General features: G+C 55.2%; 4 protein-coding genes across 6 annotated transcripts in view; 2 read left to right on the top strand and 2 right to left on the bottom strand.

Moving 5' to 3' along the window:
• SLC39A3 (solute carrier family 39 member 3) overlaps nt 1–136 on the bottom strand; it is a 7,755-nt gene extending 7,619 nt beyond the window's left edge. Inside the window, exon 1 of the mRNA XM_004614814.2 lies at nt 1–136. This exon is cut by the window's left edge and continues 151 nt beyond it. The gene's annotated coding sequence lies outside the window, so the exon portion shown is untranslated.
• Nucleotides 137–5,360: 5,224 nt separating this feature from the next.
• On the bottom strand, nt 5,361–15,977 carry SGTA (small glutamine rich tetratricopeptide repeat co-chaperone alpha). Of its 3 annotated transcripts, none has more exons than XM_055126714.1 (12): nt 15,878–15,977; nt 9,885–10,025; nt 9,472–9,578; nt 9,304–9,388; nt 8,725–8,824; nt 7,890–7,994; nt 7,573–7,711; nt 7,146–7,208; nt 6,758–6,795; nt 6,377–6,466; nt 6,136–6,279; nt 5,361–5,985 (listed from the first exon to the last, which is right to left on the bottom strand). In XM_055126714.1, exons 2-11 carry the CDS (start codon nt 9,982–9,984, stop codon nt 6,165–6,167), a joined length of 942 nt encoding a protein of 313 aa, XP_054982689.1. In that variant the 5' UTR covers nt 9,985–10,025; nt 15,878–15,977; the 3' UTR covers nt 5,361–5,985; nt 6,136–6,164. The 3 variants fall into 3 exon arrangements, with proteins under 3 accessions (XP_054982689.1, XP_054982690.1, XP_004614872.1); XM_055126715.1 differs by having other exon boundaries at nt 9,885–10,068; nt 15,878–15,957; XM_004614815.2 differs by having other exon boundaries at nt 9,885–9,984; nt 15,878–15,928.
• A 3,740-nt stretch (nt 15,978–19,717) lies between these two features.
• Nucleotides 19,718–36,218, top strand: THOP1 (thimet oligopeptidase 1). The gene is made up of 13 exons (XM_055128565.1): nt 19,718–19,894; nt 24,757–24,957; nt 27,185–27,333; nt 28,038–28,145; nt 28,880–28,982; nt 29,900–30,060; nt 30,878–31,013; nt 31,237–31,603; nt 31,708–31,909; nt 32,451–32,637; nt 32,742–32,870; nt 33,317–33,453; nt 33,545–36,218. The coding sequence occupies exons 1-13, from the start codon at nt 19,879–19,881 to the stop codon at nt 33,698–33,700; spliced, it is 2,052 nt and encodes a 683-aa protein (XP_054984540.1). The 5' UTR covers nt 19,718–19,878; the 3' UTR covers nt 33,701–36,218.
• Nucleotides 36,219–40,624: 4,406 nt separating this feature from the next.
• LOC101544364 (zinc finger protein 555) lies at nt 40,625–58,701 on the top strand. The gene is made up of 4 exons (XM_055128381.1): nt 40,625–40,702; nt 42,687–42,813; nt 44,250–44,433; nt 46,056–58,701. Exons 1-4 carry the CDS (start codon nt 40,700–40,702, stop codon nt 47,776–47,778), a joined length of 2,037 nt encoding a protein of 678 aa, XP_054984356.1. The 5' UTR covers nt 40,625–40,699; the 3' UTR covers nt 47,779–58,701.
• Nucleotides 58,702–68,651: the final 9,950 nt, after the last annotated feature.

A 68,651-nucleotide genomic window follows, 5' to 3' on the forward strand; every position in this document is an offset into this window, starting at 1 on the left:
CGGCTCGCACGGATGCCCCGCCGGACCCTACGCTGCCCGCCGGCGCCGCTCAACCGCCGCGCGGTGTCCACCCCACGGCCGCCGTCCCGACCGAGGCCCCGGCTCGGCGCGCCGGTGACCCACGCCCCGCCCACGCCCATTCCTATTGGCCACGCCGACTAGTGGAAGGCCGGAGGCGCCAGCTTAGTGGCTTCCACAGCCGTCACTCATTGTGGAGGCTCCACCCCTTTTGCCGGCACGGGAAGGTGGTTTCCTCCCGCGGAGCGGTGGGTGCAACTACCAGGAGGCTCGGGCGGAAACTCGCTCACATGGAGGAAGAGTTCCGGGAAGAGGGTTGTTGGCTTTCTAGAGCTGTCCAGGGGCTTCTGGTGCTGAATCCCGCAGGGAATGGTTTCAGGTACCGGGGAGAGAAGGGATGGCCGACTGCCTTCAGAGACCCCCTCGGCTCAACATCTGTCTACTTTGTGCTAGCATCTTTTCTAGAACAATATGCGAACTGAAAACAACTCTGGAGTTTTTTGCATTCTAGGAAAATAATAGATAATACAGTAATAAGGGGACCTGAGTAATAACAGCATTGGGCACAAAAATAGGAAAGACTGGAGAAAGTCCAGCTACTGGAGGAGTCTAAAGATAAGTTCATTTTGTTGTTGTTGTTGTTGTTTTGGGGGCCACACCCGGTGATGCTCAGGGGTTACCCCTGAAGGTGCTCAGGGGACCCTCTTGGATTCTGGGGATTAAACCCAGTTTGGCTGCATGCAAAGCAAATGCCCTCCCTGCTGTCATCACTCGGCCCCATGATCACTTTAAGAGATCGTGTTTCCAGTATTGTGGCGGGCAGGGGGCCTTGCCAGTGGTGCTCAGGGGTTACTCCCAGTTCTATTTTGGGGCCATACCCAGCAGTGCTCAGTGCCTACTCCCAGCTCTGTGCTCAGGGTCACTTCTGGCAGAGGGTGGCCCTATGGGGTGCTAGAGATCAAACCCAGGTCAGTCACATGCTAGGCAAGTGCCTTACCCACTATACAATCTCAAAGCTCCAATAAAGACTATTTGTCATAGCTGCACATGAGCTAAGAACATACAAGACTGGGCCAGAGCGATAGGACAGTGGGTAGGGTGTTTGCCTTGTACGTGGCTGACCTGGGTTTGATTTCCAGTATCCCCGGTGCTAGGGTCCCCCAAGCACTGCCAAGAGTAATTCCTGAGTACAGAGCCAGGAGCAAGCCCTGAGCACCACCGGGTGCAACCCAAAAAGCAAAACAAAAACAAAAAACTGTATGAGATGAACCCTTTCTGGAAGAGAATTCACCAGTGAAATATTTACTCACAATGGTTTTTTTTTGGGGGGGGGGAGGCCACACCTGGCAGTCGTCAGGACTTACTCCTGGCTCTGTGCTCAGGGATCAGTCCTCTTAGGGCTTGGGGAACCATATTGGGTGCTGGGGATCGAACCCAGGTTGGCTGTATGTAAGGCAAGTGTCCTACCCACTGTACATCTCTCCGGTCCCATTCATGAAAATTCAGAGCACTATTTTTTTTTTCTTTTTGGGTCACACCCGGCAATGCACAGGGGTTACTCCTGGCTCTGCACTCAGGAATTACTCCTGGCGGTGCCCAGGGGACCCTATGGGATGCCGGGAATCAAACACGGGTCAGCCGTGTGCAAGGCAAATGCCCTACCTGCTGTGCTACCGCTCTAGCCCCGAGAGCACCATTTTGTTTTGGGGGGGGGGTCACACCTGGAAATGCTCAAGGGTTACTCCTGGCTCTGCATTCAGAAATTACTCCTGGCGGTGCTTGAGGGACCGTAGGGGATGCTGAGGATAGAACCTGGGTCGACCGTGTGCAAGGCAAATGTCCTCCGCGCTTTGCTATCTCTCCATAAGCCGATCCCAGGTTATTTCAAGGAGGCCGGAGGTGCAAATCACGTCAATGGGGAGGTAAGGCAAGAGACTGCAGGGGCCCATTAGTAAGATTAAGTGGGAGGAGGCACAGGAAGGAAACAAGGCAAGGAAAAGGTTGACAGGCACTAATTTAGAGCACAAGGTTATGCAGAGTTCTGTGGCCGCTGGGTTCTTAACCATTCAAGATTTATTTTTGTGCCCTGGAGCCATAGGACAGCAGGTGGGGCATTTGCTTTGCACGTGGCCACGCCAGGTTCCATCCTGGCATTCCATGTTCCTCTGAGCACTGCCAGGAGTAATTCCTAAGTGCAGAGCCAGGAGTAAGCCCTGAGCACCACCGAGTAAGGACCAGAAATTAAAAAAAAAAAATTAAGCTGATTTTGAGTGCCGAGGTGATAGTAGGCATATAGGATGTTTGCTAAGCACCATGGTGTGTGGCCCCAAGCCAGGAAGCTCAAGTAGAATGCAGTATTCTCTGAGACACTTTCGGTTCCAGAATTAATTTCCATTTCTGGAACTATTGGGAAAGAACCCAGAGCAGGGGGCTGGAGTGATAGCACAGAGGGTAGGGCGTTTGCCTTACACGCGGCCGACCCGGGTTCGAATCCCAGCATCCCATATGGTCCCCTGAGCACCGCCAGGGGTAATTCCTGAGTGCATGAGCCAGGAATGACCCCTGTGCATTGCCGGGTGTGACCACCCCCCCCCCAAAAAAAAGAACCCAGAGCAGATCCCTCTTCCAGTTCCTCATCCACTTTTACAACAGGGTGGGACGGATGCTTGTCACAGTTCCTGGAGCCATACACAGGCACGGCTGTTAACCCAAGGATATTGTGTGTGTGTGTGTATGTGTGTGTGTGTGTGTGTGTGTGTAGTGTTGGGCCATATCCGGCAGTGCTCAGGACTGACTCATAGCTCAGTGATCAGGGACCACTCCTAGCAGGGTCCAGGGGACCCTACCAGTACTGAGGATCAAGCTGGGGTAGACGGCCTGTCTTGCAAACTGCTGTACTCTCTTCCCTGAATGCAAATTTTGAATGCAGGAAGTTCAGGTTCTAACCTGGAATGCATGGTCCCCTGAGCACAGAGCCAGAAGTAGCCCCCACATGCCACCAGGTGTGGCCTCCAAATAAAAAGGGGTCAGAGCAATAGCAGGAGTTAAGTTTGCCTTGCACATGGCTGACTCAGGATCTCTCTCCGGCATCCCATAGGGTCCCTGACCCCCACCAGGAGTAATTCCTGAGCTCATCCAGGAGTAGCTCCTGAGTGTCACTGGGTGTGACCCCACCCCAAAACAACAACGAAAATTCAAGAACAAAATTTAGAACAGTTTTCCTGCTGAGCAAAATTTGTGACATTTTTTTCCCCTCCATCTCGTGTGGAAAGAAATTTCTTGCCCATGATGGGGGTTCCATTGAAGCCCCGGAGACCCCCAGAATATCACTGATCCCTTATGATCCTGCAAAGAGACCAGATTCCAGACGCCAAAGCTGTCCCCGGGGACCCAGGTGGCTGTTCCAGCGTGAGATTTGGAAGGAGGTTCAGCTCCCGGGGTTGCACAGGGCACCAGCCTGCCTCCTGGTGGCCGGGTGCGGGATCGCCCCCCCACGTCGCTAAGGTTCCCAGGCTGCTCTAGCCTTGGAACAATCTAGGTTGCCTGTCTCGCTGGAGGAGAGGGAGAGGGAATCCACATTAATGTTAGGTTTCCAAGTGACAGGGATAGGGTGAGATCGTCTCTGCAGAGACACAGCAGCCTGTGAGGACCAGTGAACAAATGATTGGCAGGTATGAGAAAGCTCAGAACAATCATTGTCTTCGTGTGTATGTGGGGATTTGCTGTGGGACCCTTGTCCTTGGCACTGCAGGGCATCCAGAGCACTGTGGGGGGGGTCAGGGACCCCCCCTTGATACCAAGAGTCTGCTTCCTTGGTTGTGACAACACTCGGTAGGGCGCTTACGCTGCACTCAGCCAACCCAGCTTTAATCACGGGACTGCATAGGACCCCCTAACTCTGCATGGAGTGATCCCTGAGCACAGAGCCAGGAGTTGGCCCTGAACATTGCTGGGTGTGGCCCAAAAATGAAACAAAAAATATTAACACAGGGCTTTAAAAATCCATTATATGTTGAAAAGCACAGGCTGCCTGTAGGTTCTGGGCTGTGTCCTGGGGACCTCAGTGTGGGGACATACCGGGGTGAGGTGGGCCCGTGCTGCTTGCCTTCCCCTGCTGAGGCTGGCTCCTGGGAGCCCCCAGATTGTCACCTGCAATGGGACTCTGTATCATCTGGCTGGGCTGCTGACTGATGCTCAGCTAAAGGTCACTGGGCTGGGGCTGGAGCCAAAGCACAGCGGGTAGGGCGTTTGCCTTGCACGTGGCCAACCCAGGTTCGATTTCCAGCATCCGAGCACCGCCAGGAGTAATTCCTGAGTGCATGAGACAGGAATAACCCCTGTGCATTGCTGTGTGTGACCCCAAAAGACAAAAAAAAAAAAATCACTGGGCCAGTGAAGTGAGGTAAAGGGTCCGCCCCAGAGTGGGTGGGTCACATCTCATCAGTGGTAGGCCAGCAGAAAAGGGGCTGAGCGGTACTGACAGGGGGTCTTGGCCCCCAGAAGCAGCTGTCCCGGTCAGCAGCCCACCAGCCTTGGGGTCACTCCATACCTTTTCTGGATGCTCATGCCTTGGCCCTGTCTGGGATACAGACCTGGTGTGTGGGCATGTGTGTATGTGAGTGATATAGACCTGGTGTGCGCATGTGCGTGTGTACTGTGTGTACCTGGTGTGCGTGTATATATGTATGTGCGCGCGCAGCCGGGGAGAGGGCAGGGGCCTGGCTGCCTCCAAATGCAAAATGACAAACTTGATGCCAAATACCTGTGACAGGAGAATCTCCCCGCAAGGTCACAAGCCAACTCGGGGACCAGCACGCAGGGAATCGCCCTCCGCGTCAGGTCCAGGCCACGGCCCACCTACGGATGGTCAGGATCCTGGGCTGTGGCGTCCCCCCCACCCTTTTGGCCGAGTCCCCGAAAAGACGCTCTCCCGACAGCTTGCCCACAGCAGGTCCCAGCTCTGGGGGGCCTGAGCAGCAGTCCAGGGTGGCCTCGTGTCCCCAGGGCTGAGACCTGAGGGTGATGAGTGAGGCTGCAGGGAAGCCCCTTTCTCCAGGCTGGCGTGTGTGTCATCAGGAGGCTCAGGGGACACTCTGGGGGCACGTGGTGCCCTGGAGAGGAGAAGCGTCAGCACCCTGGCCTGCTGTGGGCTCCTGGGGTCAGCCTGGAGTGGACTGAGGTCATGGTGAGGGGGGGCACAGCACTCCCACCCCTGCTGTCCACCCTGGGGTCAGTTGGGGACACCAGGCGGGCAGCCGTTGTTTCTGGTGTGTCCACTGGAGTGGATTGGGCACAGGTGGGACGGTGAGCCCCGGAGGGCGGCGCGGCAGAGGGGACACAGGTAGAGAGCAGAGTCTCGTATTTATTCCCCACCGTTACACGTGCCGCAGCTTGGGCACCGGTGCTGACGGGGTGCGGGGGCCGGCGGGGGCGCCCCCCACGGCTCTGACCACACTCGCCGCCTGCCCTCCGTGGGGCTCAGGGGGCCTGCGGGTCTGTCCCCAGGGGGGACCCTCCGCTGGCCCTCCTGGAGGCGATGGGTGGCACCAGAGCCTGCCCTGGGACTCCCCCAGGTCACAGTCCCGTGGCTGGGCTGACCCCAGGGGACGCAGGACACCAGCGTGTCCCTCCAGTGGCCTGGGCACGGGGCCACCACGAGGTCCCTGTAGACAGGCAGGGGTCGGGGGGTCGTGGGGCGATGCCTGCCTGACGCTGCTGGCCAGGGCGTCCTCACCCGTAATTCTAGAAAAGGCTTTGGGGGCGGGACGAGGCGGGGTGCTGGTCTGTGCCCGCTGGGGGCTGTGGAACTACAAAAAGGACGAGGGGGGCTGGGGGGGGCAAAGCCAAAGGGAAACAGAAAAATCATGAGAGCCGGCGGGCAACGCAGGCCCGAGTCTTTCTTTTTCCCTTGGGCAGCCCCGAGGGTGCGGCTTCCGGTGGGCCGGGAGCCCCGAGGGCGGCGGGCGGCTGTGGGGAGAAGACGGGCACGGGGCGGGCATCAGATGGGCGTCAGGGCGGGCAGGGGCCCAGGCGGATGGAGCTAGTGCCCGAACCCCCCCTCGGGGACCCCCGGGTGTGGTCGGGGTGGCGGGAGGGGGTCTGAGGCCCCCGACCCACCTGGCGCGGGCGCGCTGGGCCCCCCGGGCTCACTCCTGCTGCTCGTCGTTGCTGGCGCTGGGCGCCCGGCTCCGGATCTGGCTGCGCAGCTGCTCAATGAGCTCAGGGTTCTGCTGCTGCATCTGCTGGGCGAACTGCTGGCCTCTGGGGGGTGGTGGGAAGACGGCACGGGGCGGGCTCAGGGGCGCCCCATGGAGTGGGGACCTGGCAACCCTGCCCTGCGCCCCCCGCAGCTACTCACGCCTGGATGAGGCTGGCCAGGTCGTTTTGGGAGGGGCTGGTGCTGGGGTTCCCCAAGGGGTTGTGGCCCCCTGAGATCATGCCGGACATGCTGCGGGAAGGGGGGAAGGGAAGAGGCTGCTGACCCTGGGTGCAGAGCCCCTCACCCCCCCCAGCGCTCCTGCTTAGCTCCCCAGGCCGGCTGGCTCCCCCCCAAAAGGCGGCCCTGAAGGGCACTGGGCGATGTCAGACACCCCGCCCCTACCCCAGCCCCATGGGGCGAGGGCCCCTTCTGGAACGTTCCAGAACCGCTCAACGGTGCTGGATGCCACCTAGAGGCACTGGGAGAGGGAGTGCTCGCGTGCCAGGGAACAGGGCCCCGGCCCAGGACGGGGTCACTCACAGCTGCTGGACTTGGGGGTTGTTCATGAGGTTGGACGCCTGTGGAGGGGGGTAGAGAGGCGGGTCAGGGCAGGGATGCGGGGCTGACCCCCGGCACCAGAGGAACCAAGCGGCACCCCTGAGGGTTCAATGGCTGCGACCAAGTCACTGCTCTCGTCAGTGAGTTCTAGAAAGTTCCAGGGCTCTCAGCCACTCAGGCCACTTGTGCTCAGGGGCGTGGCCTGTCCCAGCACCCTGGATGCTCAGAGCATCCCTGTGGCTGCGGGGCCCCTGCTGACGGGTCAGGATCACCCGAGGGCCATTTCTGTTCTCAGGAAACCAGAGTGGGGGTGGCCCTTTGCCCCGCCCCCCCGCCCCTGACATGTATGGCAGCCATGACCGGGCCTCACCATGCTCATGAAACTCGGGTTGTTCAACAGGCCGGCGATGTCGAAGCTGCCCGCACCGCCCGTCTGCAGAGGGGAGGGGGTGGCGGTCAGGGGGGCCAGGGACCCCACCCCTGTCAAGGGAGGCTGGGCCCACCCTACAGCAGTGGCCGATGCCCAGAACTGGCCCCACATCCCCATCCCCTGCCCAGGCTCGATCAGTGGGGACCCCACTCTGGAGCCGGCCAGTCATGTCCCTGTGTCCCCCCACCCCGCACACCCTTCTGTGCCCGCTCACCCGCCCTGCCCACCCGGGCACATGGACGGCGCCGGCCTCTGAGCATCGGCGGGTGTGGCCCCAAACGAGAAAGGAAAAGGCGAGAGGAGCAGTCCACCTCCTGCCCCCAGCCCTGCTGCGCCCCCCCCGCCCCTCCCCGCCCCCAACCCTCACGGGGCTCGGTGCCTCTCGCAGCTTCAGCTCTGCGATCTTGAGGTTCGACTTGTACGTGTCGTTCTCGGGGTCAAGCTCCAGCGCCTTCTTGTAGTAGACCACGGCCTCCGCGTGCTTGTTCAGGCTGGACAGCGCCAGGCTGGGGAACAGGCCCGGAGGTGGGGTTCTAACGCCCACGGGGTCTGGCGGGGGTGCACCCTCAAGCCCCGGAGCCTCGGGGAGGCTGGTCTCCCCGGAGCAGAGGGTGGGAACCCCCCCCTCCACCGAGGTCCGAGACCCTCAAAGCCTCCAGGCGGGGGACAGCGCGCCCTGCTCACCCCATCCTGCCGTAGGCCTTGCTGTAGGCTGGGTCGATGCGGATGGCGCGCTCGCAGTCCTGCACGGCCCCCGTGTAGTTCCCCAGCTTGCTGTAGGCGGCGGCCCTGCAGGGGCAGCGGACACAGGGGCGGCCGTGAGGTGGGAGGGGGAGTCCTTCTGGAACCTTCTAGGCAGGGACGCTCAGGCCCACGTCTCAGAACTCGCCACAGTGGCTGTCTTTGAGGGCTGGCTCGGCGTGATCCCACCCCTTCTGGGACCACGTATTTATTCCCCACCGTTACACGTGCCGCAGCTTGGGCACCAGTGCTGACGGGGTGCGGACGCCGGCGGGGGCGCCCCCCACGGCTCTGACCACACTCGCCGCCTGCCCTCCGTGGGGCTCAGGGGGCCTGCGGGTCTGTCCCCACGGGAAACCCTCCGCTGGCCCTCCTGGAGGCGATGGGTGGCACCAGAGCCTGCCCTGGGACTCCGGGCAGTGCCACCCCACCTTCTGGGGGTACCACACAGTGCCTGGACAGCACCCGCCCTACGCCGCCTTGGGTGCAGAAGGGAGCTGGGCAGACGGGAGCAGTGCAGATTCCCCGCCACCTCGGGCCCTCGGGACAAGCTGCTCCACCCCCAGGAGGCCGTGGGGACTCACTTGGGATATTGTACGTGGCGGGGGTGTGCCCAGGGAGGGGCCCTAGGCTCCCGCAGGCAGAGCTGCACCCCCCTCCCTGGGGTGGCCCCCGAGTCCCAGCCCGGCACCTCACCAGGAAGGAACAGACACGAGAGAGAAGCGGAAGCACAGCCTGGTGCCCCTGAGGGGGCTGGGGGACCCCCAGGGGCCGGCACCTGTTGCAGAAGTAGACGGCGTTGGCGGGGTTCAGCTCGATGGCTTTGCCGTAGAAGTGAATGGCGGCCTCGAAGTTCTCCACCTTCATCTGCTCGTTCCCTAGAGAGACGCCGGCAGGTCACTGAGGGGCCCCGGCCCAGGGCTCCCGCTCCGAGGCCTGAGCAGCTTTCAGGGGTGCGGCCAGCGGCAGGAGGGGACCAGGAGGGGAAAGGGGTCTTCCAGGGTTCGGGACCTGCCCTCTGAGGGGCCCCTGCAGCGACTTGGCTTCCTTTAGTTTTGGGTTCGGAGGCCACACCTGGTGGTGCTCAGGGGACCCTAAGAGATGCCGGGGGTGGAACCTAGGTCGACCGTGTGCCAGGCCAACGCCCTCCCCCCTGTGCTATGGCTCCGGACCCTGCAGCCATGTCGAAGCCCCCCCCACCCCCCACCCCTTGGTCCTGCCCCAACCCTCAGCCAGGAGGGGCCTTCTAGTTCCAGAATGTTCTATTACCCCAAAGGATCCCCCACTACTTGTCTGGTGACCCGCACATCCCTGCCCATGGAGGGAGGAGAGCCCCCTTCCCTGCGCTCATGCTCACCTTCCGTTTTGAGGCGCTCGGCCTCCGCGAAGTCCTCCTCCGACGGGGGGCTGCACTGGGGGCTCCTCAGCTCCGGCGACGTTTCCTGGCCCCAGAGCAGAGATGAGCCCGCTGGGGTGACCTGGACCCCACTGCCCCCCCGGGGGCGGGGCCACAGCAGGGACTCACCTTGCCCTCAGCTGCTGCATCGAATATTTCCGGAAGGGTCTTGGGGAGCGCGAGGTCACTGTCATCCAGCGTCACCCCAAAGGCCGTCTCCAGGCATTGGATGGCCACTGTGGGGGACACGCGGGGGGTGGGTGGGCGGTGTCGAGGCGGGGCCGGGGACGCAGCCCTTCCTCTCCTCGGGGACTTGGGGCCTCGAAGCCCAGGTTATCCACCCACACCTGGGAACGCCGAGAGCAGGACCCCAGCAAGGCTGCCCCCCCAAAGCTGTCCCCCAGCCCCTGCCCGGATGGAGACTCCTGAGGACACAGGGAGAGGTCCGGCGGGTTCCCAGGGCGGGGGTGTCTCTGAGTGCCGTCCCCGCCGCACCCTCCTGGGAGTGTGTGTGTGTGTGTGGAGGGGGGGGGTCCCCGAACCTTCCAGGCTCTCTTGGGCGTCGGACGAGAGCCCCCCGTGCAGCAGCTGGTCGTGCAGGAAGCGGATGATGGCGTAGGCCAGGCGCTTCTTGTTCTCCATCTGGACAGACGGACAGGAGGGCGCCACGCCCGGCTCAGCGTCTGCGGGGCGGCCACAGTCAGGACCCCCACACACGAGGGGACCCTGCAGGGGCCACAGTCAGGCACGAGTGACAGGCAGGGGACAATCTCGGGCCATGCTGCCCATCCCACCCGCCCTGTCCCCTCCCCGGAGCTGAGAGCAGCAGGCCCAGGTACTCTGAAACGGCTTTACAAACCCGGGCTGGGGTGCTGCAGTCAGAACATCCCCATGATGGGGTGATGGGAGCTGCGCCCCAGGTCACAGGACAGTCCAGCCAGAGCCACTTCCAATAAAGGGGGGATGGAGGGAGTCACTGGTTGTGCCCGTCCTGTGTCATGTGTGTGTGTGTGTGTGGGGGGACCGGGAGGGGGACTGGGTTGTATCCCCGTACACACACCACACACACCACCACCCCCCCCCACACACCCCACATGCATGCACGCATGCACACATGCACGCATACACTCAAACGGCCACAGGAGAGCACTGCACAAGATGCTGGGCCATAGCTCACAAGCACAGCATCTTGTTCCTGACATTCCCTGCTCAGGAGTGTGCTCCTGGCCTCGTCAGGGAACCCTGCCTACAGGCGAACTTGCCAGGGAGGGGATAACTGGTATGAGGGAGCCCCAGGTTCAAGCCCCGCAATGCCCAGACAATCCCTACGGTGCTCCCACACCCCACTGGGTCCAACCCTCTGACCCCAGGACCTTTGCACAGGCTGCTCTAATGTGGGAATTCCCCCCACCCCGGTCCCTGCCAGAAGCACTCACAGCCTTGCCAGCTGATGTCACTGTCCCTTAGTGCCACCCCGCACTAGGGGACAGCGGGAAGGACATCAGCGTCAGTGGCTGGGCACAAGCTGCTCCCTGGGGCGACAAGAAAGGGCGGGTCTGAGCTGCTGGACGCCTGCCTGGCTCCGGCACGGGCACAGGCCCAGGCCCCATGCGGCCTGTTTGCCGAGTGACATTTCCTGCCCTTCGCGCCGCCCGGTTGGAGGCAGGTCAGGGTTCGCCCACCCCAAGTCCTCCAGGGCGCCCTGTGGGGGCTGCGAGGGGAACCAGCCCAGAGCACGGGGGCCGGAGCTCAGCTCGGAGGACAGATTCCGGGTCACAAACACACCCCAGTTTCTCCCCAGGGCCCCGACACCTCTCAGAGCCAACACTGGCCGGACCCCTCGCCCTGGGGGAGCAGGGGCCCCAACTTGGGGAGGCCACGCGCACGGCTGGGGCCGGCGCCCCGTGACCTGGAGCCAAACCCAACCCGGTCCTGCAATTCCAAGACCACCACTTGTGGGGGCGACCGGGGCTGTGGGACGTTCCCTGGCTGAGTCACTGAGCCAGGTAGGGGGGTCTCACAAACCCCACCATCCTGTCCCCCAGGATCCTGGGGCACTGCACCCACTTAAACATACACGGAGGGAACCAGGAATTGCAGTGACAGAAAGAAATGAACGAACTTCACAAACTACTGGGGGTGGGGGGGGTCTATCCTAGGACAGCAAAGAAATAGAACACACACACACTCACACACCAAATGAAGCACGCTCACACTCACCAAATAACATACCATACAAAGCACACAAACTCACACCAAATAAAACACCAAATAAAGCACTCACACATATTAAACACACACTCATACCAAATAGAACACTCAGAGAAAACCACTCACACACCAAATAAAACACTCACACCAATTAAAGAACACACTCAGGGGCTGGAGCGATAGCATAGTGGGCAGGGCGTTTGCCTTGCATGTGGCCAACCCGGGTTCGATTCCCAGCATCCCATAGGGTCCCCTGAGCACTGCCAGGAGTAATTCCTGAGTGCAGAGCCAGGAGTAACCCCTGAGCATCACCGGGTGTGACTCAAAAACCCAAAAAAAAGAAAAAAAGAATCAAAAGAACACACTCAAACCACACATTCATCCACAACACACACACACAAACACTCACACAATATATACCAAAGACCACACACACACGCACATGTTCAGTCTCACACAGTACTCTTTCTCTCACATACACTTCCACAGGCATACACACACTGAATAGGGGTATGTGACCGACTCCTGATGGTCGAGGTGTCTCGGGCAAGTGTTCTTTTTTTTTGGGGGGGAAGTACCTCTGGCAGTGCTCAGGGATCACTCCCGGCGGGCTGTGCGGCCCTATAGTCCCCGAGAGCACCTATCCCCACCTGACAGGTCAGCTTCTCCCAGGACCCTCCATGCATATACAGCGCAGAAAAGGGGCAGGGGTGCCCCATGCCCACAGAAGGGTCCTCAGCACCAAGTGGCCGAGGCGAGCCCCCCTCCTGGCCTGTCCCCTGCTCGCAGGGACAATCACGCCTTGTCACCCCACCCCCGCAAGAGCCAGGCTCCAACAGGGAGGGCTTTATCCAGGCGCCCTTGGGCGCTGCCCTAGTGCCGTGGGGTGCGAGGTGCAGCCACAAGGGGCGGTGGTGGCCCCGTCGTTAGTCTCCCTCAGGGGGCCCCGGGGACCTGCATCCCACAAAGAGCCTGCCCCGTGTTCCTGGATGACCCCAAGCGACACATGGCACACGACTGCTCCAGAATGAGGGTCACTCGGGCAAGATCAGTCCCCTCTGCAGGACCGTCCCCAGGAAGACAACTCCCCCTTTCTGCAGGACGTCCCCCCAGGAGGTCACATACTTCCTTCTGCAGAATCGTCCCCGTCCAGCTGGCACCCCGGCCCCCAGGGAGGAGAGTTCGGGGGCCCCAGGCAGGGTTTGTAGCCAGCACCCGCCTTGGTTCTAGCTGAGCCCCCAGCTCAGCCCCACCCCTCACCCCATCCTTCTGAAGCCACCGGCTGGGCCAGGTGGGGACGTGCATGAGCACATGCAGGTCCACTGGTCCCCGGAGTCACCAGCCAGGCCCCCTCTGCCAGGCCCCCCCAGTGCTCACTTGGCACCAACTGTTCTCGGACAGCGAGGCCATACCCGCAGAGAGCGGGCAGCCCCCTTTCCAGTGAGACCACACTCCAAAGACGGGGGGACACCCCCAGACAGTGAGGCAGCCTCCTTTCCAGTGAAGCCACACCCCCGGACAGGGGGCTGTGGGGCTACACCCCCAAACAGCAGGGCACCGCCCCCCTTCCAGGAGGGACATACCCCAGGCAGCAGACATCCCCTATCCAGCAAGGCCAGACCCAAAGACAGCAGCCACCGCCCCTTCCCAGCAGGGTCATACCCCCAGTCCGCAGGTGTCCTCTTTTCTAGTAAGGCCACACCCCCAGGCTGGGGGGCACCCCTTTCCCAGGGGACCAGGGCCTCTCCACTGGCCTGTATCCCTCACCCCGTCACCTGGGACCCCTTGGGGCCTGGTGGGGTCCAGAGCCACAAGGTCTAGCACTTCTCCAGGGGTCTTTTTCTTTTGGCCGACCTGGGTTCGATTCCTCCGTCCCTCTCGGAGCACGGCAAGCTACCGAAAGTATCCTGCCTGCACAGCAGAGCCTGGCAAGCTCCCTGTGGCATATTCGATATGCCAAAAACAGTAACAAGTCTCACAATGAAGACGTTACTGGTGCCTGCTCGAGCAAATCAACGACAATGGGACGACAGTGCTATAGCACCGGCAATGCACAGGGGTTACTCCTGGCTCTGCACTCAGGAATTACTCCTGGCAGTGCTTGGGGGACCATATGAAATGCTGGGAATCGAACCCGGGTCGGCCGCGTGGAAGGCAAACGCCCTACCTGCTGTGCCATTGCTCCAGCCCCTCCAGGGGTCTTATATCCTTATCGTAGTTGAGCAAACCCACCGGCACCTGCTGTCCCCCAACCTGCTCCAGCCTGACCATGGTGCACCTGCCAGCGAGTCTCGGCAAAGAGAAAAGGAGAAAGCCTTGGCCGCAAACCATTTCTCTCCTGCACCGGACAGTGCTCAGGGACCTCTCCTGGAGGTGCTCAGGGGCGCTACGCGGTGCTGGGGAGACACCTGGGGTTGGCCACGTGCCAGGCCAGCGCCTTAATCCCTGTCCTGTCCCTCGGATCCCTGAAAACCTTTCAGGGCTGGAGCTCCGGGTTCCACACCCGCCTCCCGGACACGCAGGCTCCTGGGAGGGGCACCCCCAGCCACAAGAGCAAAAGGATCCTCAAGTCTGGGGTGCACGGACAGGATCCTGTGTGCAATGCACACCGACACATACATGCATGCGCGCACGCGTACACACACGCATCATGCATGCACCCCTCGGGGGACAGCAGCAGCCCCCGATCTTGCGCCCAGGATCCCACAAGGAGCTGGATCTGAGCAGGAAGATGGGGACGATGGGATGGTGCCCAAGGCAACCAACCGAAAAGATACAAATGTGAAATGTGTCACAGAGAGCGAGTGAGAGAGAGAGAGAGAGGAGAGAGACAAAGAGAGACAGAGGAGAGAGACAAAGAGAGACAGAGGAGATATAGATAGATAGATAGAGAGAGAGAGAGAGAGAGATCCAGGGGACAGAGTTATGATACAGTTGGGAGGGCACTTGCCTTGCAGGTGGTTGACCTGGATTCCATCCCCAGCACTGCAGAGGGTCCTTGAGCACTGCCGGGCGTGCCCCCCCAAAACAAAAAAACCAAGAACAAAAACAAGCAAACAGAAAGCACGAACACAAAAAAACTTAGTTGTTGGGGCCAGAGCAATAGTACAGCGAGGGGAAGGCATATGCCTTGCATCCCAAAGACATCCCATGTGGACCCCTGCGCATGCCAGGATGCCAGGAGTAATTCCTGAGTGCAGAGCTAGGAGTAACCCCTGAGCACTACCGGGTTCGGTGCCCCCCACTGTAGCACTGTCATCCTGTTGTTCATAGATTTGCTCGAGCGGGCACCAGTAACATCTCCATTGTGAGACTTGTTGTCACTGTCTTTGGCATATCGAATACGCCACCCACATCCCCCCCCCCCGAAAAAAAAGCTTACTTGTGATTCTTGGGGTTCATGCACAGCCAACCCCAGGTTCAAATCCCGGACCCCTGGCATTCCATTCCCCAAACGCTGCCAGGAGGGGACCCCTGAGTGCAGAGCCAGAGACAGGGGCTGAGCACCGCGGGGTGTGTGCCCCCCTCCCCAACCTGCCACTCTGCAGCAAACTTGAGGCAGCAAGTGAGAGAAAACGGGGACGCATTCACCTCACAATGCCCCGTGCCCCGCCCGCCGGTTGCAGGAAAGAAATAGATGCTCCAGATGGGGGGGGGGGGGCGGGGGCGCTGGGAGATTCCACCAGGGCTGACAGGTTCGCTCCCCCCAGATCCCCTCCACAAGTCCCCCAGTGTGGAAAGACACAAAGCCGGACCCTTCTGAGCTACTTATTTTTTTTTTTTTGGCGGGGGAACATCCTGGGCCTTACGTTGAGGGCCCACCCCCTCCCCTTCCAGGGAGCGACCGTCACGACGCCCGTTTCAACAGACGGGGAGACCGAGGTCCCGAGAGTGGCCCAGGTCACCCCTGGAGCCTGGCGGCGCCGCGACACGAGCGTCCACCCCGAGTCCGAAGAACGAGGTCATTCCCCTCCGAGCCCCCCATTCAAAGCGTCCGTGATTCCGGGCAGCGGGGAGCCGCGACGAGCAGCCACTCCATGCGGGGGTGCGGGGCGGAAGTGTCCCACCTCTCACGGGTCCACTCCGAGGGCTGCGAACCCGCATTTCTGGGCCTGGGGGCGCGGGCGCGGGTGACCCGGGTCGACAGGGCCGGCCCGACGCCGTCTGCCTCAGTTTCTCCTCCGCGCCGCCCACTTACGGGAGCCCGCGGACCACGGAGACGCCGGTTCCACAGAGAACCCCTCTTACAGGCCCGGGAGCCCCGAGTAGTCCCGCACCGCGATTTCAAGAAGTCCCCCGCACAGCTGCAAAGCCCCCGACTCACCTCTCAGGCTGCCGAACCCCGGCCCACCGACGGCTGCGCCTGCGCATGGCGGCGCGGCCAGGCCCCGCCCCCCTCCGTCCACCACGCCTGCGCGGAAGCAGTCGGCTTCAGGCTGCCTTTAACTCTGCGCAGGCGCGATGCTTCTTGAGGAGGGCGTGGCAGGAAGTGATGTATTGAGAGGCGGGTCCGAGCTGGTCGTTAGGGCAACTGATCTCTGCGACCTAACAGAGGCCGGAAACCAGGACTTCCGGGTACTTTAGCGCGTTCATGGAGCGGTGCATGGTGGGACGGTGGAGGATTCCAACAGGTCCGCTCTACCGGCCACGTGGGTCCCGGCTGGCCACGTGGTGTAATTCCGTTTGGGTTTCAGGCTTTGGGTCCGTCCCGGGGTGCTCTGTGAGGTGCCCTGCGAGTAGCCACGCCTGTTCCCCACCACACGTGTTGGCTTTTATACTCACCCACCCGTCTACCCACTCACCCACCAATGCGTTCTTTTATTCATTCCCAGTCCAAGACGTGGAGGAATTGAGACGTTTGTTTACAGCATAAGCCTATAGCATGTATTCAACGAATTCTCATTGCAAACCAACTATAGTCTCTTTGTTTTGGACCACACCCGACGGTTCTCAGGGTTTAACTTCTGGTTCCTAGCTCAGGAATCACTCTGGGGCGGAGGCAGGAGGGTGGGGTTTCCTGAGACTCTATGGGGTGCCGGGGATGGAGCCTTGGTCACTCCTGCAAGTAAAAGCTGTACCTGCTGTACTCTCTTCTGCCCCTCATTGCAAACCAACTGTGAACTGTGAGTTGTTTTGGGGCCACATTCGCTGGTGCTCAGGGCTCATTCCTGGTGCTCTCAGCATAGTTGGGGGGGAGAGGGAGGGGTCCTCTAGCAGGACCTGGAAAGCAGCTGTGAAACCTGTAGAATTAACTGCATTCTTTACCCCTTGTATTGGGGAGGACAGATTATACCTCATTAGAAGTTTTCCTTTTTTAAGGCATTTTTTTGAGGGGGGGACAGTGAGTGAGAGAAGAGTAAGCACCCAGTTTTCTCTTTTTCACGAGCACTTTGGAGAAAAATGGGCTTTTGTGGTTGTGACTGGAAAGGTAAATTGGTAAGGATGGTTAAGGAAGCCTCTTTTCAAAGTGTAGAGAGCACTGGTCCAGTGTGCATGCTTAAGAGGGTGTGACTGATGAGGAATTCCCCATAAAGACTCAGAACGTTAAAATTGCTACCAGTGATCATTTCTTTCTTTTTTTCTTTTCTTTTTTTGGGGGGTCACACCCAGCGATGTACAGGGGTTACTCCTGGCTCTGCACTCAGGAATTACTCCTGGCGGTGCTCAGGGGACCATGTGGGATGCTGGGAATCAAACCCACGTCAGGCGCATGAAAGGCAAACGCCCTATCTGCTGTGCTATTGCTCCAGCCCCTACCAGTGATCATTTCTATCATTGTCCTAGTGGTCCCTACTCTATCCCAACTGCCTTCTCCACCTGCACTTGAGGCAGGCTTCCAACCTTGAACCAATAAACTGTTGTATTGTTGTGGAGACATTACATCCTTATACGAGAGATTATTAAGATGTTAAGCCTTCTATGTTTATGTTTTGTTTATTGAGATTGGTTGCCTTCTGCAATTTGATGTGCTACTACTGGTTTATCACAGTGGTAGAGTTTGAGATATCAGGATGTTTAGTATTTTTATCAGGAAAGTAAGGCTGGAGTTGATTTTTTTAAAAAATTTTTCCTTTTTTTTTTTTTTGCTTTATGGGTCACACCTGGCAATGCACAGGTGTTACTCCTGGCTCTGCACTCAGGAATCACCCCTGGCGGTGCTCAGAGAACTATATGGGATGCTGGGAATCGAACCAGGGTTGGCCGCGTGCAAGGCAAACACCCTACCCGCTGTACTATTGCTCCAGCCCTTGGAGTTGATATTTTTAACTGGATGACAGCTTTGGCGTGTGGACATGACTGCCCTGATATATATCATTATAAAGCTGTTCATGGTTGGGTTTCAGTCAGACAATATTCCAACATTCATATCTCCAGCAGTGTACATTTCCCACCACCAATGTCCCCAGATTCCCTCACGGTGATTCAATAAAAGGAATTTAAGTAAAAAAAAAATTGCAGGGGCTGGAGTGATAGCACAGCGGATAGGGCGTTTGCCTTGCACGCGGCCGACCCGGGTTCAAACCCAGCATCCCATATGGTCCCCTGAGCACCGCTAGGAGTAATTCCTGAGTGCAGAACCAGGAGTAACCCCTGTGCATCGCCAGGTGTGACCCAAAAACAACAACAAAAAATTGCAACCCTTGTGGACGTGGCCGGAGAGATAATACAGTGGATGGGACACTTGCCTTGTCTGAGGCTGACCTGGGTTCGATCCCTCGTGTCCCAAATGGTCCCCTGAGCACTGCTAGGGATAAATTTCTGAGTGCAGAGTCAGGAATAATGAGCATTGCTGGGTGTGGTCCCCACCTCCTAGAAATTGCCACCAGTAATCTCCCAACACTTTTTGGTTTTGGGACCACACCTGGTGATGCTCAGGAATTATTCCTAATTGTGCTCCGGGGACCTGAAGGGATGCCAGGAATCGAACCTGGATAGCCCTGTCTTACACAGGGCCCTAGCACTGTGCTCCCAACACACGTTTATCTTACTTAAATCACATGCACATTTAGTCATTTGTCCTTTTCAAGACTTTTCCTGAAATAAAAGGCATGGATATTTTTGGCCAGGTGATAGGGAAGGGGGATGGAGGTGCTTAGGGCTTACTCCTGGCTCTATGCTTAGGGATCACTCCTGGTGGGACTTGGGGAAACATACTTGGTGCCATTGGTTGAATTCAGGTGTTGTCGCATAGCAGTCAAGGGCTCTACCTATTATATTATCACTCTGGTCCAAGGTGCGGACTATTTGGCCGCACTCATCTTTCACTTCCTGGGTGCTTTAGATCCAGTTGTTGGGGTGGGAGGCCAGAGAGTGTTTGCCTTGCACGCAGTCCACCTGGGTTTGTCCCCGGCACCTCATAGACTTCCCTAAACCTTGGCAGGAGTTATCCCTAAACGCAGAAAAAAAGTCAGCTTTTTTTTTTTTCTTTTTGGGTCACACCTGGCGATGCACAGGGGTTATTCCTGGCTCATGCACTCAGGAATTACTCCTGGCGGTGCTCGGGGGACCATATGGGATGCTGGGAATCGAACCCGGGTCGGCCGCATGCAAGGCATTCAAGCCCTACCCGCTGTGCTATTGCTCCAGCCCCCAAAAAAGTCAGCTTTAAGCACCACCAAGTGTATCACCAAGACAACCATCCCCCCAAAAAAGCACATACATATCATTATTACTATTTTTCTTTATCTACACCACCTGATGTAGCTCAGGTGGCTGCACTGTTCCCAAACACCTGTGGTTTGAAGTCCCGAATCCATATGCTAAAGCTTTCCGGGTTATCCTTGATAGCTAGTGCGTGTGTCGACTGAACTTAAGTGGAAAACCTCCTCTCCTCATTAGCTGTTAGAATGGAAGCAGGATGCTGGGATATGCTAGTAAGGAAAAACACACCTAAACGGCAGCAAAGCCTGAGTCGGAGGAGGAAAGCTACACACGGCCACATGCAGGTATCAAACAGGGTAACTGGACACCGAAAAGCCCAGTGTGTGTATATATCAGTGTACACTCGCGCCTCAGCCGGCATCCGTGTGCGTTTCCATGGAAACAGCCTAGGAGGCTCCACCCCCTCGCCGCCGGTAGCCAATGATAGCTAAAGGAGGCGGTGCAGCCCCGGCGCGCATGCGCCCTGGCGCCCGGCACACGTGCCCTCCCAGCATGCCTTGGGCCCGCGCGCGGCGGGCACCTCAGTCGCGGCGGCCGCGGGCCACGGAGCGGACGGAGCTGCTGGGCTTGTCTGGGCTGACGGGCTGAGTGAGGCGGCGGAGTCGGAGCGACGCGGACTCGGTGGCGGGAGGGACGGACTGGCCGAGCGCCCCCGTACCTGCCATGAAGCCCCCCGCAGGTACCGGCTGCCCTTCAGCGAGGGCTCGGCTAGCCGCCTTCAGGCGCCCCCTCGTCACGGGGGTCGCGACTTTGGGCCTCACGAGAGACGTCCGTCGAGGGACTTGGGGGCCCCCGGAGGGGGATGCGGGGCTGGCGGCCGAATGAATGAATGAATGAACGAACGAATGAAGCACTTTTTCCGCAAGCAGCGCTTCCCTCGCGCCGGCTGCCACATCCCTTCAGCCGCAAATAGCGGGCGTGGGGCCCGCGGGATGGACTTTTTCTGTGTGTGTGTGTGTGTGTGTGTGTGTGTGTGTGTGTCTGTGTGTGTGTGTGCGCGCGCGGGGGCGGGGCGTTTGGGATGAAACCCCCGGCGGACTTCGAGGGTCCGGGAGCAGCGGACCAGCTGACGAGAGACCCGGGGTGGTGGTCCGAGTTGGGTGCTGAGACCCGGCGGTGGAGCGGCCTCTTGCCGCCACTCGCGCGACCGGTTTGCGGAGCCAGTCGATGTGGCCACGGCACAGCCGGGCCCCTGAGGGATTTGTTTTCCCTTGTGGCTTGTGTGTTTTTGTGTGTGTGTGTGCGTGCGCGCGCGCGCGCGGGGTGTGGAGGAGCCTCTGGAGCACACGCGGCGGTACCCAGGGCTGATTCCTGGTGGAGCCGGTGCCAGCGATGGTGCCTGAGACCCGAATTAGATTCATCATCCCTGCATCCCTGTAATCATCTTTCTGGCTCCCGGCTTTTTTTTTTTCCCCCTATTTTGCTTGTTTTTGGGGCCACACCCTGCGATGCTCAGGGTGGACTCTTGGCTCAGTGCTCAGGGCTGACTCCTGGCGGTGGAACCCGTGTGCAAGGCAAACCCCCTACGGGCTGTGCTTTCTGGCCCCCAGTTTTGTATTCCCCCCCCACACACACCCCTTACCAGATCCGGGATTTTTTTTTTTCTTGTTCCCCTTTAGGGGAGCTCTGTGACCTATGTCCTGTATTTCAGGTCCTCCACCCCTCTGGTTGGGGTGCCCTTCCCAAGGCCTTTCTCATACCCCACCCGCCCACATCCTGGTCCTGTGACCGGCCACCTGCTATTTGGGTTACAGTGACTGTTGCATTATCCATGTGCACCAGAAGGAGGGTCGCCCACCGGCATGTCCTTGGTCCTCTGCTTCATTGACCTAAGGATTGGTTTGCCAGGGGACCTCCAGCTGGCAGCCCGGGGCAGTTCATCCCTGCTGCTACTGACCCCGATTTTCTTTTCACCATTTTTTTTTTTTGGGTCACACCCAGTGATGCTCAGGGCTTACTTCTGGCTCTGTTCAGGGATGACTCCTGGCGGTGCTCAGCCCTATGGGATGCCGAGGATGAAACCCTGGTTGACTGCTTGCAACGCAAACCCCCTCCCCACTGTGCTTCCGCTCCAGCCCTTGACTCGATTTTCACCCCAACCCCAGCTCCGTTCCCTCAGCCCCATCCACTTGGAGCCCCGTGCCTTCCCCACAGGCCTGAAGTCCCCAACTCTGCAAACAGATCTAGTTCCTGGACTTTCACAGTGAAAGTGACTCTAACAGACATGAATTTTTTTTTTTTTTTTTGCTTTTTGGGTCACACCCGGCAATGCACAGGGGCCACTCCTGGCTCTGCACTCCGGAACCACTCCTGGCGGTGCTCAGGGGACCATATGGGATGCTGGGATTTGAACCCGGGTTGGCCACGTGCAAGGCAAGCGTCCTACCTGCTATGCTATCGCTCTAGCCCCAGACATGAAATTTCTTGATCTTTCGCTTTTTTTTTCTTTTTTTTGCGGGAGTTGAGAGGAGGCAGGCACACCCAGTGATTCTCAGGGATCACTCCTGGCTGGGCTCAGGGCACCCTGTGGTCGGCTGGTCCTAGGCTGGCTGGCTGTCTACAAGGCAAGTGCCCGACCCACTGCCCTCTCACCCCAGCTCACTTCTTGTCCTCCTCCTTTCTACCAGGGAGATAACTGGAATTGAGGTGCTTCTGGTTGTTGGGGTTCAGTGATGCCCGGGGGTCCCCCCAACTCGACCCTACTGAGAACGATCCGCCCCATCTCTAGGTCCTGTACTGATGCTTGGTGAATTGGTATTGCGGGCTGGTGGCCTGGCCACATGTCCACTCCTGCTGTGGCATAACCTGTGGTGTCTGGCCCCTGTTACCATCTTCAGGTGGGCCTGAGTCCACATTGGGGGTACCCCACGGAGTCTGAGGGTGTTTGCCGCACACAAGCTTGTGTCCCAGGACTGTACAGTGGCTCACTGTCACTCCTGCTCACCCTGGGTTGCCGGGGCTGCTGGCCCTGGGCAGAGGTGGGATTCAGACCCGTGCCCCTGAAACTTTCTTGGTGGCCCATTGGGCTGGTAGATCTGCCAGTGTCCATTCCGGGGCTCCTCCCTCACTCTGGAGCCTGCGGCCCCCGCACCCTGCATGGCCAGCTCCTCCGGCCTGTCAGGTCAAGCCAGGCCCAGCCCAGCGCCACCCGCCCAGGTGGTGTGGCCTTTTCCATACTAACTTGCTGGCCTGTGAGGCCAGCAAATCAGGATCAGTGTCTGATTTATTGATTTATATTTGGGCTTTGGGGCCACACTTGCTGGTGCTCAGGGCTGACCCCTGATTGTGCTCCTGACGGGGCTTAGGGGACCCGGTGGGGTGGCAGGGTCTGAACCCATGTCAGCGGCATGTGGGGCAAATGCCCTCCCCACTGTCCGATGACTCCTCTGGCCCCCGGATCTGTGATTGGGAGACACGCCTCTGCCGTCCACTACCCCGGGGCCTAGCGTGCAGGGCAGGCGTCTGGAGGCTGAAGAACACCTGGTGGAGGCTCTCTTGGAGCCTGCCCGGCAAGTTTGGCTGCTGGTGTTTGCCAACTTCTTGGCCCCCACCTTCCTGGTTTTCTTCGAACTCCCCCTTACAAGACTGCTGTGATCCTCTCTGCTGAGGGTCCTCCCTTCTTTACACGCCTCTTCCTCAGAGTAGCCCTGGATGGGGTGCTGGGACCCCAGTGGCATTCCATTTACCCCTACAGTTATTTGTTGATGGGTCTGAGTAATAGAACAGCCAGGAGGGTGCTTGCCTGGCCGACCTAAGTTCGAGCCCTGGCATCCCATAGGGTTCCCTGAGTCCCACTGGGAGCCAGGAGTGACCCCTGAGCATTGCTAGGTGTGGCTCCAAAACAATTATTTTGGTTTTGGTTCATCCCTAACTGTGTCCTGGGGCTGCTCCCAGGCCTTCCTTGGGGTTCCTTGTGCTAGGAATAGCATGCAAGGTAAATGCTCTCCCTCCAGCCCACATCCCTGCCGCTGAGTCTTGAATGGCTTTGACTCCCCAACTTCAGTGTGTGTGTTCCCAGAGGTGGCAGGGATGTGGAGGAATCTAGTAGAAGTGGCAGGTGCTCCAGGAAATAGATGCAGCTGTGCCGCTGGCCTGGGCCGAGTTAGTGGGGCTGTGGTCCTGGATCTTGGTGACCCCTGGGGCTTTGCTGCTTCCTGTGTTAAGTGCCTTGAGAGCCACCTTGAGCAGCTTGGAGGAGACTGGTCTGTCACTGGGGAGGCTGAGGCGCATCTCTGTGCCCACCCACTTTATGCCAGGGTCATCCCTCCCAGTGTGACAACCATGGGGCTTCCCTGATGTCCTCTAGTCTCTCTTTTTTTTTTTTTTGGTTTTGGGGCCATACCTAGCAGTGTGTGCTCGGGCCTTACTCCTGACTGTACTTAGGGATCACTCCTGGAAGGGCTCAGGGGATAGAACTTGGTTCATATGGGTGCAACTGGAATATTGCTCCAACCCTGTATTTTTGATTTGGGGGCTACACCTGGCTGTGCTCAGGGATCATTCCTGGTGGTGCTTAGGGGGGACCAGATGAGTTCTTGGGGATCCAAGTTGGGTCAGTCATGTCCCAGGCAAGTGCTCTACCCACTGTGCTTTTGTTCCAGACCCCTCTTGTCAACCCTCTGCTCCCTGTTACTGTCTTGGGCTGGAGTACAGTGGTTAGGGTACTTGCCTTGCTCACAGCTGACCCAGTTTTTTTTTTTTTTGGGGGGGTCACACCTGGCAATGCACAGGGGTTACTCCTGGCTCATGCACTCAGGAATTACTCCTGGCGGGGCTCGGGGGACCATATGGGATGCTGGAGATTGAACCCAGGTTGGCCGCATGCAAGGCAAACGCCCTACCTGCTGTACTATGGCTCCGGTCCCACCTGGCCCAGCTTTGATCCCAGGCACCCAATATGACCCCAGGAATGAATCAGCACTACCAGGAGTGATTCCTGAGAACCACCAGGTGTGGCTCAACCTCTCTCCCTGCCTTTGTTTCAAGTTTGTTTAAGATTTATTATCATGGGGCTGGAGCGATAGCACAGTGGGTAGGGCGTTTGCTTTGCACGCGGCCGACCCGGGTTCGAATCCCAGCATCCCATATGGTCCCCTGAGCACCGCCAGGGATGATTCCTGAGTGAAGAGCCAGGAGTGACCCCTGTGCATCGCCGGGTGTGACCCAAAAACCAAAAAAAAAAAAAAAAAAAAAAGATTTATTATCATGTTGTAAATTTTTGTTCTTTGTGCCTGCTTCCTGGGGCCCATAAAGATTTTGCAAAAGATTGTGTGAGTGAGACAGGTTTAAGAAGCTATGATCTTGGGCTGAGCAATTGCTTTGCATGATGCTGACCAGGGTTTGATCCCTGGCATCCCCTAGGGCCCTGCCAGGAGTGGTTCCTAAGCACCGAGCCAGGAGTCAGCCATGAGCACCACCGGTGTGGCCCAAAATAAGAGCAATCCTTGGTCTTAAACCAGATGTGAGAGACTTGCAGTCCTCATCATCTCCCCCCGACCCTCACCCTGGTTCCACCTGACAGTTGTGCGGGTCTGTCTGCAGCATGCACCGGAGATGCCCCAGATTCCGATGCTGTCAACTTCCTGCGTTGGGATCTGAACGCGAAACAGATTGGGGAGCTCACAGAGCAGCTCATCGAGCAGACCAAGCGTGTATACGACCAGGTGGGCGCCCAACACAGGGAGGATGTGTCCTACGAGAGCACGTTGAAGGCGCTGGCCGATGTGGAGGTGGCCTACACAGGTAACGCCAGGCCCTGTGTCTATGTATATGTGTGTGTGCGCGTGCGTGCACGAGTGTGTGTGACCGTCTGTCCCAGAGGCCTTGACGGAGCAGGAGCGTCTGGCAGATGCCTGTGTCCCCTCTTCCCCTTGGTTTCTGCCAGGGTCAGCCCTTGGGCCTCAGTGGGCTGAGCCCTAGCTGGGCCTGTGTTTGATGGCAGGGGAGCAACTCCCAGTGATTGATTTATGTTTATTTTTCTCTGAGCCCCGAGCTGAACTCTGCTTCCTGGATCTTCCTGTGTGCTTGACTGGGCGCAGACCACAGACATGCCCCTGGGAGGAATAACCTCCCAGGCCACACACATACACACACAGCAGCTTTTACTAGTTGTACTTCTGGCTCTGTGCTCAGGGATCACTTCCAGCGTAGTATACGCTCTTACTAGCTATACTACTCCTGGCTCTATGCTCAGGGATCACTCCCAGCTTTGGATGCTGGGAACTGAATCCGGGTCAGCTGTGTTCAAAGCAAATACCCTCCCTGCTGTACTATCTCTCCAACACACACACCAAGGCAAATACCATCCCTTCTGTACTATCTCTCCAGCTGGCCCCATACAGAAAGAGATTTTTTTGGCTTTTTGGGTCACAACTGATGATGCTAAGAAAAAAGGGGTTACTACTGGCTCTGTGCTCTGGCGGTATTTTGGGAGATCCTGTGGGATGCTAGGGATCAAACCCGGTTGGCTCTGTGCAAAGCAAATGCCCTAGCTGCTGTGGTATCGTTTCAGCTCCAGAAAAGTGATTTTGCAGAAGTCCTGAATTCCGATTGTGGGGTCTCCTGTGCCCCTGAGGCTTCCGGGGTGGGTTGGGGACCCTATCTTCCCTCCCTCACTTCCTCCCACACAGGAAACTGCAGAAGTGGGGGCAGGGAGGCACTTTGCTCCCTGGCTTGGAAGGCTGAGGGTTCCCCTCGCCACCACCACAGCCTGCCCCTTGCCCCCACAGCCTTGCCTTTCCTCAGTTCTCAAGAACGAGGAGTACAGGAAGCCTGACCAGCCTCCTGCCCGAGCGGCTGAGGTCTGAAGCCCTTCTCTGTCCCTCTCCCAGCCCCTCCTCTCTGTAGCCTCAGTGTTCTGTAGCTCCCTCTGACCGCAGATCACTGCCCTGATACTGCCCATTAGTTAGTCCTAACGGGCAGCATTGCCTCCGTCTTCCCCTGTGGGCAGCTGGCATGTGCTGACTCAGAGGGCTGTGTGACTTCCGGTCAGCGCCCTGCAGAGGTCAGCAGGGGTGGCTGGTCCCTGGCACAGGGACACTTCAGTCACCCAGCCAGGGACCGCGAGCTCTGCCATTTGAACTCTGGCCTCCTGGGTGCAAAGCCTGCGCCTGAGCATTGAGCTGCTGTGGCATGCGTGACCCGAGGCATCTGACCCACCCAGAAATCAGGCCCTTGAGATCAGTTGTTGGTACCTCCACTGTGCTCCACACCCATTGCCACAATCTGATTTCAGAACATTCCATCATCTCAAACACAAGCCCTGCCCCCATGCACTTGCTTCTTGCCTGTGGATGGGCCTGTTTGTTCAAGGCTTTCTCATTCCTGGGATCTCTCCAACGAGGGGGCCAGTGCAAAGTGGGGTGGGGGAGGTCTGGTTCTTGGGTCATCCTGTGCTCAGGGGTGCCCACGTGGTACATGTGTCGGAGCCTCCTGCCCTTCAGGGTGTCTCATGGGAGGACGCATGTGTCTGTGTCAGTGGGGCTCTGGTCCCCATGCACGCAGGCTTCTGAGGGGCCATGCCAGGAAGTGGGTGACTCAGGTTAAAGCTTCCACTCCCGTGGGGCTGAGGGATAAGACTGTTTGGGAAGGGCGTTTGCACACAGTTGACCCAGGTTTGACCCCTGCATCCCATAGGTTCCCTCACCTCACGCCTCCTGAGCCTGCCCGGAGTGACCCCTGAGCGCAGAGCCAGGAGTGAGCCCTGAGCACTGCTGGGTGTGGCCCCTGGAGCTGCTGTGGCCCAGGTGCTCTTTTGGGCACTATGTCCCTTTTGTCCCTCTGAGTTGTGTCATGCTTCCTGACCCACAGCCCGGCTTAGGCTGGAGGAGTGAGTCGGGTCGGCTGGTGGGCAGCGCTCCCTTCTGTCTCAACGTCCTGGGGGGACAGTGGTCACTGGATGAGTACCTCAGCACAGCTCTGGCATGCCTGGGCCCCATGGCCTCACTGTGCCCTTATCTCCCTGCTCCAGTCCAGAGGAACATTCTGGACTTCCCCCAGCATGTGTCTCCGTCCAAGGACATCCGGACGGCCAGCACCGAGGCCGACAAGAAGCTGTCAGAGTTTGATGTGGAGATGAGCATGCGGCAGGATGTATACCAGAGGATCGTCTGGCTGCAGGTGAGGGGCTCAGGCAGCCTGGGGGTGAGGGGGCCCCCAGGACTCCTGTGCAAGCCCTTCTCAGAGCCAACGAGTGGAAAGGAGGGGGCATTTGTGGGTGGAGTCCCGTGGACTGACACCCCTGGGTTGTGTGCTTAGAGTTGGGGCAGCTGACAGATGGGCGGGCATGACTGTCTTACTGCCCTGGACACAGGAACCCCATGCAGCCAGTGCCAGGGCCCCCAAGAGAGAAGGCCCCTCTCCCCACCCCCCCTCCCCCAGGGAGTGGGTTATTGTCAGCTGGCGTAGAACCACGGGCTCATGTTTCTGAGGCAGGTGAGGCCTCTCCTGGCTGCTCCTGTTGGGGTGTCTGCAGGTGCATGGGGGCCTGAGGGGCTGGTCTTTGTATGTATCGGGGGTGCTTCTCTGCCTAGTTCTCGGTGGTGCCCCCAGAACAGGGGTTGTTCTCTATGCGGGTCACATCTCCCTGGGGGCCTGCTGGGTGCGTTGCGTTGGGGCTGCTCCTTAGCCCATGTGTTGGTTCGGGTCCAGCTCTGGGGTAGGGTAGCTCAGTGGTGTTCGCACCTCTTGTCCACATAGGCAGGATCTGGAGGGTGGGCAGTGGGCGGCGGGCAGGAAACCCAGCTCCCCTCCCTGCAGAGTGCCCCGGGGCCTGTCTCCCGCTGCCCTCTGCGACCTTTGGTCTGTGTGGATGGAACATCTAGGAGAAGACCCCCAAGGACTCCCTGAGACCCGAGGCCACACGGTACTTGGAGCGGCTGATCAAGCTGGGCCGGCGGAATGGGCTTCACCTGCCTGAGGAGACCCAGGAGGTGCGTGGGGGAGGGGGAAGATGGACGGACACGGAGTCCCCAGAGGACCTGCACCTCATCTGAGCATTTTGTCCACCTATTTCTCATACGTCTGCTACTTGGTTTTGGGGTATAGGGACATAGGGGCCTCCGGGAGATGGCGTCTCAGTGTGAGGGTGAGCCCCCCTCTCCTCCCGGCCCTGCTATCTTGCTGCCTTATCAGAAGGTTCTGTGCAGGAGCAGCTGCTGTAGATACCCAGGGGTCACAGAGCTGTCCCTTCATGTCACTCCTGTACCCCGACATGGGTCTGTTTTTGGCTCCCCACCACCCCACTAGCAGGGCTGAGATTTTCCTGGGCAACACGCCTGACAGTGCTTGTTGGACAGCCCATGTGGTTGCTTGCTCTGATCTCCAGACCTCACCCCAAGGTGCTCAGGGCACCAACACGGAGCTGGGCTTCAAACCCAGGGCCCGGCATGGGCTTCTGACTACTGAGCGCTCTCTAGCCCTAGCTGTCTGGAAGGAGGGAGGTGGCTCGGCCCAGGAGCCGGAGCTGCGGGTGGGGTGCGGGTCGCGAGTTGGAGGGTCTGGGAAACTGGGCAGACGGTACCGGGCGTCCCTGCGGTGCGGACATGGTACAGGCTGGGCTCCGCTCCCTTCCCTCTGCCAGCTCCAGCCTCCCTTGCTCTAGAAGCAGCGCCCAGCCCTGTGGACATCCCTGGCACGCCCCTCACACAGCCCGTTTCTCCTGCAGAAAATCAAGAGCATCAAGAAGAAGCTGAGTCTCCTCTGCATCGACTTCAACAAGAACCTGAATGAGGACACTACGTTCCTGCCCTTCACCCGCGAGGAGCTGGGTGCGGGGCTGGGTGTAGGGTGGGCCGGGGGTCCCCTGGGGTCCCCAGGAGTTGGGGGTGGGGGTGCAGAGGAGCTTGGCAGGTGTTTGGGGCTTCAGGTTCCAGGAGCATCCCCTCCCCCTCCCCCCTCCCACCCTGTGGCTGTGGAAGGGCCCGAGGGGCTGCACGCCTCAGCCCGGCCTTGGGCGTGGGAAGCTGGGTCCTGACATCTGGGCAGGGCTGTGAGAGGGACATGTAGGTGTCTGGGTCGATGGCCTGCACCCCGGCTCTGAGACAGTGAGGGCCCCTTTCCGGCCGGGGCACCTTTCATGCAATCACAGTGTCCCCCTCAAGGAAGGAGTTGGATTTTCCTCGGGGACAGCAAGGCATTCATCCTCTTCCTCAGATGGTGCAGAGGGATTGATCCCCAGCACCGCCCAGTCCCGGACATTGCTCGATGCCCCCCAGGCCCCTGTTCCCGGGTGCACGCATGCCGGGTGGGGGCTTATGACCTGGTGGGAAGCCTGTTGGGGCTTCCAATGTATGAACCTTCAAAAGTCACGACAGAGACAGGGGTAAGGCCTTGCCCAGCATTGCATGCAGTCCCCTAAGCACTGCCTCAGCCAGCCGCCCTCCCCATGCAGACAAAATCTAGGGGGTCTTCCTGCCAGGCGTGTGGGTGCAAGGCCCCTATGTGCATGCCCACCCCCTGTGAGTGTAGCCCAGGATGGTGGAGTTGCCCCTGTTGGTGGCTCCCTGCCTACTGTGCTGGGGAGGAGCCCCCCATCACCACAGGGGGTATCTCTGGGCCTCCCCATGTAGTTGGAGCAAGTGCTTGTGCTCTCAGCCAGGGGCAGCCACCGACCCTTCCGCTCTGCTTGGGCTCGGGCCTGGCAGCTGGGCGGTCCCTTAGAAGCCCCCCCATTTTGTTCCTCTAGGGGGTCTCCCCGATGACTTTCTGAACTCACTGGAGAAGACGGAAGACGAAAAGCTGAAGGTCACGCTCAAATACCCGCATTACTTTCCCCTTCTGAAGAAGTGCCACGTGCCTGAGACCCGTAGAAAGGTGGAGGCGGCTTTCAACTGCCGGTGCAAGGAGGTGCGTGGGGCGGGGGGCGCCTTCCCAGCAGGCAGTGCGAGCACTGGGCCATGCTCCAGCTGCCTGAGACGTGGGCCGAGCGCTGGCAGCGTCTGGGGGCTGGTGTGCCAGGCCCTGCCCTATGGGTGCGCCGCCTGGGTTTTTTCTTTTTGTTGTTCTGGACCACACCTGAAGATGCTCAGGACTTAACTCCTGGCAGGGACCCTTTGGGTTGCTGGCAGTCCCGTCCAAGTCTGTCATGCACGACAAACGCCCTACCCGCTGTACTATTGCTCTGGCTCAGATAAACCTGCTTTTTTTTTTTGGGGGGGGGTGGGGAATAGTCCACATGCGGTGCTCAGGGATCAGTACTCGTGGGTTCCGGGGACCCTATGGGTTGGTGGGGCTTGAACTCAGGTTAGCCATGTGCAAGGCAGGTGCCCCCACCCCCACTTGCTATTCCTGTCGATCTGGCTCCTTAGTGGGGGGTACATCCTCTTCTGGGCCTTCCCTATGCTTTTTGTGCACGCCTGGAGCCCTGGGGCCCACAGTCCCCCTCTATCCTTTGAAGGTGGGAGAAAGTGGGAGGGACGTGGATGCAGGAAGCAGGCCCACTGCAGGGCCCCGTGACCCCCTCCTCCTCGGCCCCCCCAGATGAGCTGGCCCAGAAGCTGATGCCCCTGGGAGGGAAGGCTGGCGTGGCTGGCCGGGTCTTCTGGCCCTCTTAGAGCTGCTGAGCTCCGTGGTGTAGGTGGGGGCGATATAGGCTGGGTGCCCCGGGAGGGGAGGAAAGGGGAGAAGGGGCGTCAGCACCCAAGCCCACTCTCGTGTCTGCCAGGAGAACTGCGCCATCCTCCGGGAGCTGGTGGCCCTGCGGGCACAGAAGAGCAGCCTGCTGGGCTTCCGCACTCACGCCGACTATGTGCTGGAGATGAACATGGCTCAGAACGGCCAGGCCGTGGCCACTTTCCTCGGTAACCCAGGCTCAGGGACAGGCTTGGCTGGGGGTGCTCCTCTGCCCGTGTCCCACTCAGTTCCACCCCGGGATCCCTCTCCTGAGGGTCTGGCTGAGGTACAGGCTGGTGGGGGACTCAGCCTGCAGATGGGTCCAAGGGGAGGGACCCTGGCCTGGTGCGCGAGGGGACTCGGGGGGCCTCCTGCAGGGCCCCGTGACCCCCTCCTCCTCGGCCCCCCCAGATGAGCTGGCCCAGAAGCTGATGCCCCTGGGGGAGCAGGAGCGGGCGGTGATCCTGGAGCTGAAGAAGGCCGAGTGCGAGCAGCGGGGCCTGCCCTTCGACGGGCGCGTCAATGCCTGGGACATGCGCTACTACATGAACCGTGTGGAGGAGACGCGCTACCACGTGGACCAGAACCTGCTCAAGGAGTATTTCCCCATGGAGGTGGTCACGCGTGGGCTGCTGGGCATCTACCAGGAGCTGCTGGGCCTCACCTTCCACCTGGAACCCGATGCGGCCGTGTGGCACGAGGATGTGCGCCTCTACTGCGTGCGGGACGCCGCCTCGGGTGCAGTCATCGGCAAGTTCTACCTGGACCTCTACCCGCGGTGCGTGCCCAGCACGCCGGGTAGGGCAGGTGTGGGTGGGAGGGCCGGAAGTAGCACAGCGGGGACCCTGAGCCTGTCTCCCTGCCTCGTCCCCCACTTACCAGGGAGGGGAAATATGGCCACGCCGCCTGCTTCGGCTTGCAGCCCGGCTGCCTGCGGCCTGACGGCAGCCGCCAGATTGCCATTGCCGCCATGGTCGCCAACTTCACCAAGCCCACCCCCGACGCGCCCTCACTGCTGCAGCACGACGAGGTGGAGACCTACTTCCATGAATTTGGTCACGTGATGCATCAGCTCTGCTCGCAGGTGGGCCGGCCAGGACTCCCTACCAGGACTCCCTACCTGCCCTCAGGCCTGTCCCCTTGGAGGTTGTAGGCCCCCAGTCACACTGGGTCCAGGCCCTCCCTAGGGTGCGTGTCATTGCCTTTTTTTATTTTTAAGTTCTAAGTCCAGGTGATGCTTAGGACTGACTCCTGGCTCTGTGCTTGGGGATCACTTCTAATGGGGTTTGGGGGACCCTGTGGGGTACCAGGGATCAAACCTGGGTCAGCCACATACAAGGCAAGCCCCCTCCCCGCTGTGCTGTTGTCCTGCCCTGTCATGCCTTTTTTATGCGGGTCATGGCCTGTGACCCCCCCTAGAGAGCTCTTGAGAAGGTTCAGTGACCCCCGGAATGAGGAACCTCGAGGTCCCCACATTGTCGCTGTTGGTGCTCACAGGATATGGAAGTCAGGGAGAGGAGGGGAGTGAGGCCGCCGTTCTCAGTGCCCCCCAACAGGCCCAGGTGTTCTGGGGTGGGTACACCAAGGTCCGAGCGCCCCTGGGGTCCCCTCTGTTCCCCCCGCAGGCAGAGTTCGCCATGTTCAGCGGGACGCACGTGGAGCGGGACTTCGTGGAGGCACCGTCGCAGATGCTGGAGAACTGGGTGTGGGAGCCGGAGCCGCTGCTGCGCATGTCCCAGCACTACCGGCGGGGCAGCCCCATCCCCCAGGAGCTGCTGGACAAGCTCATCAAGTCGCGGCAGGCCAACACTGGTGCGCCCCGCTCCGCTCCCCTCCCCTCCCTGCCCCCGGCCTCCTCCCTGCCCCTCACCAGCCTCCCCTCGACCGACTGCCCCCCCCTCCCCCTCGCCCCACAGGGCTCTTCAACCTGCGCCAGATCGTGCTGGCCAAGGTGGACCAGGCCCTGCACACGCAGACGGACGCTGACCCGGCTGAGGAGTACGCCCGCCTCTGCCAGGACATCCTGGGGGTCCCTGCCACGCCAGGTAGCTGCGTGGAACTGTGAGCCCAGACAGGGCGTGGCAGAGGGGCAGGTTGGAGGGGGTGAAGGCACTGACCCTTCTCCAGTAGAACAGGCCTGGCTGGGGCCGGGGGGCGTGTGGGGGGAGAAGGTTTGCGAGGAGCCTGCAGTGAAATCAGGAAAGGACCTGAGAGGGGCCCTGGAGGGGTCGGGGTGTCGGCCTATCGTAGGGTCAGGACAGGCCCAGGGTACAGGGCTAGGCCCTGATTTTCCCTGGTCTGGGTGGGCAATGGGTGATGTGGGTTCTCCTGTCCTGGGCTCCATCCTGCCTCCTCCTACCCGCTCCTGTCTTCTAGAAGCCTCAGGCCAGTTCCTTCTCTGGGGGTGGGGTGCAGGTGGCCTACAGGGATGCTCCGAGGCCCCTTGAGAGCCCCGGGCTGAGTCTGAGTCTGACCCTCGTCTTTGTCCCAGGGACCAACATGCCGGCCACCTTTGGGCACCTGGCGGGCGGCTACGACGCGCAGTACTACGGCTACCTGTGGAGCGAGGTCTTCTCCACGGACATGTTCCACACGCGCTTCAAGGCTGAGGGCGTGCTCAACGGCAAGGTTAGTGGGCAGGCAGGTAGGCAGGCAACTGGGTGGGGGGCTGCCCCCTGGCAGGCCTCTGGCAGCCCCGAACCCTCGTGCGTGCCCGCAGGTCGGCATGGATTACCGCAGCTGCATCCTGCGACCCGGCGGCTCCCAGGACGCCAGCGCCATGCTGAAGCTCTTCTTGGGCCGTGAGCCCACGCAGGACGCCTTTCTCCTGAGTAAGGGGCTGCGGGTGGACGGCAGCCAGCCGGCAGCCTGCTGACGCCCCCGCAGCCCGGGGCAGCTGGGAGGGGCTCCCTGTCTCCCCCCACCACGCTGAGGTGCTGGAGTGGCGGGGGCACAGGTCTTGCCCTCCTGGGGAGGGAGGGCCGGGCTGGGGCTGGGCCACCCGGCACTGTCTTTGTTGCACTAACAGCTGCTTGCGGGAGGTTGTCCCGGTGCAGAGACCGGGCACCTTCTTTGCAATGTGGCATTAAAAACCCCAGATCAGCACCTGCCTCCTCAGTGCTCTTCCGCCCTCCATCAGGGTCGCTTCTGGCTGGGGGCACCAGCCGTGGCCCGTGCTCTTGGTGCACTGGGACATTCTGCTGCTCTGTGTGCCGCTCCCCGGGGCTCTTATGGCCCAGACCTCAGGCATGGAAGTGTCAGTCCTGTGCGGATCTAGAATGTTTCCCTCCCCTGGACAGCTCCCCCTGGGGTTCCCCACCACCAACAACCAGCATCAGCCGCTACTCTGTCCCCAACCCTGGTTTAGCGGGGGTCGGGTTGGGGGTAACACTTGCCCCAGGGGCTGTGGCTCCCTCCTGGGGCCTTATTCTCCCCAGGTGCTCAGTGATGCTTGGGTGGTGGGAGAGGGTGGGGGATCTCTCTTCCCCCCTTTGTGGGGTCCGCACAGCCCAGCGAGCTGTGTCCTTTGACCTGCCCTTGCATTGTGCCCTCCTTGCCCCCTTTTTTTGGGGGGGGAGGTCTGGGCAGAGAATTGGGCCACACCCACCTGTGCTCAGGATCTATTCCTGCCTCTGTTCAGGGGTCAAATCTGGCCGAGCTTCGGGGACCCTCTGTGGTATCAGGGATCAAAGCAGGACTGGCCTCATGCTTGGCAAACTGGGCAAATCTGTCTCTCCAGCCCCCCTTGCCTTTGCTTCCCCACATTCCAGCGCTGCTTCTGAGGCTTAGGCAGCTGGCCGTGTCCGTGTTCTCCCTCACCCATACCCGCTCATCTTGGCTGCGGGGTGCCCTGGCGCAGACCTGGCTCCAGGGCTCAGTGTCCTCCTGTCCAGTGGGGTCAGAGAATTGCAGAAAGAGGGGGTGGGGATGGAATCCTGGATGCTCGAGGCTTGGGGCTCACTTAGAAGAACACTCAGACCACATCTCAGTTCTCTCCCAGCCTCTGGAGTGGGCGAGAACTCTCCCTATCCCCAGAGACCAGCGTTATGGGTTCTGGGGGGTGATGGATATCAATACAGCTGGGAAGTCACTGGTGGGTGCAATGGGGCGGCTGGCGCCCCCCCCCCCCCCATTAGTTCTCAGCCTGAGAATGTGGATGTTTCTGGTACCCAGGGGTTGGGCCAGGAGCCCCCTTCTGCACCCTTAGAGCAGGTGAAGTTCCAACCGAGTGCACATGGGGCTAGTGTGAGACAGTTTTGGTCATCAGCTGTCATCCATTGGGGAGTTCTGGGGGTCCCAGCACCCCCGACTGAAGGCCAGGGCTGCCTGTGGAGGAGGGCTCCGAGCTGGGCAGGAGGAGTGGGTGCTGATCCAGCCTGGGCTGAGTTCAGGTGTTTGACTAGTCAGGGGCAGCTGCCAGCCCCAGTGGCTCCCTCAGGGACCTGGTGCCTTGACCCAGGCTGACCCTGGCCAGTGGGGGGCTCCTGTGGTGGCTGTCCAGCCGCCCAGCCCCCAGACTCAGTCCCAGGGGCTCCAGTCTCGAGTACAGTTTGGGTCCCCGAATCCTGTGCCCTGAGCATCACTCACGCCCTTTCCCACACTTTGCTCAGAATGTTCCTGCGGTGTGGCCACATCTCTCCGAAAGGGCCACCCCCTAGGTAGGGGACTAAAAGGATTTCCTGTAGGTCTTTTTTTTCTTGGCCACACCCCGGTGGTGCACACGGCTGACTCCTGACTCTGTTCAGGGGTTATTCCGGGTCATGCTCAGGGGACCCTGTGTGGTGTCCGGAGCCATGTGCAGGGTAGGCTCCTCACCCCTGTACTATCTCTGCCCCATTATTTTTTTGGAGGGGGCTACTCCTCTCTGGTGGGGGGTGAGTGTCAGGTGTGCACCAGCAGGAGCCCTCCTCCACAGTGCACCAGCCTGGAGGCCCCTGCACCCTGCAGGCTGGGGATTGAATTAGGCTTTTTTTTTTTTTCCTTTTCGGGTCACACCCAGCGATGCTCAGGGGTTACTTCTGGCTCTGCACTCAGGAATTACTCCTGGCGGTGCTTGGGGGACCATATGGGATGCCGGGGATCGAACCCAGGTTGGCCGTGTGCAAGGCAAACGCCCTCCCCGCTGTGCTATTGCTCCAGCCCCTGAATTAGGTTTTAAGGCCCACAGTCCATCAAGCGGTCATGTCTCCTTGGCCCCACATTGAAATTGAGTTTTGGGGCCACACACAGCAGCGATCAAGGCTAACTCTTGACTCTGATCAGGGCTCCTGGCGGGTCTTTGGGGTGCCACTGGGGTGCTGGGGATTGAACCCCGGCTGGCTGTGTGCAAGGCCAACACTCCCTCCTGTACCATCACTTCGGCCCCAGCAGCATTAAAGTTTTGAAGCCAGAGCTTCAGCGACACCAAACTCCTTGACTTGTGTGAAACTGTCTCGTCTTTATTACGCTCGACTGGAGGGGCCTGTTTTGGATGTTTCCATCCTTGGGGCCCTACCTGGGGACCTGAGTGTCCTGGGTGCATCCACTCAGGTGGTATGGTGGTTAGCTGTGGGGCGTCCCAGGTTGGGGTGACACGCTGTCTGTTCGTCTGTGAGATACACTTGGGCTGTGTCATCCTTTCGTTGGTTTTGTTTTAGGGCCACACTTGGTGGTGCTCAGGGCTGACTCCTGGCTCTTTGCTCAGGGGTCACTCTTGGTGGGGCTCAGGAGACTCGGGGGGTGCCAAAATCTGGGTCACTCATGTGCAAGGCCAGAGTCTCGCCCTGTCTTATAGTTCCTCAGCCCCTTGAGTCCAGCCTTAAGACTTTTGACTGCTGTGCTGCTGTGAACGTTTGTGGGCGAGAATTTGAGTTCCAGTTTCAACTGTCTGAGCAAATCTTAAAATAGTCCTTTGGGTGGGGCTGGAGCAATAGCACAGCGGGTAGGGCATTTGCCTTGCACGAGGCCGACCCGGGTTCGATTCCCAGCATCCCATATGGTCTCCTGAGCACCACCAGGAGTAATTCATGTGCATCGCCGGATGTGACCCAAAAAAGAAAAAAAATAGTCCTTTGGGGCCTGGGGTGATGCCAGGGGGCTGGAAAGTGCCTGGGTCAACATGGCCCCGCATTGGTGGAGGGACCCCAACAATAAAAGGAGTGGCTCTTTCGGGGCTGGAGTGATAGCACAGCGGGTAGGGCGTTTGCCTTGCACGCGGCCGACCCGGGTTCAAATCCCAGCATCCCATATGGTCCCCTGAGCACCGCCAGGGGTGATTCCTGAGTGCATGAGCCAGGAGTGACCCCTGTGCATTGCTGGGTGTGACCCAAAAAGAAAAAAAAAAGAGTGGCCCTTTCATTGATTTTGCTGATGGTGCTTTTCAGAATTTTTCTTCTTGGGGTCGAAGTCATAGGACAGAGGAGGGCACTTTGCCTGCATGCTACCAACCTAGGTTCAATCCCCAGCATTCCACAGCGGGAGGGGCCCCCCAGCCCTCCCAGGAGTGATCTTGAGTAAACTGAGGTGCTGGAGATGGTTCAGGAGATAATGTACTGGCCTTGCACACAGCCGACCGGGGTTCTATCCCTGTCGGATCCCTGGTGCTCCACCAGGAGTGATCTCTGAGCAGAGTCAAGAGTAAGCCCTGACCACCGTGGGGTGTGGTGTGCCCCTGGCCCCCCCGCCCCATGCAGTTGTGATTTAGAACAGCCCGTTTGTACTATGCTGCCCACACCAGAGCCCCCTGCCTCTTGTGCCCCCTGAGCACCTAGTGGTCCTCAGCAAACAAGCTGGAGCAGCCGAGAACCAAAACTTCCAGATGGGCTGAGCATCACTGGAAGTGGCGTCCCCTCCCAGGTCCCCCCAAAACAAAACCAGGGGAAAAAAAATCACCCGAGTGATTCTTTAGTGCAGCCCTGAAAGGCAATGGCTTTTTTTTTTTTTTTTTGCCCCTGGGCCACACCTAGTGATGCTCGTGGGTTACTCTTGACTCTACTCAGAAACTACTGGCAGAGCTTGGGTCGAACCCCAGTCTGCCATGTGCAAGGCAAAGTGCCCTCCACACTGTACTGTTGCTCTGGCCCTGAAAGTTCAAAATCAAGGCTGGGCCCTGGAACTCTGGACTCTTCAGCCTGGGGCCTCCCCACATCCCACCTGCACGGTCCCTTTAGCACACAGGAGACGTGTCCCCATGCCTGGAATTAGGGATTGCACCTCATCCAGGGCCTGTTGACCCATACCACACCCAGCTTTTTGAAGTGTGCGTGGGGGTGTTTAAGAGACGCAGGTGGGAAGGCAGCAAAGCCCGTTTCTCATTTGCCTGTGATTCCCCACTGAGCTTTGCAGACCGGCAGACCTGAGGCTTTGGGACAGGATGGGAGGCTGTGGAGGGGCGAAGGAATTGGCACCCTGAGGTACCACGTTTGAAGAATTGGCTCTGGTCTTCAAACACGACCTGCTGTCATCACGGAATGTGATGCCCTCTTGTGGCCAAGAAGGGTGGTGTAAAACCAGCCTTTGTTTCTTTTCCCTCCTCTTCCCTCTGTTTCCCTTCTACCTCTCTGCCTCCCACCTCCCTAACTCCCTCCGTCTCCCCTCCCCCTGCTCCCTGGGGCAGAACCCTGGGAACTCAGGTTCACTCCCAGCACATTCAACCAACCGGGTCGGGTGGCTCAGTGCTTGGACCTACCAACGCGGGGCTGCTTGACCCCCATGGTGCTGGGGGTGTGATGTGGTGCCAGAACGCTGGTCCTTGTGCACACCTGTTCTTGGATCCTGCTCTGGCCTGTGCACACCACGGCAAGCACAGAGGAGCAGCCACACCAGGAGCCAGTGTTCAGATGATTTATTTATAGCTTTTCGAGATTTTAATTCAGTTTTTGGGCCATACCTGGCAGTGCTCAGGACTTACTCCTAGCTCTGTGCTCAGAGATCACTCCTGGCAGGCTCTGGGGACCCTATGGGGTGCAAGGCTAACACCCTGGTCTCTGTTCTGTTGCTCTAAGTTCTTAAGAGCATTTTAAGAGTCAGAGAGGTAGTCCAGGGGGATGAGGCAGTTGGCTTGTGAGCAGGCTGACCCCAGCTGGTCCCCTGTACTGCATGTGATACTTAAGACATGCAGAGCCAAGGAGAGACCCCGAGCACTGCAGGGTGAGGTCCAACTCCCCAAAGAATCTCAAAATATTTATTTTTTCTCTTGGTTTCTGGGCCACACCTGGCAATGCTCAGGGATTACTACTGGTGGTGCTCGGGGGACCATATGGAATGTGAGGGATCAAACCCCGGGTCTGTGGCATGCAAGGAAAGTGCCCTACCCGCTGTACTGCCGCTCCTGCCCTGTCAAAATATTTGATTTCTAAAATTAGTGGGCATTTGTGAACCCCCCAACTGGTGATGCTTTTTTTTTTTCCACTGGTGATCCTTGAGAGTGGGGGGGCATGTGGTAGATGAAACTCAGGGCCTCCCCCAGCACAGCCTTAATATTTTATTTTTCAGAGGTTTATAAAATCATTGAGCAAATGACTTTTTTAAAGTGCTGGGGAGGGGCTGGAGCGATAGCACAGCGGGTAGGGCATTTGCCTTGCTCGTGGCTGACCCAGGTTCGATTCCCAGCGTCCCATATGGCCCCCTGAGCACTGCCAGGAGTAATTCCTGAGTGCATGAACCAGGAATAACACCTGTGCATCACCAGGTGTGACCCAAAAATAAAAATAAAAAATAAAGAATTCATCATTTAAAAAAAAATGTGTGGGGGAGCTGGAGCGATAGCACAGCGGGTAGGGTGTTTGCCTTGCATGCGGCCCACCCGGGTTTGATTCCCAGCATCCCATATGGTCCCCCAGCACCGCCAGGAGTCATTTCTGAGTGCAGAGCCAGGAGTAACCCCTGTGCACTGATGGGTGTGACCCAAAAAGAAAAAAAAATGTGCGGGTGACGGCCGGGATTCAATTCCTCCGTCTCCGCGAGCCCGGCAAGCTACCGAGAGTATCGCCCACTTGGCAGAGCCTGGCAAGCTACCCGTGGCGTATTAGATATGCCAAAAACAGTAACAAGTCTCACAATGGAGACGTTACTGGTGCCCGCTCGAGCAAATTGATGAGCAACGGGGTGACAGTGCGGGGGATGTGGGGGCCACGTGTGACACCCAGCAGTGCTCAGGGCTTACTTCGGACTCTGGCGGGGATCACTCCAGGTGGGGATGAGTAAGTACCGTATGGACCCCGGGTTAGCCGCCTGAAGGCAAGGACCCCTTCCCTATTGTCCTATCAAGCTTTTGTGAAAAGGGCACAGGTGCACTGCGACCAGGACCTAGCCGACCCTTAATTAACCCCAGAGGTCAGACACTGTCCAGGTCCCATCGTCTCCTGCCCTGTCCTGGCTCTTGTCTCGGCCGGAGGAGCTCCGGGAGGAAAATGAGTCTGACCTGCCTCATCCAGGAGCGGGACTAAGGCAGTCCAGGTGCGACCCTGGTGGGCTCCGAGCCCTGGACGCCGGCGAGGGAGTGAGGGCAGGAACAGACAGGTCTAAGTCCGACTGAAGCCAAAAACCCGCACTTCCGCCCGGCGTGGCTGTCCCCGCCGGCTGCCAATTATACAGGGGCGGTGCATCTGCGTAAACTGCCCAATCAGAGGCGCCCGACGCGCGACACTCAAATCAGCCTCGAGCACTATCCAATCCATGACTCTTCGGGGGCGGGGTTAAGGGTTTCGACCAATCAGCGGGGCAGGGACGTCGCGGGGAAACTCGCGTGGACCCAGCTCTCGCGGGGCAAGTCTCCAGCGCGCGTCGGCCGCTTTGCAGCCTCAGGTGTTGGGGGGGTGGGGGGGTAGTCCCGTTGTCTCAGCTACTCAGATCGGTGGGTGGGCGCCCGCGAAAATAAACCACGGCGAGACCAGAGATGGTGAGTGCTCTGAGCCCTGAATGGCTGGAGGGTCCCCTGGGGTCTGCCCTGTTCGCTTTGGGACGGTGGGGGCGGGGGTTTCTCAGGGGGGTCCTGACCTGGGTCTGCACGATCGGGGCATGCCCCGGCTCTCAGCATCACCTTGGCGCGGGAAGGGGGGACCCAGATGTTCGCCGCTGCCCTCCGAGGATCCGCCACCGGCTGCCCCACCTGCAAGGGTCACGCCCCCGGTCCCCGGCTTGTCACTCCCTGCAGGGATGTTGGGGATTGGGGCTGGAGGGGTGCAGTCAGGAGTGACTCCTTGCACCCCGGGGTTCCCACAGTGCAGGAGAAAGGGGAGCCTAAGGGATGGGAGCGCCCTGCAGCGCGCTGGGGCCGCAGCCTGCAAAGCCGCGGGGGCCGGGGATAAGGGGACACGCGGGGACCGCGGCCCGAGTCCTTTGTTCGGGGAGCGGGTCGCTCCTGCGGGCTTGGCTGCCCCTCATCTGCCTCATCCAGGCCTGATGGCCTCATTCTGGCCCGGAGCGCCCTCACTGGGTTGGTCCTGAACAGGGGCCCCTCGAATTCCTAGAGACATAAGAGGAATTCTTCCTAAAGGGATCTTTCTGCAAAATGGGGAAGAAAAAGCCCCGAACCTCTCACAGCTAATCGGCATCGGTTTGGGCTAGTTTTTTTTTCCTTTTTTTGGGGGGGTCACACCTGCAGGTGCTGAGGGCTGAATCCTGACTCAGTGACCAGGGGGTCACTGCTGGAGGGACTTGGGAGTGAGGCTGGGGACCAAACTGGGATGGGTTGCGTGCAAATCCAGCAACTTGTTCTTCAAATGGTTGGAGACATTTATGCTTCCTTGAGTTTTTTTAAAATTAGTATTTGCCAAATCTTTTGTTTGTTTTTTTGGGGGGCACACCTGGTGGTGCTCAGGGTTTACTCCTGGCTGTGCACTCAGGAATCATTCATGGCATTGCTCCGGGGACCATATGGGGTTCCAGGGATTGAACTCAGTTGGCGCATGCAAGGCAAATGCCCTTTCTGCTGTAATATTTGCCAAATCTTAACAACAACAACAAAAAGATGCTGGTTTGGGGATTAAAGGGAGCAGTATATATATATATATATATTTTTTGGCTACACACAGTTGTGCTCCGGGCTTACTCCTGACTCTACACTCAGGGATCATTCCGGGGACTTTATATGGTGCCAGGGATTGAACCCCGGTCAGCGGAGTGCAAGGCAAAAACAAAGCAAAAACAAAAACAACCCATACAGGCATTTGCCTTGTATGCAGTGAACCCAGGTTTGATCCCTGCCATCCCATAGAATTCCCTGGGCACCACCAGGAGTAATTCCTGAGCGCACAGCCAGGAGTAACTGTGCATCTCTGTGTATGGCCCACAAACAGAAATAGACGAGCGGGACCTCATGCATCACAGTTCAGGAGTATCAGTAAGTTAAAGGGAGTCACTGCTTCATTTAGGGGCCATGAGAGAGGACAGAGACCCAAAGGCCCAGGGGTGGGGGGGGGGCCAGAGAAATAGTACAGGGGGGAGGGCACTTGCCTTGCATGCAGCAGACCTAGGTTCCACCTCTGGCACCCCAGAGGGTCCCCCGATTTCCCCAGGAGTGATTTCCTGAGTGCAGAGCCAGGAGTAACTAACTCCTGACCTTAGCCAGATATGGTCCCTCTCACCCAGACAAAAAGAATCAGAGGCCAGATTTTTTTGTTTGTTTGTGGGCCATACTCGGCGATGCTCAGGGCTCACTTGTGGGTCTGCGCTCAGGGATCACCCCTGGCAGGGCTCAGGGGACCCCTAGGGGATGTGGGCATTTGAACCTGGGTTGGCCAGGTGCAAGGCAAGCATCCTCCCTGTTGTCCTACGGCTCCGGCCCCTTTTCAGGTTGTTTCAACTTCCTGCTGGGTGTTGCTCACGGTTTGCAATCTCACCCCTCCACTCCTGCTTATTTATTTATTCATTGGGCGTTTCAGGACCTGGTGGTCTTTGAGGATGTGGCTGTCACCTTCTCCCCGGAGGAGTGGGTTCTGCTGGATTCTTCCCAGAAGGAGCTCTACAGAGCGGTGATGCTGGACATCTGTGGGCACCTGGCGTCCATGGGTAAGAGCTGCCCCTATTCTGCCTGACACATTGCGCTGTGCCAAGGCTGGCATTGAGCAGGAATCTTCTGGCACCCAGTATGCCAATAGTATATATATTTTTTCTTTTTGGGTCACACCCGGCAATGCACAGTGGTTCCTCCTGGCTCTGCACTCAGAAATTACTCCTGGTGATGCTCAGGGGACCCTATGCGATGCTGGGAATCGAACCTGGGTCGGCATGTGCAAGGCAAACACCCTCCCCGCTGTGCTATGGCTCCAGCCCCTGCCAATAATATTTGAGTGTGCTTTTTTTTGTTTGTTCATTTTTTGCTTTTTTGGGCTACACCTGGCCACACTCAGGGCTTACTCTTGGCTCTGTGATCAGGGATCACTCCCTGGCGGTGCTCGGGGATCCTATGGGATCAAACCCAGGCTGGCTACGTTGTGCAAGGCAAATGCCCTTCCCAGTGTACTATCGCTCTGGCCCTGAGTATGCTGTGTTTTATTTGTTTTTGGGTCACACCTCCAGCGATGCTCAGGGCTGACTTCTGGCTTTGAGCTCTGGGATCACTCCTGGCTGTGCTTGGGGGGGCACTGAGGGGTGCCAGCAACAGAACCTGGGTCAGTTGCATTCAAAGCATGCAGCTTACCTGTTGTATGGCCCCCAGTGTTGGAATTTGGGGAGAAAATGCAATGATTTGTAAAGCACATATAGTCTTACTCATTCTGAGTCTTGAAACCAATTTTACAAGAAGCATTAAAGGAGCTTTTTAACTTTTTATTTGTTTTTATTTTTGGGCCACACCTGGTGAGGCTCAGGGCTTACTCCTGGCTCTGCACTAAGGAATTACTCCTTGGCAGTCCTTGGGGGAACCCTATGGGATGCCAGGGACAAATCCAGGTTGGCTGCGTGCAAGGCTAATGCCCTCCCTGCTGTACTATATTGCTCTGGCCTAGCTCCTTGGTTAATCGGACCCACAGGCACCTTCCTGTCCTGTTTTTATTTTTATTAATTTTATTAAAAAATTTTATTGATTTTTTTTTGCTTTTTGGGTCACACCCAGTGATGCACAGGGGTTCCTCCTGGCTCTGCACTCAGGAATTACATCGGTTAGTGTTCGGGGGACCTTATGGGATGCTGGGGATCGAACCCGGGTCGGCCGCGTGCAAGGCAAATGCCTTACCTGTTGTACTATTGGTAGTACATAGCTCTAGTCCTTTTTTTTTTTTTTTTTTTTTTGCCTTTTTTTGGTCACACCCAGTGATGCTCAGGTGTTACTCCTGGGTCTGCACTCAGGAATCACCCGTGGCAGTACTCAGGGGACCCTATGGGATGCTGGGAATCGAACCTGGGTCAGCCTTGTGCAAGGCAAATGCCCTACCCGCTGTGCTATTGCTTCAGCCCCAGCTCCGGTCCTCTTGTCCTGTTTTAAAAAATCTCCTTTTTGCTTTCAGATGATGTTCCTAGCTTTGCTGGTGGGACTGTTTCTCAGCAAGATATTTATGAGGATGAAAGCACCAAGGAATGTGAAACAGCAGAGTGGAGCAGAGACAACTCCTGGGCTCCAGGTTTTGGAAAAACTTGTGGAAAAGATAACAGTGAAGAAGATTATCACACAACAGAGACCTGGCATTCCAGGTGAGTTGCATCACAAGAAAGTAGTATTCTGGGACCAGGGTGATAGGGCAGTGGAAAGGGCACCTGCCTAACACGCAGCTGACACGGGTTCGATCCCTGGCATTCCATATGGTCCCCTGAGCACCACCAGAAATGATCCCTGAGTGCAGAGCGAGGAGGAACCCCTGAGCATCTCTTGGGTGTGGCCCCCAAACAAACAAAAAGATAAATAGAAGAGGCGCATATGCTGCCTGAGCCCATGTGCTGCTTGTGCCCACGTGGCTGAGCACATGTGGTGCCCGAGCACATGTGTCGCCTGCATCTCCCCCCTTGAGATGTGTACTTTCATGCTTTCGTGTCCAGTGCTAGGATGTGTGTAGAGCTTCCTCCACCCTTGGAGAAGCCCACGTTCTTTCTTGAGCGCGTTACTCCTACTGTTTTTTCTTTTCCACTTATCCCTTCCTCCTTCCCTCAGAAACCTCTACATAAAATCTATTTACTTCAAAAAAAAAAAAAAAGATAAATAGAAGAGGGGCCAGAGCTATAGGATAGCGGGGAGGGTGTTTGCCTGGCACACAGCTGACATGAGTTCAATCCCCGGCATCCCATATGGTCTCCTAAGCACCACCTGGAGTTAATTCTTTAGTTCAGAGCCAGGAGGAACCCCTGAGCATTGCCTGGGTGTGACCCAAAAAATAAAAAAAAAAGGATTAGTTTTCTACAGAGGTGTCTCTGGACCCCAACCATTTACAGTTTTACAAAAAAGCAAAAAAAAAAAAAGGAGAAAAGAAAGTGCTATTCCCTGAAAGAATGTTACATGTCACCAAGCTTACAAAGCAAGCAGTGCTATGGGGCAGGCTTAATGGGTGGCTGGGAAAATTTGAGACAGTGGTGGAGGGAAGGTGTAACGGTGGTGGGATTGGTGTTGGAATGTTGAATGCTTGTAACAAATCATCATGAACAACTTTGCAAACCAGTGTTTATATAAAGGGTAAGGGGAAAACTGGAAAACATAAATAAATTGAAAAAGAAAAACAAAGACAAATGAAATGCTGAAGGCAAATGAAAAAAATCCACATAAGCCGACAACAAATTTGTGCACTCAAAGAGATTTTTTTTTTTCTTTTTGGGTCACCCGGTGATGTACAGGGGTTACTCTTGGCTCTGCACTCAGGAGTTACTCCTGGCGGTGCTCAGGGGACCATATGGGATGCTGGGAATTGAACTCGTGTTGGCTGCGTGCAAGGCAAATGCCCTACCTGCTGCGCTGTCGCTCCAGCCCCCTCAGAGATTTTTTCACAATGGTTTTCTTGAAATGTGACCTAGTGTTGGAAACATAATGCAGTTGGAAACAGGAAGAAAACCCCCATTTATGAAGTCCAGTTTTCATAATGGCTGTGATCAAAGTCCCTTTTGTGGCATTCATTTCATTCTCTGTTTTTGTTTGCTCGTTTTGTTTTGGGTCACACCCAGCAGTACTCAGGGGTTACTCCTGGCTCTGCACTCAGGAATCACTCCTGGCGGTGTTCTGGGGACCCTATAGGATGCTGGGGATTGAACCCGGGTCGCCCCTCCGGCCCCACTAAAAAAAAAAAAAGTCTTGTTATTAAAACCACAGATAACCACACTCTTATTTTGAACAGCAATCACTGGGCGCAAAGCTTCCCTGAGGTGAAGGATCTGTGTGTCGAGCAGGGCCTCGGCCAGATTCTAGACTTCCACACCTACCAGAAAACGCTCACCGTTCTCAAACACGATGACGATGCCGCCGGCGTGCACGGGACCGACTCCGTGCATCCGCCGCTGCCCCCGAGCGACGCCCCGGGCCGCCGGGTCCGCCGACTTCACCGGTGCCCGGAGTGCGGGCTGGGCTGCAGCTGCCCGTCGGTCCTGCGCCGGCACCTGCGCATCCACAGGGGCGAGCGGCCCTACGCGTGCGTCACCTGCGGCCGCACCTTCCCGCACACGTCGTCCCTGAACCGCCATCGGAAGATCCACACGGCCGAGAAGCCCTTCGCCTGCCCGCAGTGCGGGAAGGGCTTCATCGACATGTCCAGCCTGAGCAGCCACGCGCGGACCCACACGGGCGAGAAGCCCTACGAGTGTCCGCAGTGCGGGAAGGCCTTCGGCTACTCGTCCACCTTCCGCCGCCACCGCATCATCCACACGGGCGAGAAGCCGTACCGCTGCCAGGAGTGCGGCGAGGCCTTCAGCTACTCGTCCACCTTCCGCCGCCACCGTGTCACCCACACCGGCGAGAAGCCCTACGCGTGCCAGGAGTGCGGCGAGGCCTTCAGCTTCCCCGCCGCCTTCCGCCGCCACCGCATGGCCCACACCGGCCGGACGCCCCACGCCTGCGAGCACTGTGGCAAGACCTTCATCTACCTGCAGTCGTTCCGCCGCCACCAGCGCATCCACACGGGGGAGAAGCCCTACGCGTGCGGCCACTGCGGCAAGACGTTCGTCCACCTGCAGTCGTTCCGCAGGCACGAGCGCACCCACGAGGAGGAGGACGACGACGACGTCGTCGTCGTCGCCGCGCAGAAGCCCTACGCGTGCCACCGGTGCGGGACGGCCGTCAGCCCGCCCGTGGCCGCCTTCCTCGGCCCCGCTGCCGCCGCCGCCGCGGTGGCGGCCCCGGGGGAGCAGCCTCAGGTGGCCACCCCGTGTGGGCAGCCCCTCGGCTGGCCCCTCTCCCTGCGGAGACACCTGCAGCCCCGCGCCGCCGGGGAGCAGCCCCCCGCGTGGGAGCTGCTGGAGGGCGCCTTCCGCCAGGACCACGGGAGGCCGCAGCCCGGGGAGCGTCCTTACGAGTGTCCGCTCTGCGGGCCGGGCTGCCGCGGCCACGGGGCCTTGCAGAAGCACCTGAAGGGGCCCACGGTGGACAGGCCCCAGGCGTGTCAGCAGTGCGGCCAGGCGTTCCTCTGGCCCGAGCTGCTCCCGCAGCGCGCGAGGGCGCCCGCTGCCACTGCCACCGCCGCTGCCACCGCCGAGAAGCCCTCCGAGTGCCAGGAGTGCGGCAAGGTCTTCAAGTGGCCGTCCTCGCTCCCCGTCCACATGCGCCTGCACACCGGCGAGAGGCCCTACCCCTGCGGGCAGTGCGACAAAGCCTTCAGCTGCTCCTCGTCCCTGCGGAGGCACGCGAAAACGCACGCGCCAGAGCCACACCCCGGGGGCGGGAGCACAGCCGGGAGAGCGCCGGCCTGGCACGTGGCCGACCTGGGTTCGATCCCCGGCAGCCCTTTGGGTCCCCCGAGCACCGCCAGGAGTAATTCCTGGGCGCAGAGCCCTAAGGAGTCAGCCCTGAGCATCGCCACGAGTGGCGCCCCCCCAATAAAACAAAACAAAAAAGCAGAAATGGAATGACCCTCCCGCACACGTCATGGGGAGCCTGCCCTGCTCAGAGGCGCAGAGTATCTGTGCCGGGAGCAAAGCGCCTCAGGGCTGTAGATCTGGCCTTGACTCTCTGAGTCCCCCCAGCATCGAAGGCCACCCACAGAGGAAGGCCTTGGCAGTGCTTTGGCAAATAGAATTTTCGGGGCCACACAGCTCTCTGAGCACTTGTAGCTATAGAGCACACACGTCGCAGTTGTATGTAGATTTTTTTTCTCTCTTAGGTTCTTAGGCAATAAAAGTTTCATTTCCAGATTGTTGGACAATTCATGGGTGACTGGACATGTTTAATTTTTTTTTTTAATGTAAGACATTTTCTTGGAAACAGAGAGACAGAACAGTGGGTGGAGCATTTGCCTTGCATGCAACCAACCTGGGTTCGATTTGCAGCATCCTGTCAGGTCTGTGTGTTGTACCCCGACCCCGTCCCTGCTCCAGAGCCCACCAGGAGTGATTTTTTTTTTTTCTTTTTGGGTCACACCCGGCGATGCACAGGGGTTACTCCTGGCTCTGCACTCAGGAATTACTCCTGGCGGTGCTCAGGGGACCATATGGGATGCTGGGATTCGAACCTGGGTGGGCCGTGTGCAAGGCAAATGCCCTACCCACTGTGCTATCGCTCCAGCCCCAGGAGTGATTCTTTTTAAGCAGGACTGACCCCTGAGCATCATGCGTGTGGCCCAATGACCAAAAAAAACAAACAAAATTTTTTTTTTCCTTAAGTTAGTTTGGAAACTTAACTTTTGGAGTTTGGGGGCTGTAGCCAACAGTGTTTTGGTTAAGCCAAGGGCATGACTCTTGGCTCTATGCTGAGGGGTCATTTCTGGCAGGGGTCATTGGGGGACAATATAAATACTGGGGATCAGTCTGGGTATTGCTGCAGGCAAGGCAGGAGGCTTAACCCTTACACTATTTCTCTGACTTTTAATTTCTTTTCCTTTTATTTTGGCCATTCCCAGCAGTGCTCAGGGCTGACTCCTGGCTCTGAACTCACAGATCACTCCTGGCAGGCTTGGGGGACCCTATGGGATCACTGTATCACTGTCATCCCGTTGCTCATCAATTTGCTCAAGCGGGCACCAGTAACGTCAGCATTGTGAGACTTGTTACTGTTTCTGGCATATCGAATATGCCACGAGTAGCTTGCCAGGCTACCGTGCGGGCAAGATATTCTTGGTAGCTTGCTGGGCTCTCTGAGAGGGGCAGAGAAATAGAACTGGGGTCGGCTGCGTGCAAGGCAAATGCCCTACTCGCTGTGCTATCGGGATGCCGGGGATCAAATCCAGGCTGACTATGTGCAGGGCAAGTGCCCTCCTTGATGGACTATCGCTCCGGCCCCTGAGAGAACATTTCAGGGGCTGAAGTGGAGCGACAGTCCAGCAGGGAGAGCAGTTGCCTTGCACACAGCCAATCCGGGTTCGATCCCCTTGTCCTGTAGAGTCTCCTGAGCACTGCCAGCAGTAATCCCCAAGTGCAGAATCAGGAGTAAGCCCTGAGCATCACCGGGCGTGGTCCCAAAACCAAAATCAAATTGAAACAAAAATAAAGCGCACTTCAAGTCAGTTAGAGCTTTAAGTCATTCTGGCTTTCCGTGTCCATAGATCTGTCCAACTGCTGGCCACAGACAGGACGATCCCTGAAGCGCTAACTTCCTTGGGCCCTGAGGCCCTTTGGCGCCCCCTTCCCAGGGCTCCTGAATCACTCACCCAAACATGTCCAAATTATGCCCCCTTCCCTTCTCCCCTTCGGTGTCATGTCCCCCTGCCTGTGTCTGGTGGGGCTCCTGATACGAGGACTAGTCTCCCACTTGCCACCTCGTAAAGTACTGAAGAATAAAGCTCCCCTGTGCTATCTTTGTTTTTTTTTTTTTTTTGCCAACGCCCCCCCTCTGCTGTTCTCAGGGGTTACTCCTGACTCAGTGCTCAGGGATCACACTTGGTGGTGCTCAAGAGACCAGATGGGGTGCTGGGGATCAAACCTGGGCCAGGCACATACAGACCAAGTGCCCTTCCCACTATCCTCTCTCCTACCCCTCTGGCTTCATTTTTGTTTTTTGTTTTGTCTCGGGCCAGACCTGGCAGTGCTCGGGGCTTACCCCTGACTCTGTGCTCAAGGATTACTCCTGGTGATGCTCAGGGGGCCCTATGGGTCGCTGGGGAAACCCAAATCCAAAAGAGTTGTGTGCCATCAAGCTAGACACAATTATCTAGAATTCTGGTTTTTCCTAAATGTGTAAGATGAGATTTTTAAATAACTCATCTAACAAAAAAGAATTTTGATGTTTCTGAATATTCTGCCTTCAGTGATAAAATTATTTGATCCTAAATAAGGAGTTAGATGAGAATAAACCTCATTACAATGGGAAGCATGAACTCAAAGGATGTTCTCTAACAAGAGAATGGGCACGGGGCTGGAGAGACAGGACAGTGAGGAGGTGTGTTTGCCTTGCAAGTGGTTGACCTGGGTTCGATCCCTGGCATCCCCTAGGGTCTCCCAAGCACTTCCAGGAGTAATTCCTGAATGCAAAGTCAGGAGTAACCTCTGAACATCACTGGGAGTGGCTCTCCCCAAATAAACACCCCCCAAATCCCAAATAAACCCAAAGCAGGCTTATTGGGGTGCTCCTGGTGAGGTTCAAGGGTCTCTAAAGAGGCCAGTGAAGTTGCACCCGATGTATGGCTGAATGGGTATCCTTGTTTAAACTTTTTATTAAAATTTTTTTTTTTTTTTTTTTTTTTTGCTTTTTGGGTCACACCCGGCGATGCACAGGGGTTACTCCTGGCTCTGCACTCAGGAATTACCCCTGGCCATGCTCAGGGGACCATATGGGATGCTGGGATTAGAACCCGGGTCGGCCGCGTGCAAGGCAAACGCCCTACCCGCTGTGCTATCTCTCCAGCCCCTTAAAAAATTTTTTTAATCGAAGGAAGGAATTTATCTTTTTTTGAGGGGGGAGCACGTCCGACAATGCTCAGGGGTTACTCCTGCTCTGCACTCATATATCAGGGGGCCCTATGGGATGTTAGGGATGGAACCCAGGTTGGCGGTGTGCAAGGAAAGCTCCCAACCCACTGTACTGTCTCTCCGGCCTGCACGGGCATCTTAGAGGGCAACTTGCTGTGGGGGAGGGGGGTGGAGTGGGATGTGGGAGTAGCTTGAGCAACTCAGTCTATTCTGGGTAGCAGGTTCTGTCTCTGCCAGACAGGGATTGGCTGGCACCAGGGCCTGCTGTTGCCAGCTTGGAGCTTCTGTGCAAGTTCCAGAAATTCCAACGGGTTGAAAACATTGCTGGTGGCTTCAAGAGCCCCGTCTGCAGGTTCTCACTAGCGATTCCAAGGTGCTCTTTGGCTCAGAGCCCCCTGGGCCCACCCAACAGGGCTATTGCTTAGAAAGATGTGAGACAAAGAGGGGAAATATAGTTCAAGCCCAACACAGGCTGGGGCCGCAGGGGAGGTACAGCAGGGAGGGCACTTGGCCTTGCACACTGCTGACCTGGGTTCCATCCCTAGCATCCTGAGCCCACCAGGGGTGATCCCTGAGTATCCGAGCACCGCTGGGTATGGCCTAAAAACAAAATAAAAAAAAAGAGAGAGAGAGAGAGAGGGCCCGGAGCAATAGTACAGCTGGTAGGGTGATTCACACGGCTGACTCAGGTTTGATCCCCGGATCCCATAAGGTCCCCTGAGCACCACCAGGAGTAATTTCTGAGCTTTTGCTGGGTGTGGCCGAAGAGGGGTGGGGAGAGAGAGAGACGAGAGGCAGAGATGAGAGATCAGAGACAGAGACAGAGAGAGGAAATAAGCATAAAGCAGAGACAAGCAAGCGAGAGATATGTTTCAAGCTTGAAGAACAAGACTAGAGCAACTGATAAAGGGGCTGGAGCACTGCCAGGAGTGACTTCTGCAGACTCCTCCCGGGGAGGAGTGGAGGGGGGCAGGCATGCTGGAGCCCGCGACTGGGAGGCTGGTCTCTGCAGCCCCAGCTCCCCACTCCCTGGCCCCCCACAGCCCCAAATGTGAGCTCCCAGTTTCACCTGTTGCACAATGACAAGTTACTCCTTTTCCCTGACCACCTCTGCCCTCCAGATTGGAGTTGAGAACCGCTTCCAAAATGCAGGACTCGCACCAAACACGGCCCCTTCCAGCTGCGGATCAACTGCCTCTCAGTCCCGTCCTGCCACAGGGTCCTCGAAGGCACACAAGTGACAGGGACCCGCACAGAAGGGGGCTGACAGGGGGCGGAGTCAGAACCGAGGCCCCGTCCTCTTTCTGATTGGGCGGCGTGGTGAGACCTGCACCTTGATTGGAAACTGAGGAGTCCCCATTGCACGTGCTTCCCCAAGCTCCTAGTTGGAGCAAGTGACCAGGCACGGCCCTGTGCCACAATGGATCAGAACCCTGAAATGGGCTCATCTGGTTGCTAGCAGATCTCTCTATGTGGCCAGAAGGGGACAAGAAGTCCAGGACACCACCTAGGTCGGGCCAGGGCAGTCACGGTAGATGTGTGATCTGTGAGGTCTAAATTCTTGGGGCCAACTGGCGTAGTAGCTGGGTTATCAGTACAGAGGGCGCCACCCTCTGGAAGGACGTGTCCTTTGACGTGAGGCCATGACAACGGTGGGCGGCCACAGGAAGTGCTCTCTTCTGGTGAACGTTTGCAGGAGAATGTCAAGTTCTGGCAGTGACAGGGGGCACTGGTCACCAAGGGAATGAACGGGCAAAAATCCCAGATGGCTTGGAAGTGTTTTCTGCATCAATGATCAGAAAGGATTCAGTTATTGTGTGGGGATGATTCGGCTTTTGTGTTGGAACGGTGACTTGGAACATCGGATTAATCTTCAGACTATTGGTATAAATCTAGAGATGAGATTGATGGCATTCCCCACCCTGGTGGTCCTTCGAGTTTGAACATGCCTCTGACAACCAACCGCAGGCCAGGCCTCCCCGCTATGGATGGAAGTTAGCAACCCTGAGGAATCCGGATGTACCACGTCCTATATCCCACCTGGATTTATGCCGCCTCAGAAACCCCATTCTGCACTGTAGCACTGTTGTACTGTCATCCCATTTTTCATCGATTTGCTCGAGCGGGCACCAGTAACGTCTCCATTGTGAGACTTGTTGTTACTGTTTTTGACATATCAAAACACTACTGGAGGGATCGGAGCGATAGCACAGCGGGTAGGGCATTTGCCTTGCACGCGGTAGACCCTGGTTCGATCCCCGGCATCCCATATGGTCCCCCAAGCACTGCCAGGAGTAATTCCTGAGTGCAAAGCCAGGAGTAACCCCCGAGCATCGCTGGGTGTGACCCAAAAAGCAAAAAAAAAAAAAAAAAACAAACACTCCTGGTAGCTTGCCAGGCTCTGCTGTGTGAGTGGGATACTCTCGGTAGCTTGCTGGGCTCTTGGAGAGGGACGGAGGAATCGAACCTGGGTCGGCTGCGTGCAAGGCAAATGCCCTACCCGCTGTGCTATTGCTCCAGCCCCCATTCTGCACTACCATTGTCAATATCCATGCTCTGGGGGAAGGGGTTCTCCCAAGCAATACTCAGGGCTGTGTTGGGCCAAGGTGCTCAGTGCTAAAGCTCTCAAGTGCTCAGCGGCCATGTGGTGCTGGGGATGAAACCCTCTAACTGCTGTACAACCTCCAGGCCCCATATCCACACACTGAAAGGGCGATTTTGTCTTGGTGTCCATAATTTCATTACCTTTCATTAGAGAACAAAAACAGACTAGCTTATTTTACTTCCGGCAGCAATAGCTCAAGAGAACATCACTGAACATGATTATTTTCGGGGAAACCTCCCCCTTAATAACCACCCCCTCCAGGTTGGGATAGTCCCCTGGGTAAAGTTGCCTGAGTTTAACTCAGGTAATCAGGGTTGCAAATGTGCCTAGGCCAGAAATGAATGACTGACTTTAATGCTATACTTTGCTCTTTTTTTTTTTTTTTTTTTTTTTTGCTTTTTGGCTCATTCCCAGCAGTGCTCAGGGGTTACTCCTGGCTCTGCACTCAGGAATCACTCCTAGCGGTGCTCGGGGGACCTTATGGGATGCTGGGAATTGAAGCCAGGTTGAGCCGCGTGCAAGGCAAACGCCCTCCCTGCTGGGCTATCGCTCCAGCCCCTATGCTTTGCTCTTAATGGACCTATTCATTCTTTTGTTTTCTTGAGCCACCCCAACAGTGCTCAGGGCTTTCTCCTGGCTCTGCGCTTAGGGATCACTCCTGGCGGGGTTGGGGGACAATATAGGGTGCTGGAAATCAAACCCGAGTTGGCCACATGTGAGGCAAGTGCCCTACCCATTGTACTATCATTCTGGTCCCATTTTATTTTTTGGGGGGGTGCCATACGCAGCAATGCTCAGGTCTTACTCCTTACTCTGCACTCAGGGATTACTATTGTTGGTGCTGGGGACCATATCAGATGCTGGATATCAGACCCGGCTCAGCTGTATGGAAGTCAAGCACCCTACCAACTGTATTATCTCTTTGGCCCAGGTCCCATGTTAATTCTCTATGTACCTATTAACTTTTCTGGGGGGGTCGGGGGTACACTCAGTAAGCCCTGAGAGCCACAGGTGTGGCCCAAAAAGCAAAAAAAAAAAAAAATCGAAGCACATGGGGTCAGAGTAATAATATAGTAGGTAGGGCGTATGCCTTGCACACAGCTGACCTAGATTTGTTCCCTGGCATCCCATATGGTCTCCCAAGCATCGCTAGAAATAATTCCTGAGTGCAGAGCCAGGAGTAACCCCTGAGCATCACTGGTGTGACCCAAAAACCGAAAGACACACACACAAAAGAAAATAAAAAAGAAAAACAAAAAAGGACGTAGCTCAATTTTTTAGAGGTGTCACTGTGAGATTAAATTTTGTATTATGTGTAGTCCTAGTACTAAAGTATGTAAGCCTTAACCTTTTTTTCCCTTAAATTAGCTGTATGCACAAATGTCTTCATTTATTTTCATAAAGCAGAAAAAGTCAAGTCATTGTATTGTCTTTTTTTAACCCTCCCTCCAATAATGGGAAATGGTGCAGATAAGGGTTTGTTAATCAAGTGAGTGAGGCGAGATATGTAAAATACAGAGAAGCTATATAAATCATGGTATCAAATGATGAAGTTTGGTCTATAAAATGTAATGTATTTATAAATTCTCAACAGGTGCCACAAAGGCTGAATTAGAAGCTTCATGTCTGCATGGAACTTCCTATATATATATATATTTTGCTTTTGCTTTTTGGGTCACACCCGGCGATGCACAGGGCTTACTCCTGGCTTATACACTCAGGAGTTACTCCTGGCAGTGCTTGGGGGACCATATGGGGTGCTGGGAATCGAACCTGAACCTGGGTCGGTCGCTTGCAAGGCAACCACCCTGCCCACTGTGCTCCAGCCCCAGAACTTCCTATATATATATATATATATATTTTTTTTTTTTTCTTTTTGGGTCACACCTGGCAATGCACAGGGGTTACTCCTGGCTCTGCACTTAGGAATTACCCCTGGCCGTGCTCAGGGGACCATATGGGATGCTGGGATTCGAACACGGGTCGGCCGCACGCAATGCCCTACCCGCTGTGCTATTATTGCTCCAGCCCCAAACTTCCTATATTTTTAATGTGTATGATGGCATTAATTTTTCTGGAATAGTAAACTCTGCCTATTGCTCTGAAAAAAAAAAAGAATAAAAGGAATATGCAGAAGCAGCATTGCCAGTAATGAGTCAAGTCCTCTCAATGCAGCTAGGCCTACAAACCGGTGCTACCTTTCACCCTCATCTCAGCCACAAAAGCATTTGCCTCCCAAATAATGCAATTATCCACCCCCACACGGGGAGATCCACATGGGCTTCCCACTTCCGCATGGAGGCTCACTACCTTGCTCTCTGCTTGGAGATCCCTGACATAAGGTTTATACTATTAGGAATAAGAGATACTTGACATTTACTTACAGTTTTTAAAAAATGTTTTTGGTTTTTGGGTCACACCCAGCATTGCTCAGTGCTTACTCCAGGCTTTGCATTCAGGGATTTCTTCTGGCAGTGCTCAGGGGACCCTGTGGGTTGTCGGGGATCGAACCTGGGTTGGTTGCATGCAAGGCAAGTGTCCTCCCTGCTGGACTATTGCTCTGGCCCAGGAATAAGATACTTGAATTTAAAAAGAGAAGACAGGAGTAAAAGGAAAACACACTGGCGACAAAACTGCTAAAGGATATGATCTTTAGTACTTCAATACCAGAATAAACTTGACACAATAACAGTTATATGTTCTCTAGAATGAGCTATCTTTATATACTTTCCTTGTTAAATATAATAGATAACACTCACAGAGACATTTGTAAATCTAGGTGACACGTTTTCTAAAAAATAGAAAACTTTCTTCTCCCCCGATGGTTTTTGGGTTATACTTGGCAATGCTGAACACATAAAGCTATTTGGTTTCTTTATAAAGCTTTATGTGTTGGGCTGGAGCCATAGCATAGCGGGTAGGGCGTTGCACCCGGCCAAACTGGGTTCGATCCCTCTGTCCCTCTTGGAGAGCCCGGCAAGCTACCGAGAGTATCTTGCCCACACGGCAGAGCCTGGCAAGCTACCCATAGCATATTTGATATGCCAAAAACAGTAACAAGTCTCACAATGGAGATGTTACTGGTGCCCACTTGAGCAAATCGATGAGCAACGGGATGACAGTGATACAGTGACTTGGTGATGCTCAGGGGTTACTCCTGACTCTGTATCAGGAATTATTCCTGGCTCTGCACTCAGGAATTACTCCTGGCAGTGCTTGGGGGACTCTATGGGATGCTAGGGATCAAACCCAGGTTGGCTGCATGCAAGACAAGCGCCCTTCCCGCTGTTCTATCTTTCTGGCCCTTAGAAAACTACTCTTAGCAAAAACAACAAATTCATTTGTCCAACATATAAAGGAATGAAACAGGTAGTCAATAAAAATGGAAGTAGGGTTGGGGATGGGGGTTGGCATGATAGCACATGGGTTTCATCTTGGCACCAAAATAAAAAAGAAACTGGAATTAAGACTGGTGTGTAATTTAGGGCACCAAAAGTTGTAAGAGAAAGGGCCCAGAGACAGTGTATTCTTAAGTGCCTCTTTCAATAATGGAAGAATCCAGAAATAAGGGGCAGCTTCCCTCAATGAAACTTGGGAAGTGAGTTTCCAACATTGTGGCTGGGGGGTAGGGGAGATATTGTGTTTGTGTGTGTGTGTGTAGGTTCAACAGGATGTGTGTCTGCTATGAGGAACAAGGCGCTGACACTTCCCAGAAATCATGTCACTATGTCTTTAGAAATGCTGGGGATGTAGGGACCTGCAGGGTGAGGCAATTCCCAGCAAGAAGCTGAGGAAGTGGCCTGGTAGCCTCTAAGGAGCCAGAGGAAAATGCAAGGCTCTGTGGCAACCTGCAAGCAGAGGGTCTGTGGCCTTTGCTGCTGATGCTGGAATTAATGTTCAGGGCGTGATGTTGGGTTCCCAGGGGCCGAGCCTCATGTCATAAAATTCTGCTGAAATGCAGGCCCACAGATTTCCACACATCTATCCCTTAATGATGAGGAATGACTCAGCAGGAGTGACCCCCGAAGCACTGTCAGGTATGGTCCACAAAAAAGCAAAATTTCTTTCCACAGTAACATTTTCTTTCTTTTGGCTTTTTGGGTCACACATGGCGATGCTCAGGGGTTACCCCTGGATCTGCAATCAGGAATTACTCCTGGTGATGCTCAGGGGACCATATGGGATGCTGGGGATTGAACATCAAACTAAGAAGCTTCTGCACTTCAAAAGAAACAATGACCAAAATACAGAGAGCCCACAGGACGGGAAAGAATATTTACCCAATAACCATCTGGTAAGGGTTTAATATCCAGGATATACAAGACACTAGTAGAATTGTACAAGAAAAAAATCTTCCAACCCCAACAAAAAATGGGGAGAAGAAATGAACAGAAGCTTCCTCAAAAAAAAAGAAATACAAATGGCCAAAAGGCACATGAAAATATGCTCCACATCACTAACATCAGGGAGATGCAAATCAAAACAACAATGAGATACCATCTCACACCACTTGCTGCATGCAAGGCAAATGCCTCCTCATTATACTATCACTCAGGCCCCTCCACAGTTTTGGGGAGGAACACAAAAATAGTATCCAACAGAATCAAATGTATTAAGAGGAACTAAAAATTTTTATTTATTTACTTATTTAGGTTTGGGGGCCACACCCAGCAATTCTCATGATTGTACTCCTGCTATGCACTCAGAAATTAATCCTGGCAGTGCTCGAGGGACCTTATGGGATTTCAGGGATTGAGTCTGGGTCAGCCGCACACAAGAAAATCACCCTATCCCCGTACCATCTCTCTGGCCCCTTAAAGTTTTAGTAACTAAAAAATGCAGAAATGGGGACCGGAGAGGAAGTAAACAGGTTCGGAGACTGCCTTGCCTGTGGTTCATCCCTGCTTGATCCCCAGGACCACATAGGGTTCCCTGAGCACAGCTAGGTGTGCCCCCTCCTCCATCAAAAAAAAAATATATATATAGCAAAGATGGGGAGATAGCAAATCAGAAATGCCCAAGATCTGGAATAGTGGACCAGAAAGGAATGTAAACAAAGGAGACAAAACCTTTCATGTAAAATGTTGTTCTTCTGCATGCTGAAAACAGGTAAGAGAACAAACATAACCTCTCTGTACCTTAACTGCAAACCATAATGCCCAAATGCCCAAAAGGTGGGGGAAGGAGGGATGAAGGAAGCAGGGGAAAAGGAAGGAGAGAGAGAGAGAGAGAGAGAAAAGGAAAGTATCTGCTATAGAGACAGGCTGGGGAGGGTGGCAGGAGGGAAACTGGGTATATTGGGTGGTGGGAAATGTACACTGGTGGAGGGATGGGTGTTGGAACATGGTATGACTGAAACCCGACCATGATCAGCTTTGTAACTCTGTATCTCACAGTGACTCAATAAAAACATTTTTTTTAAAAATTATGGTCTTGCAAAAAAAATTAATTTTCAAAGTTTTTTTTTTTGGGTCACACCTGGCAATGCACAGGGGTTACTCCTGGCGGTGCTCAGAGGATGAAAGGGCTTATTTGGACAGTATCATTTAGTATGACAGTTCCCTATGACTCATGAAATCCAAGTCTACTTGAACATACTTTTTTCAAAAAGTAAACACTAAAAGAGTGAAGCAAAAACTGAATTATTTGAGATTTTAGTAACTTTTAAGCTTCACTACTCCTAGTACCAAAAAAAACAATAAAAATAACCCCCCTGTCATTCAATGTGCTGATAAAGTATTTTGCAATTAAATAACAAAACTGTGTTCTTTCACATGCAAATTACTGGTTTCAAAAGACACTGTCACACAGATGATGCAAGCATGACAGAAACATGCAATTAGCATGTTCACCTAGGCATGGAGCACTGGTGGCTCACATGCGGCTGTCCCTTTGGACATAATGGACAAGAAATGGTGATTTTTGCCAACATTACATGATTTATTGCAGTTCAGCACTTTTCAGTAAAAATGACACAATTAAGATAACAGAGGGGGGCTGGAGCGATAGCACAATGGGTAGGGCGTTTGCCTTGCACGCGGTCGACCCGGGTTCAATTCCCAGCATCCCATATGGTCCCCTGAGCACTGCCAGGGGTTATTCCTGAGTGCAGAACCAGGAGTAAACCCTGTGCATCGCCAGGTGTGACCCAAAAAAGCAAAAAAAAAAAAAAAAAGATAACAGAGGGCAAGATACAAATTGGCAGGTGCTCAAAGCCTACAGTAACAGAATATGCGCAGTCTAGGTGAAGGAGACACAGAGGGCTATGCATTTTACCTGCAAAAGGCTATGCTCTTACCAACAGTCCGAACCCCAAAATGACACAGAACCAAGATTGTATTAAGAATGAGGCAGTACACAGAGAGGCGGGGTGGGGTGTGGGGAGGATGGGGTGGGGTGGTGGGAGGGATGCTGGGACCATTGGTGGTGGAAAATGGGCACTGGTGGAGGGATGGGCATTGTATGACTGAAACATAAGCACAAAAGTTTGTAAGTCTGTAACTGTACCTCACAGTGATTCACTAAATTAAAAAAAAAAGGAAAAAAATGAGGCAGTACAGGCACAAAGTCAGATCAAAGTGTATTAAAGACCTCAATATCAGACATGAATCCATAAGGTACATGGAGTAAAATGTAGGCAGAACCCTCCATGACACTGAAACTAAAAGCATCTTTAAGGATGAAACACCACTGACCAAGCAAGTGGAAACAAACATAAACAAATGGGACTACATCAAACTGAGAAGCTTCTGCACTTCAAAAGAAACAGTTAGCAAAATATAGAGAGAGCCCACAGAGTGGGAAAGAATATTTACCCAATACCCATCTGATAAGGGATTAATATCCAGGATATACAAGACGCTAGTAGAATTGTACAAGAAAAAAACCCCTCCAACCCCATCAAAAAATGGGGAGAAGAAATGAATAGAAACTTCCTCAAAAAAGAAATATAAGTGGCCAAAAGGCACACAAAAATATGCTCCACATTGCTAAACATCAGGGAGATGCAAATCAAAACAACGATGAGATATCATCTCACACCCAGAGACTGGCACACATTCAAAAGAACAAAAGTAACCAGTGCTGGCGTGGATGTGGGGGAAAAAGGGACGCTCCTTCACTGTTGCTGGGAATGCCGACTGGTCCAGTCTTTCTGGAAAACAATATGGATATTCCTTCAAAAACTAGAAATTGAGCTTCCATATGACCCCGCAATACCACTTCTGGGAATATATCCCGAGGATGCAAAAAAGCACTGTAGAAATGGCATCTGCACCTATATGTTCACTGCAGCACTGTTCACAATAACCAGAATCTGGAAACAACCCAAGTGCCCAAGAACAGACGATTGGTTAAAGAAACTGTGGTATATCTATCTACACAGTGGAATACTATGCAGCTGTTAGGAGAGATGAAGTCATGAAATTTGCTTATAAATGGATAAACATGGAGAGTATCATGCTAAGTGAAATGAGCCAGAAAGAGAGGGACATAGGAGGATTACACTCATTTGTGGATTATAAAATAACATGAGACAGACACCCAAGGACAGTAGACACAAGGGCCAGGAATACTGCCCATAGTTGGAAGCCTATCTCATGAGCTGGGGGAGAAGATAGCTTAAATAAAGGGATCACCAAGTCAATGATGGTTGGAGGAATCATTTGGGAGGGGAGATGTGTGCTGAAAGTAGATAAAGGACCAAACATGGTAACCTCTCAGTATCTGTATTGCAGACCCTAATGCCCCAAAGTAGAGAGAGAGTATGGGGGAAATTGTTGGAAAGGAGGGTAGACTGGGGACATTGTTGGTGGAAAATGTGCACTGTGGAGGGATGGGTGTTTGATCACTGTATGATTGAAATTCAAAGATGAAAGCTTGGGGGCTGGAGAGATAGCACAGCAGGTAGGGTGTTTGCCTTGCACGCGGCAGACCCGGGTTCAAATCCCAGCATCCCATATGGTCCCCTGAGCACGGCCAGGGGTAATTCCTGAGTGCAGAGCCAGGAGTAACCCCTGTGTATAGCCGGGTGTGACCCCCCCCCCAAAAAAAGCAAAGATGAAAGCTTGTAATTGTATCTCACAGTGATTCAGTAAAAAAAAAAAAAAAAAAAAAAAGAATGAGGCAATAACAAAGGCTAACAAAAGCATACTTTCCTGGGCCAGGAAGATAGATGGTTCACAGTCTGGGGGGCAGTTTTATTTCTTCACTTATTGAGTCACACCTGGTGATGCTCAGGGGTTACTCCTGGCTCTGCACTCAGGAATCAGTGATGCTTAAGGGGGATCATATGAGAAGCTGGGGATCCCCGGGTTGGTTGTGTGCAAGGCAAATGCCCTATCCACTATACTATTGCTCTGGGCCCCAAGGTGGGGGCGTGGGCGGGCAGCTTTTGAATGTGGCAACTCCGGGCTTGATCTCTGGCACTGTATGGCCCCTGGAATACTGCACGGAGAGTCGTCCCCACCCCCAACCCTCTACCAAGTATCACTGAGTGTGATTTCTAAAGAAAAACCAAAAAGACTTTTCTGCAATGAGTTTTCATGTCCAAAATCTGTGAAAGGCTATTTGTTTTGGGCCATGCCTGGAGATGCTCAGGCTTACTCCTGACTCTGAACTCAAGGATCACTCCTGGAAGGCTCAGGGGACTATATGGGGTGCTGGGAACTGAACCCGGGTCAGCCATGTGCAAGGTGAATGCCCTCCCTGCTATACTACTGCTCCAGCACCTGAAATGCTATTAGTACCAGAAACGCTCTAATTCTTACCTACTCCGAAGACCTCTCGTGTCTGCTTACATTTTCTATTTTTATTTATTTATTTATTTATTTATTTATTTATTTATTTATTTATTTTTGCTTTTTGGGTCACACCTGGCAATGCACAGGGGTTACTCCTGGCTTTGCACTCAGGAATCACCCCTGGCGGTGCTCAGGGGACCATATGGGATGCTGGGAATCAAACCCAGGTCGGCCACGTGCAAGGCAAACGCCCTACCTGCTGTGCTATTGCTCCAGCCCCCTATTTTTATTTTTTGAGGAGGGTGGTTACCCCACACTCAGTGGTCCTCAGGGCTTACTCCTGACTCTGTATTGAGGAATCACTCCTGGGGCTACGGAACCTATGTGGTGCCAGGGATTGAATTTAGGGCCCATGCAAGGTAACCAATTCTTGAGTCCTCTGCTCCCATCTTCAACCAGGTTTTGGGGGTGGGGGGAAAAGAAGAAAGAGGTTTCCCAGGTTCTTTTTAAAAAATTTATTATTTTTTAATTTTTTAATAAGTGAGTCACCGTGAGGGTACAGTTACAAATTTACCCATCTTCGTGCTTGTGTTTCCCTCATACAATGTTTGAGAACCCTTCCCTCCACCAGTGTTCATTCTCCATTCCAGGTTCTTATTTAGGCTTTCTCCCAGAGTGTGTCTTGACAGACATGACCGGGTTTGAGGGGTGCCTGCCGGTTTCCCTGTCTTGCTTCTCTCTAGTATGTGTTCTCATGTGGACATGCCAGTCTGTGAGATAGCAGAACACCTTCCCACACTGCTGACACTCTTGGGGCTCTGTTCTGCAATACTTACTCAAGTGCAAGTGCATGGATGGCTGATACCGGAAGGCTTTGCCGTACTGTGAGCAGCCAAAGGGGTTATCCTCAGTATGCTTCCTCACGTGACTGTGGTGGGTGGTGGAGTAGTGAAACGTCTTCCTGCAGTACTGACACTTGAAAGATTTCTCCCTGGTGTGCATCCTTTTGTGCATCCGCAGGGCCGTGGGAATACTTGTATGCCTTGTCACACTGCTGGCATTCATAGGTCCTCTCCTCACTGTGTGTCCTCAAGTGCTACCTGAGATTTGAGGAGAAGGGGAAGGCTTTTCCACAGTGCTGGCACTCAAAGGGCCTCTCCCCGGTGTGGCGGATTATGTGGATTCGAAAGGAGGAGGCTGACTGGAAGGAGGAGGCTGACTGGTAGCTTTCCCACATTGCTTACATTCGTAAGGGTTCTCCCCAGTGTGGTTCCGGATATGCTGTTTGAGGATTGAGTTGTACATAAAAGTTTTCCCACACATGTTGCACGCATTGATGTTTTGGCCGAAGTGATCTTTCACATGCCCACGGAAGTAATAGGGGGAAATGAAGACTTTTCCACACTCCTGGAACTTCAAAGATTCCTTACTACCAAGACTCTTCCCTTGTCTCTTTGATGCTCTCCCACCATCCTGTGGCTGATGAGGTTCCTCCCTGATGTTGGTCTGCACCTGAGCTCTCAGGTAGGAGACAGCCCTGCAGGCTCGTGCGCCTTCGTCATCTGGAGGTGTGTGTCCAGGGTGAGACCTGCCTTGGTTCTGCAGGGAAGAAGTCTGGGGGAACTTTTCCACACTGAGTGCATTTCTGACGTTTCCTGGTGGGAGGCTCACACTCGGGGGTAGGCAAATTTGTGATCAGCTTCAGGGTTTCTTCATCGTCAGGACCTTCATTGCTACTAGCATAAGAATTCTCCAGCAAGTGATTCCTGTTTATAATAGGAAACACACAATCAGGGATGAACCTGTGATTCTTCATGCTGCTCTTTGAAGCATGTCCGCAATGACTGTGCCCATGAGTCCCATTTTCACTGAATGGGTTATGTTTCCTGTGTTATCTCCATGGTCACAATGTGAAGCAAGTGCAATGTTCTGGTGAGAATGTAAATACAGCCTCCAAAGTTGCTTTTCATATGCTAAAAGGTTTTCAACTGAACTAGGTATCCAATGTTCTATACATATATAACATGTTTATGAAAATCATGTAGTATGAAAACTCTGAGTACACATTGGTTAGCTATGGTTTACGCTTGTTCTTTCTTTCCAATTCAGTCCAGCACATCTAATAATCCTCCCACTCACTTTACATTCCCATCCTGGGATTAGTGCTGATCTCCAACATTATGAAATAGCCATTTATCTCCCAAAACAGACCAGGAAACATTTCTTGTGAATCTTACTATGTCCTCTTCACTGAATACTTGCTTCAAAATATGGCCCTGACAACTTGATTCACTAGTCTCCACCTGTGTGAAACAATCTGTAACAATCAGCACCACCATTGAATTTCTTGGAAGAGACATGAGGAAATAGAAGAAAATATACATTTGGATTTATATTTTACCAATACAAAAATAGAAACATGTAAGGCAGAATGGACATGTGAACAAGGGTAAAACTTACATAAGATTTTGCTAGCAATACAGGAAATATGTTCAAATGACATCCTGATCTCGAGAAGTTCTTTGGAGAATAAAGAGATGGATATGATTAAAATAGTATTGCTGGGGCTGGAGCGATAGCACAGCGGGTAGGGCGTTTGCCTTGCACACGGCTGACTGGAGTTTGACTTCCAGCATCTCATATGGTCCCCCGAGCGCCACCAGGAGTAATTCCTGAGTGCAGAGCCAGGAATAACCCCTGAGCATTGCCAGATGTGACCCAAAAAGAAAAAAATATATATATAGTATTGCCACAGCAAAGCAGGAAGTCAGCAAAAATGCACATGGCCCAATGCTACGTTTATTACAGAACTCTAGAATAACTCAGGTAGGGGAGCACAAGACAAATGTCCAGCAGAAACACCAAGGAAACAAGGCCTGGACCATGTTTCTACTTGCCACATGTGGATATCTTTCCTTATCTAGAACATGGGCCTCCAGCGACTCTTGCTTGCCTGTGTTTGCACATCCAAAGGTTAGAGAAGAAGCTTTTTCCCATTATCCCAGCACCTCTGGAAATGGTTGGGGTGCTATACTGCTCATGAGGGAGTATGTCACAAGGATGAGCATTCTTTGAGATAGGCAAGGCACTGTAGTCTCCAGGTCTATGATTTCTGGGAAATGTGGGTTAACTGAAGCAAAACTGCATGTCCATAGTGTTAACCTCAGTGGAAATCTCACTGAGGATGAAAGTGTGAAGGTGCTGCCCTCATGTTGTCCCCAAGTGGCCCTGGAGACTGAACTCACACTTAGGAATTAAGGAGACTCAGGCTTCTGATCAAGGGAAATTAAAATTGAACAGGGATGGGGGTGGCTGGGTGCAGGAGAGAGAGTACAGTGGGCAGGGTGCTTACTTTGCCAATCTGGGTTTGATCCTGTATCCTATATTGCCCTCTGATGCTGGCAAGGGGTGATCCCTGAGCACAGAGCAAATTCTGAGCAACACGGGGTGTGGACCAAAACCCAAATTTATTTAAAAAAAAAAAGAAAAAGGAGGGTCTACGGAGATAGTTCACAGGGTTGGAGCATGGATTTTACATGAGAGAATTCTGGTTCATTCTAAGCTCAGCATGATTCCGAATACCAAGATGGGAATAGTTCCCAAAACTCCTGGGTGTGACCCTAATACGTAAATAGCACTCCAAGAATGTAAACTGAAAACAGAAAACCTATTGGGGCTGGAGTGGTATTACAGGGTGCTAGCCTTGCACATGGCTGGACTGGCTTCAATCTCCTAGGTCTCCTGAGTCCCACCAGGAGTGATCCCTGAGTGCAGAGTCAGAAGTCATCTCTGAGCACTGCCAGAGGTGGCTCTAAAACAAACAAAATATAAAAACTAATTGGCCTTAAATAATTCTAGTTGGCCTAAGATAATACGGAAAGGGGAGAAGCTGCCCTTACCCACTAAGGCTAGGTGCCTGCAGGTGTCCAGCATCACATCTCTGTAGAGCTGCTTATGGGCAGCCATCAGCAGAGCCCACTCCTCCGGGGAGAAGTGCACAGCCACATCCTTGAGGACCACTGAGTCCTGAAATGGCCACAGGTTCTACATCAGATAGGTTTTAATTTCCCCAGGGTCTGTGGGAGGAAGGGAGGAGGCTAAGGGTCATGGCACTGGACTCAATTCTCGGGACTCATATTGGTATGAGGAATGACAGTAGGCAAATGACGTGCAGTGTACTCACAGGGTTCAGAAACTTTTTTTCAAGCCACACCTGGTAGTGCTCAGGGCTGATTCTTGGCTCTGCACTCAGTGATCACTCCTGGTGAGGCTCAGGGAATCTCTGGGGTCCCAGGGATTGAACCCAGGTCAGTCATGTGCCAGGCAAGCAACCTACCAACTGTGCTATCTCTCCAGACCCTGTGTTTAGAAACTTGAAGCAAATTGGAAAAAAAACCCCAAAAAACTAGTGACACACATACATGAGTAATGATGATTATTTTTCCTGAGATCTAGCAGTTTCTAGTAGAGGATGTAGACTGAACAATGACATCTCTAGGCATCCACAGAAATTGACTGTTGGCTTGTTCAAAATTTCTCATTTCCTTGTCAACTCCAAGATGGAACCAGACGGTCAGTATGTCAGGCAGGAGTTCCGAAAGATGCATGTTCTAAACAAGCTTTGAATAGAACAAAGAGGCTGACTGAAGTAGAGGCAGCGATAGTACAGCCTCCAGGCTCAGAAGGACATATAGGCCCAGGCTAGGGCCAGGAAATGCCTGTTGAGAGTATCAGGCATGTGTGGTTCTTGAGGAATTTGACATCCAACAGGGCCTCTCAAATAAATAGTAATCTAATTCAAAGAAAATGCCATCCCCCAAAAGAGACACACAGAAGAATTTTGATGGTGGTGGAGTGGAACGTGACACAGTGCAAGCCTTGAAAAACGTAAAAGGGGCTGGAGCCATAGCACAGCGGGTAAGGCGTTTTGTCTTGCATGCAGCCGACTCGGGTTTGATTCCCAGCATCCCATAAGGTCCCCTGAGCACCGCCAGGAGTAATTCCCGAGTGCAAAGCCAGGAGTAACCCCTGAGCATCACCGGGTGTGACCCAAAAGGCAAAAAAAAAAAAAAAAAGAAAAAAAAGAAAAAAAGTAAAAGAACTGAGATACAAAGAGTGTTCCTCAGCTATGGGGAGATATTTTAGAAAGCAACACAAATTTTATTTGTTTATGGGCTACACACAGTGATGCTCAGGGGACCACATGGGGTGCTGGGGTTTGAACCTGTGTTGACTGCAAGCAAGGCAAGTGTCTAACCCACTGTTTTCTTTCTCCAGCCCCAACAACAGAAATTTTAGTCACAATTATATTTAAGAGTGGGAAGCACAACTGGCTCGGGGGCAATTTTTGGCTTAGTACTTGGAGGTTGCTTCCCAGTGGTCAGGGATCAGGCAAGCAGCATGCAAAGTGCATGCATTAACCCTTGGAGGGATCTTCTGCTCCAGTGATCTGAAACAAACCAAGCACTTAGGCAAAAGAGCATTAAGAACAGATATAGCAGATTTTTTTTTTCTTTTTGGGTCACACCTGGAGATGCACAGGGGTTACTCCTGGCTCTGCACTCAGGAATTACCCCTGGCGGTGCTCAGGGGACCATATGGGATACTGGGAATTGAACCTGGGTCAGCCGTGTGCAAGGCAAATGCCCTATCCACTGTGCTATTGCTCTAGCCCCCAGACAAAGCAGATTTGACCAACCTATGAGTTTTGGACCTCACAGATCCAGCAACCTCATGATAAAAGGACTCACAATTCTCTCAAGCACAAAGGGACCATGTACGCCAAAGAAGTGCATAATGGAAACAAAAAGCTGCTGAAAGAAAAACAAAAACAAAAATTTAAGACATTTGCAAAGGGAAAGAACTAAACTATATACTGTGAGCTGATAACACTTGCTTTAGAGAACCCCAAATCCAGTTAGGATGGTTGCCTTGCACAAATCAAGTTTTTTTTTTTTTTGGTTTTTGGGTCACACCCGGCGATGCACAGGGGTTACTCCTGGCTCTTCACTCAGGAATTACCCCTGGCGGTGCTCAGGGGACCATATGGGATGCTGGGATTAGAAACTGGGTCAGCCGCGTGCAAGGCAAACGCCCTACCCGCTGTGCTATCGCTCCAGCCCCTCAATTGTTTTATCCTGGGCACCCAACAGGGTGTCCGGAGCATCTCCTGGAGTGATCCTCGAGCTCAGATTCAGGAGTAAGCCTTGTGCACAGCTGGTTCAAAAGCAAAAAACAAAAATAGAAAAATTCAAACGCCCCTGAAGAGAATTGGAAGTAAAAAGTATCTTCAGCTTGGAAGTGGCCTGAATGATAGAAACTCTCCCTCCTCTGGGCCTCCCCAGGAACAAACAGAACCGCATGGGATTTGCTCTGACCTACGTAAACTCACGTTCCCAGCCTCTGCCTCCAGCATCCCACGTCCAAGAAGGAGTCTGTTCCTCTGACCTGATGGCTCTGGGGAGTGGACACAAACCACAAGTGACCAGCTCCTGGGGACAGCCAGGAGCTCCGTCTCCCCTCTGTGCACTGACAGC

Source organism: Sorex araneus, chromosome 2 (genome assembly GCF_027595985.1).
Source record: "Sorex araneus isolate mSorAra2 chromosome 2, mSorAra2.pri, whole genome shotgun sequence".
In the NCBI taxonomy this organism is placed as follows: domain Eukaryota; kingdom Metazoa; phylum Chordata; class Mammalia; order Eulipotyphla; family Soricidae; genus Sorex; species Sorex araneus.

What these genes read in the sequence shown, in the direction of transcription:
- THOP1 (XM_055128565.1), top strand. An exon ending in AGAGGATCGTCTGGCTGCAG is followed by an intron (nt 27,334 to 28,037) that starts GTGAGGGGCTCA and finishes TGGAACATCTAG; the next exon opens with GAGAAGACCCCCAAGGACTC. An exon ending in GGGGGTCCCTGCCACGCCAG is followed by an intron (nt 32,871 to 33,316) that starts GTAGCTGCGTGG and finishes TCTTTGTCCCAG; the next exon opens with GGACCAACATGCCGGCCACC.
- SGTA (XM_055126714.1), bottom strand. Translation starts at nt 9,984, where the DNA reads ATGGAGAACAAGAAGCGCCTGGCCTACGCCATCATCCGCTTCCTGCAC. An exon ending in AAGGCCTACGGCAGGATGGG is followed by an intron (nt 7,712 to 7,889) that starts GTGAGCAGGGCG and finishes CCTGTTCCCCAG; the next exon opens with CCTGGCGCTGTCCAGCCTGA. An exon ending in ACCCGAGTTTCATGAGCATG is followed by an intron (nt 6,796 to 7,145) that starts GTGAGGCCCGGT and finishes CCCCCTCCACAG; the next exon opens with GCGTCCAACCTCATGAACAA.
- LOC101544364 (XM_055128381.1), top strand. An exon ending in TGGGCACCTGGCGTCCATGG is followed by an intron (nt 42,814 to 44,249) that starts GTAAGAGCTGCC and finishes TTTTGCTTTCAG; the next exon opens with ATGATGTTCCTAGCTTTGCT. An exon ending in ACAGAGACCTGGCATTCCAG is followed by an intron (nt 44,434 to 46,055) that starts GTGAGTTGCATC and finishes TATTTTGAACAG; the next exon opens with CAATCACTGGGCGCAAAGCT.